At 43.0% G+C, this 72089-nt stretch overlaps 1 protein-coding gene across 3 annotated transcripts; it reads left to right on the top strand.

The window, feature by feature from the left end:
• The first annotated feature begins 17055 nt into the window (after window positions 1-17055).
• TFAP2B (transcription factor AP-2 beta) lies at window positions 17056-44481 on the top strand. Of its 3 annotated transcripts, XM_040983006.1 has the most exons (8): window positions 17056-17380; window positions 21788-22246; window positions 26999-27059; window positions 34105-34324; window positions 36326-36444; window positions 38635-38776; window positions 41622-41881; window positions 44168-44481. In XM_040983006.1, exons 1-8 carry the CDS (start codon window positions 17300-17302, stop codon window positions 44188-44190), a joined length of 1365 nt encoding a protein of 454 aa, XP_040838940.1. In that variant the 5' UTR covers window positions 17056-17299; the 3' UTR covers window positions 44191-44481. The 3 variants fall into 3 exon arrangements, with proteins under 3 accessions (XP_040838940.1, XP_040838939.1, XP_040838941.1); XM_040983005.1 differs by lacking the exon at window positions 44168-44481 and having other exon boundaries at window positions 41622-42272; XM_040983007.1 differs by lacking the exons at window positions 17056-17380; window positions 44168-44481 and adding an exon at window positions 20177-20559 and having other exon boundaries at window positions 41622-41922.
• The last annotated feature ends 27608 nt before the right edge of the window (window positions 44482-72089 follow it).

The raw sequence follows: 72089 nt of genomic DNA on the forward strand, positions 1-72089 counted from the left end.
AGCGATCATTTTAATTTCTGATTTCCAATTTGAATTTATTTGATTTCTTTTGCTTGCCTAAAAACTGTAGCAAGAACTTCCAACACTATATTGAATAGCAGTGGTGAAAGTGGACATCTTTGTCTAATTTCAGATATTAGCAGAAAACCTTCCAGTATTTCCCTTTTGAAGGTAATTCTGGCATTGGGTTTTTCATATATTGTGTTGATTCTGCCATAGAATGCCCCATTTATGCCTATTTTGATTAGAGTTTTTTGCATGCAGTGGTATTGGGTTTTATCAAATGTCTTCTCTGCATCTATTGGGATGATCATATGGTGTTTGTTCTACAATTTGTTGATGTAGTGTATCACCTTTATTGATTTGCATTTGTTAAACCATTTCTGCATGCCAGGATTAAATCCTACCTGGTCCAGGTGGATGATCTGACTGATGTATTGTTCCACTCAGTTGACTAGTATTTTGTTGACAATTTTTGGGTCTATGTTCATCAGGGATATTGGTCTGTATTTCTCTTCTCTGTTACATCTATCTGCATTTGTTCTTTAAATATTTCAGCAGTGAAGCCATCTGGTCCAGGGCTTTTCTTGGTTGGGGGGCATTTAAGTACTGATTCTATCTCAGTCCTTGTAATAGATCTATTTAGATTGTTAATTACCTCATGATTCAGTTTTGGTACATTGCATGTGTCCAAAACTCTATCCATTTTTCCTGAGTCTTATGATTTGTTGGAACACATGAGCTTTTAATGGTTTTTTGATAATTCTATATGTGTCCAAGGTAGTCCTTGTTATGTTTCTTGGATTTTTGTCTCTGATTCAAGTAAGTAATGTATTATCCCTCTTTTTTTTATTAGTTTGGCTAGTGTGGAATCTATTTTTGTTCATTTTCTCAAGGAATCAGAATTTTGATGCATTGATCTTGTGCATTGCTCTTTTGGGTCTCTAATTGGTTTATTTCCTCTCATTTCTATTATTTATTTTCTTCTGCTGATCTTGGGATTGCTTTTGCTGATGTTCTTCTAGCTCCTTCACATGTATGATTAGCCCATTTTCTTGGTGACTTTCTAATTTCTTGATGCCTTTCTAATTTCTTGACATAAGCATTAACGGAAACAAACTTTCCTCTTTACAATACCTTGATTGCGTCCCAAAAGTATTGAGCTGTGGTGCTAATCTCTTCATTTGTTTCAAGCAGGGTTTGTTTTTTTTTATTCTCTTTAATTTCTCCTATAACCTATTGTTCATTTAGCAGCATATTGCTCAGTCTCCAAATATTTTCATACTGTATGGGACATTTTTGATTTGTTGGTCCCCAGGTTCACTCCAGCATGGACTGAGAAGATACATGGTATGATTTTGATTTTTAAACATTTTATGAGGTTTGTTTTATGGACCATAATATTATCATTCCTGGAGAAGCCTCTATGTACTTCCATGAACTTCCATCTGCCTCTAAGATGGAAGGTTCTATTGATACCCATTGAGTCCCTTTGTTCTACTGTGCATGTGAACTCTGTTGTTTCCTAGCTGAGTTTGTGTCTCATTCATGTGTTTAAAAAGGTTAGTGGAGTGTTAAGTTATTACTATTACTGTATCAGTGCCTATTTCTCCTTTAAATATATTAATATTTGTTTCACATAGCTACGTGCCTTAGCATTTTGTGCATATACATTTATTATGATTCCTCTTTGCTGAATGGATCATTATTTGGTGTCTTTCTTTATCTCTTTTAATGTTTTTCATGTCAAACTCTATGTAATCTGATATAAGAGTGGTTACATCAGTTCATTTTTCCTCTCCATTAACCTGGACTATCATTTTCCATCCTTTCAATTTCAGTTTCCACATATTTTTGTTAATGAGATATGTCTCTTGTAGGCAACAGGTAGATGGGTTTTGCTTTGATCCAGTCTACTAAACTATGATGTTTGTTGCTTGATTGATGAATTTAAGCCATTTACAGAGGGTTAATGTTGACAGATCATAATTTGATCCTGTCATTTTAACAATGAATTGCTCATTGTTAGAGAACATATATACATATATATGATAGTTCACTCCCCAAGCTGCCGCAATGGCTGGATTTGAGCTGATCTGAAGCCAGGAGCAAGGAGCGGGATGGGAAGCGGAACCATCAGGACACAAATTGGTGCCTACATGGGATCCCAGCACGTTCAAGGTGAGGACTTTATCCGCTATGGTATTGCACTGGGCCCATTGTTAGAAATCTTTCATCTGGGCCTGACACAGTAACCTAATGACCAAATTTCCATATTAGCACCAATTCTATTCCCAGTGGTGGCCCCACTTCCCATCCAGCTCTCTGCTTATAGCATGGGAAAGCAGTTGAGCATGGCCCAAAGCTTTGGGGCCCTGCATTCATGTGGGAGACCCAGAAGAAACTCCTGGCTCCTGGATTCCGATCAGCTCAGCTCTGGCCATTATAGCCACTTAGGGAATGAATCAATGGATTAAGCTCCTGGTTTCTGGCTCCTGGCTTCAGATTGGCTCAGCTCCAGCCATTGCTGCCACTTGGGGAGTGAATCAGCTGATGGAAGATCTTCCTCTCTGTCTCTCCTCTCTGTAAATCTGACTTTCCAATAAAAATAAATAATGCTTTAAAAAGAAGTATTTCTGTTTTTGTTTGTTTTGTTTTCTTTCGTTCTCAAATACAAGGGAAAGCTTTGCTCGATGTGTTGTTCTGGGTTGACATTGGGATCTGGACTATGACACTCCATTCTCTCTGGCTGCAGAGTTTCCACTAAGAAGTCAGCTGTGAACTTGATTGGGGTTCTTCTATAAGTCTGGGGGCAACCTGAACCTATTTTGCATGGAACCCGTGGAATGCCAACTCAGTTGCTTTCTCAGTAAGATCAGTAGAATGTGTTGAGCTGAAAGTAAGCTCTCCCCTGGCTTACCACATGTGCAACTCACTGTTCTCCCCAGAGCCTTTGTCACAGAACTGAAATGGTGCCCGATGCAGCACTGCTAGGGGTCTGGACTATGAAATCCACCCTGTTCCCACACCTGACTAGTTGGGCTTTGCCATTCTGTTTCTGCTCATGGTCAGATTTTTTATTATTATTATTATTATTATTATTATTATTATTACTATTAGGACACACAGTTCTATGGCTGGGTACACTTTCCGACTTTCCAGTGAAATTCCCTTCGGACCTATCACCAATTAGGTTCTCCTACCCACTGGTTATCTGTTCTTGCAGCACCACCCCACAATCTCTGCTGTTTCTTTGTGTCCTCGGGTCCCCAGGTTTCCTTTTACTGTGGGCCTGTTCTCTCCTCTTTCCCAAGATTATGTCTTCTCTGTCTTTCGTAGGCTAATCCTTTTTCATCTGTTCAAACCTGTGTTCAAAAAATTCTGCCATCTTGCCTCTCTCCCCACCCCATTAAATCATTTCTTGTGGGGAAGAATGTTTGATGTAGGGGAAAAATTAAGAAGTTGAAAGTAGAATTTAGGTTTGTGCTGATCCCAGCTATTTATGACTTTACAAAAATCACTTCACCTTTCTCCTTTCACTTAACTCTCTCTTCTACAAATTAATAAACTGTTATAACAGTTCAAAATGATCTTCCAAGCTAGAAAAAATTGCAAAAATGCTCCAAAATGTTTTCTAATAATTGTGAACTTATCAAACTATTGGTTGTATGTTGGGAATTTTTTAATGTAGATCATGTCCTATCTTTTTACCAGCATTCTTGGTCTCCATCTGAGTTAGATGACACTTTGCCACCACCAATTTTGACCAGTAAAATACATCTCCATTTGAAATGTTTCTGCAAGGTGAAGATCATGTCCATGTGGAAAACCAGTGGCCCATACCTGGTTGTTGTGGCTATTTGAAGAGTAAACCACAGCATGGAAGGATCTTTCTCTCTGTCTGGATGTGTGTGTGTATGTGTGTGTGTGTTTCCTGCTCTCCCTATCTATGTCAGTATGCCTTTCACATAAATAAATATTTTTTAAAGAAAGCAGGAGTTTAATTCACAATTAATAGTTAGCTAAGTTTTTAAAGATCTATTTACTATTATTTGAATGGCAGTTATATGAAGGGAAATACTGAGAGTAAGATCTCCCATCCATTGATTCACCCCTCAAATGGCTGCAACAGTGAATCAATGGATGGGAGATCTTATGCTCGGCCTTTCTCCCTCTCTATAACTGCCATTCAAATAAATAATAAAGACATCTTTAAAAATTTATCTAGATAACTGCACTGATGTGTACAAAGCTAGGACTTTCTTCAGTGTCTCTTACATCAGCGCAGGGGCCCAAGCACGTGACCCATTCTCCACTGTTTTCCAAGCTCTTTGGCAGGAAGTGAAGTGGCCAGGATTCAAACTGGCACTCAAATGGGTTGCTGGTACAGGAGATAACAACTTTACAATCTACACCACAGTACCAGACCCTGGATAAATATTTTTAAGACACTGTGATTTCAAAAGCCTAGATTTGCTGTGCTGCTTCTCTGAGAGCTTATGTTTTATTTTTATTTTTTCCCAGTAACTCAGTGAAAAATCACCTTGGAGTCAACATCATCACATTCTTTAGTGTGGCATTGCTCACTTTCTAGTACTATTTACCTAGCTTAAATTGAAATTAAGAGTATTTTTTAAACTACCATGAAGGTCATTGACAAGAAAGATTCATTGCCTCCAAGAGAGCAGGTTAAGGAAAAGTCACAGCCACTCCTTCAATATAGATTTGTGAAAATTATGAAAGTTTCTGCCAAGTAGGCCCATAGGCTCTGGGATAGATCATTTCTAGCGTTTCCAAGTAATTGGCTAGCTATTGCCTCTCCATATTTTTATAGAAGGTAGACTTTCAAAAGTTGTTGCTCAATAGTATAAGTGTCCAGTCTCAGAATGCAACTTCTGGATCTCAGGAAGCATACCCAAGGAAGCACAAGGACCAAATAAGGTGGTGCACCATAGTCCAGGCCATGGCACCCTGGTCTGTTCACAATCAACAGAACTGAAAAAATGTAAATTCAGGTTTCAGCAGTTCCACTTCTAACCCAGATCCCGGCTAACAAGCCTAGGAAAGCAGAAGACAATGTTAATGCTTTCACCCCAACTCCTTGTGTGAGAGTCCTGCAGGGAGTTCTATCCTTCTATCTTTGGCCTGATCCAGCCCTTCCTGGCCATTTCAGTTATGGGAAGTTAAACCAGTGGATGGAATCTCTCTCTCTCTCTCTCTCTCTCTCTCTCTCTCTCTGTCTCTCTCTCTCTGCCAAGTCTACCTTTCAAATAAATAAATAAATAAATAAATAAATAAATAAAACTGATAAATCTCAACAATAGATAGCATATCTTTTCATTACATTCTATTTTATTTTTGACATTGTATGCATAGTTGAGAGAGATGCATGCACACATGGAGCTTCGCTTAGGGTAGGGAGACTGGAGGCACAGAGACAAATATTCCAATTTTTTCTCTGTATACCCAGGATGGGGAAGGAAGAGGGTTACTCCTTGTTATCAAACTACATCAGCACCAGATTTGGAGGGACAGTCATTTGATGATGCTTTAGATATCCCAATGTGACAAAGAGTGTTGTGAGGATGTTACTTGAGTGGTTTTGATAGTTCTGAGACATCATTGGCCCCATTGCACCAGGGTTGAGAAAATCTTTCAAATGTCTGTTGACTGACCAAGTACACCTTAGTGCATCCATAGGCCCAGGAACATGTTGCAAAGCTACACTAGCAGAGTGGTTTAATCTGTGTTTTCCATCCTGTGATGAGACACTCTACTTCCTCTGCTGGCCTAGATGGACTAGTTGCTGTGTCCCTTGTCTGCATCTGAGCACACTGTCCACTGCACAGGCATCAGCAACTGAGAAGGCTCAGTCCCAACACATGCATTCCAAGGTCAAATTACATGCACTGTGATTTTCTCTGTGGCCAAGGTCAGGGTCAGGTTCAGTCTGTCACCTACACCAGACAATGCACATATCAGTGGATACAGTCGCCTGGTCAGTTCCACCCCAAGCCCACCTCTCACATGAACTGACAGTTGCTGTGGCCTACCCCAGCCCAGTCCACCAAAGGCCCACTCTTCACACACACACATCAATGGGTGCTATGGCCTAGTCTGGGTGACCCCCATAATTTGACAAGGCCTGTCCACTGCCACAGTTTTCACGTGTGCCATCATGTGCTGTAACTTAGCTTAGTCCATCCAGCATCCCATCTGGCTCTTGTGTATACTCATGGGTGCTACAGCTTAGCTCAACCCAACCCAGCCCACATGTATACCAACAGGTACTGTTGCCTTGACCAGCCCGGTCCTCTCCAAGCCCTCACATGAACTAGTAGGTGCTGTAGTCCAACCTGTCCTGGCCTGTGCCCTCTCCTTGCTCTTTGCTCATACCAATGTATGCTTTGTATTGGCCCAGCCTAGTCCACCCAACTCACACATATATTGATAGGTGCTGCAGCCCTGACTGGCCTCATCTGTGCCAAGTCCTAGCTCTTGCTCTCACCAACAGGAGCTGCAACCTAGCAGAGAAGTTCCCCAAGTTCCTCGACTAGATTTACTGCCAGTCCTGGATCTCAGATGTCATGTGTACCAGAGGTGCTGTGTTCCAGCCTGTTATGGCCAGCCCCCAGTTTTGGCATTCACCAACAGGTGCTATGGCCTACCCCCACTGGTCTGCATGCATTCTGGCACTTGCCAAGCGTGGTCTCCAGACCTGGTCCCACATGAACCTGAGGATGCCTAGCCTGACCTGTCCCATTCCCAATCTGGCTCTGAGAAGCACTAGCACATGCTGAAGCCTTGCCCGGGTCTGGTTTTCACGCTCACCAGCAGGAGCTGCAGCATGGCAGGTGAGTCCCTTAGGTTCCCCTACCAGGTCCATTCCCAGCCACAGATCTTGCATGGACTGGCAGGTTCTTTAAACTAGCAAGAATGGCCCATTCCCCGTTTCAGTTCTTGCAGTATGTATTATGGATAACATATTCCTTATGAAAATTTTTCTCTGATTCATCTTATACAATATACAATTATACACAGAATGCATTGCAAAAAATAGGTAGTCGTTAAATCATAATTGCAAGAATCAGTCTCATAAAGGCAACGGAAACTACAAATATGAGCTCCTCAAGTTCCAATTTTAATTCCTTGGAAACTTTCCATTTCCAAAATGAAAGCCTAATATTTCCCAGGTTGACAAACGTTCTCAAAGAAACCAGAAGAAAGAAAACAAGGAACTGACTGCTCTTGCTTTTTCAGGACATTTATTTTCTGTTATTTTTTAGGTCATGGTGGTTGGATTAGTGGGAATATTTTACAATTCAGCAGGAAACAGACATTCTTCATAATTTCATTGTAAGCTCTAGTGAGAGCTTTATAAAGAAACTTCACATTCTCCTATCAGTTGAAGACTTGGAGAAAATTACTTCTTTATTAGCTGTATCCTAATTTAAATCACTTACAGAATTTTGAAACTCCCTCAAAGGAAGTCTGACTTTGAGTGTTATCATTGGATAAATCTTCCACAAAGGATTTTATTTCTTTTATGGATCAAACAAATACCCCTCAAAAATGATTGCAAATGAAAGACTGTAAGGCCCTTCATCTATCCCTTAAACAAACACATTCCTTTTTGTTCCTCATAAAGCCAGCAGCAGAAATTCTATTAAATAAGAGCAGTAGAGGAATAATGACAGATGCAAAAAAAAATCAGAAACTGCAAGGCAAATGAAGCTATTTAGTATAATTAATGTGAAGCCCTTTCTACTAATGAAAATCAGGTAATACATGCATGACATGGAAATATGGGCTCAGTAAATGCGCACAATTTTCCAGTCAGGTATTACTTTTACAGATGAAGAAATAATGGAATCTTTCACATACATCTCTCAGGTTCAACCGTGTACAAAGATGCTGAACTCACAATGCGGTATCCAGCTGCACCTGTGGTTGAATCTCAGTCTTCCTTAGTGAGACCTCCTGCCCAGCATTATTCATCCCTGACAGAGGCTATCCAGGCTCCGCTTGCTTCCTGCAGAGGTTGCCAGTGCATCACACCTGAAGATGCATTTTTTGAGTACTCCAATTTCTTTAGAGTATTTTTTTTCTCACGCTGAATTAAGTCTGCCTCCCAATAACATATCTCTAGTGATCTTAGCCTGTGTCTTTAGAGAAAACAAGATTTATTTCATCTTAAAATATATGCTAGTACATTTGAGACAGCCACTTTGTTGCCTGCTGCCTTGCAGAGTGAACAGCATCAGACACGGTTTCCTCAGTCTGCCCCATCCCCAGACTACCTTCAAGCAGGGGAAGACAGTATTCATAGACCCACTTCTTTTTTCTGTTCTAAGATGGCCATGCCACTTGTCCAGTTTTTCTCCCTTGGCGTCAGTTTTAGAAGTAACTTTATTCAAATGCCTTTCTCCTAGAGATCAAGGATTTATTAATGATAAAGCTAAGCCAAACCTCCTCAAGTAGACACAAAATCCTACGTGCAGTTTAACCAGCATAGACAGTATGGGATCCCAGGTCCTCTGCAGTAACCAAATTTGATATTCCACTCACTTCTGAGCCCTTTGGTCTCAGGAAGTTGCTGGTAATGATGTGCTTATCATCTTCCAGGAATTACAGAGTCCTGATCCCGATCACCAGAAAACTGGATATGTTCTGTGTCTTTTTCTGTCAAGCCATGAACCCCTATGAACCTCCTATAAATTACAACCATTGGGGTTGATTCCAAAAGACTAGCCTGTCAGCTAATATTTGAAACCTTACCTTGCAATGAGTATGCTGATTATTCTCAATGTTTAGGATCATAAAAATAACAAAATTAGCTTCTAATTTTTTAAGGTAAAACAGTTTCTTTTCTCATATCATAAAAAAAAAGTTAGACTAAGAACAAAGTCCCCAGGCCAACTAATTGCTGAAACTATTGACTCAAATTGTGTTTTGCAGTAATTCACCAACGTTTTCAAGGTAGAACTATTTAAAGAGAAACGAATTTGAGTTGTTCATATAGATTGAAATACATGATGGAAACAGGAGACATTACATACAGAATAGGTTCCTTATACTGGAGGCCATAATAAGCATTTTATATACATTGTCATCTGATCATCATGATCACTCCCATGCAATGATTTAATGTCATATATATGTATACTTCATAAAAAGAAATAGGTTTCAGGCTGGCATAGTAGCCTAGTAGCTAAAGTCCTCACCTTGCATGCACCAGGATCCCATATGGGCACTGGCTGCTCCACTTCCCATCTGGCTCCCTGCCTGTGGCCTGGGAAAGCAGTCTAGGATGGCCCAAAGCCTTGGGTCTCTGCTCAAGTGTGGAAGACCTGGAAGAGGCTCCAGGCTTCTGGCTTGGAATCAGCTCAGCTCTGGTCATTGCGGCCACTTGGGGAGTGAATCAGCGGATGGAAGATCTTCCTCTCTGTCTCTGCTCCTCTTTGTATATCTGAGTATCCAATGAAAAATAAATAAGCCTTTTAAAAAAATAGGCTACAAATAAATAAATTTGGACCCAGGGGGGATGTTAAGCAATTTCCTCATGACCAAGAGAGTAAATAGAAGTTTGGGAACTCTCATGTATCTGTGCTGCTTCAAAGCTCATGTCCTTCATTACAGTCTGAGGCTGCAGACACATCCCATGGCATCATTCAGCCCAGACAGCAGAACCAACAAGGAGCCCTTGAAAGGTCTCCATGAGCTCAAGGCCTGTTATGTCTAGCATTAGCAGCCTAGTAAATCTGGACCTGAAGGAAATGGGGACACACAGAGTTAGACATTCCTCCTGACTCCATGATGCTTCCCAGAGATCTCTATGTCCCCTTCCAGGATTCATGACTACTGCACACTGCCAACCTTAACTAACACAGGGGAAGGATTCACCCCTTTATAGTTTCAAATACCCCTCTTTTCCCTCTTTCTAAAATGAAGCATCTTCCAGCCTTGACCATTTGGCATGGCTTCGATTCTGTATATTTTATCAGCAGTTACTGACTGTAACTTCAAGATCGCAACTGTAAACACGTTTAGTACATTCAGGTAATTCTTCCAGGCTTAGATGCTTGAATTCCTTCCAAGTGCCTGTTAAGTGCTATTAAAATGGTACCTCCTCCCTCGGGCAATATGCTCTGGTCCAAATGTGTGCCTCTGAAATTCCTATGTTGAATGTGACTCCTCAGCAGGTTCATACAAAGAAGACAGATGACTGGAGTCCTGGTGACACTTCAGTGCCCTCAGGAAAGGGGCTAGAGGGAACCTGCTGGCCTCTTTGACCCTTCCAGTATGTGCACACATGCGGAATTAGTCCCTACCAGCTGTTGAATCTTTCTTGTGATCGTTATTATTATTACAGACAGGCCTTGTGGTACAAGTTAAGCCAATGCTGGGTATCCCCACATCCCGTATCAGAGTGTCTGATTCAGATTCCAGGTGCTCCACTTCTAATCCAACTTCCTGCTTATGTACATCCTGGGAGGCAGAAGAGGATGGCCCAAGCATCTGCATTCCTTATATCTGTGTGGGAGATAAAGCCAGAATTCCAGCTTTCGCCTGGCCTTGCCTTGGTGACTGTGCATGCAGTGAGTGGGACAGAGAGGGTTTCTCTGTCTCTCTCCACTCCAAACCTCCATTGCTCTGCCTTTCAAATAAACAAAAATTATAGGGCTGGGGTAGTGGCATAGCAGGCTAACTCTCCACCTGCAGAGCCAGCATCCCATGTGACCACTGGTTCGTGTCCCAGCTACTCCATTCCCCATCCAGCTCTCTTCTTGTGGCCTGAGAAGGCAGCACAGGATGACCTAAGTCTTTGGGTTCTGTATTCATATGGGACATCCACAAGAAGCTCCTGGCTCCTGGCTTTGGATCAACTTAGCTCTGGCAATTACAGCCATTTGCGGAGAGATAAAGAGATGAAAAATCTCTCTTTGTGTCCTTGCTTCTCTCTAAATCTGTCTTTCAAGCACAAGTTTTAAAAATATTCTTAACAACAAAGTAAAACTACTTTATTGATTACTATTTGAAACTTGATTACTATTAGGAACTTCACGTCCTTTCTAAAAACATTCATGAAACTCCATTTCTAAGGAAGGGGCTTGGATAGAACACAGCAAATTCTTCTGAGTTTATGGCTATAAAACCTGAGATACAAAAAGCTCAAAGAAATTGCCTAAGTGAATGTTGCTGGAAAGAAAAAGAATTATGTTACACAAATAAAAAATCAGAAAATAAATATTTTCCCTATTTTTATCAAAAGGTTCTGCTGCCTTAGACAGTGGTTCTGATGTTATGCTAATTTCTTTCAAATGTTCCTTGTTCTTAGTAGACACTTAAACTTTAATGTTATACATTGTGTGTGTGTATGTGTGTGTGTGTGTGTGTGTTTACTCGTGCTTTAAAGGTTATATTTCTGCTCGACATCTTCCAAGTCTTTCTTTGCAAGTTTTTTTTTCTCTCAAAGATATATATTGGTCAGGGGGGGCGAGGGGCGCGGCACAGTGGCCTAGCAGCTAAAGTCCTCGCCTTGAATGTGCCTGGATCCCATATGGGCGCTGGTTCTAATCCCAGCTGCTCCACTTCCCATCCAGCTCCCTGCTTGTGGCCTGGGAAAGCAGTCGAGGACGGCCCAAAGCCTTGGAACCCTGCACCCGTGTGGGAGACCCAGAAGAAGTTCCTGGCTCCTGGCTTTGGATTGGCATAGTATCGGCTGTTGTGCTCACTTGGGGAGTGAATCATTGGACGGAAGATCTTCCTCTCTGTCTCTCCTCCTCTCTGTATGTCTGACTTTCCAATTAAAAAAAAAAGATACGTATTGGTCTGTTGACCGCATTTTGAAACCAAATTGTTCAGTGTTCTCACCCTGTGCGATTGCGCAATAACACAGAAAACACCCACCTTGGTGGGAATAGCTGTGCTGCCGGGTCAGTCCTGGCAGAGTAGGCATGCACACCTCTTGTTTTTGTAAGAAGCATTCCTGGACACAGAAAACTATTGTTGTTTGGTTGTCGTGTCATCTACTGCAGTGCCTCCCATTTTCTGCTCCTTAAACCTCCTTATTTCTCGGAGATAGGAGTTTGAAAATGTGTCCCATTGGCCACTCCACATCCTCACAGTGAAACAAACAAACAACAACAACAAACAAAAAATCCACAAGATGTCGCAGGCCACAAGAAGGGAGCTAGATGGGAAGTCGAGCAACCAAGATACAAGCCGGCATCCATAAGGGATCCCAGACGATGCAAGGTGAGGATTTAGCCACTAGGCGATCATGCCAGGCCCCCGGAGAGCTACTCCTCAAGTGATTCCAGCTCAACGTCGCTTTCCAGGTTCATAATGGTAACCCTGATTGCATGTTACAGTAAAAGCAAGCAAAGTTTCATTTTCAGTGTATGCTTCTTTCTTCTACAATTTCATTTCTTTTTATTGGAAAGTGAGAATTACAGAGAGAAGGTGAGATAGAGAAAAAGATCTTCCATCCGCTGGTTCACGCCCCAAGTAGCCGCAACAGCCAGAGCTGAGCCGATCTGAAGCCAGGAGCCAGGAGCTTCTTCTGGGTCTCCCACACAGGTGCAGGGTCCCAACACTTTGAAGGGCCGTCCTCCAATGCTTTCCCAGGCCACAGGCAGGGAGCCAGATGGGAAGTGGAGCAGCTGGGATAGGAACCGGTGCCATTGCACAGAAGACGAGGACCTAAGCCCCTAGGCTACAGCACCAGGCCCTAGTGTGTGCTTCATTAAGAGGCAATCTAGGGCCCGGCGCGGTGGTGCAAGTGGTTAAGGTCCTCACCTTGCACGCCCGGGATCCCATATGGGCGCCGGTTCTAATCCCAGCAGCCCCGCTTCCCTTCCAGCTTCCTGCCTGTGGCCCGGGAAAGCAGTCGAGGACGGCCCAAACCCCTGGGACCCTCCACCCGCGTGGGAGACCCGGAAGAGGCTCCTGGCTTCGGATCGGCATAGCATTGGCCGTTGCGCTCACTTGGGGAGTGAATCATTGGACGGAAGATCTTTCTCTCTGTCTCTCCTCTCTGTATATCCACCTTTCCAATACAAGAATAATAAAAATAAATCTTTAAAAAAAAAAAAAGAGGCAATCTAGGGACAGGCATTTGACAGAGCATGTAAGAGACAGTTTGAAAATCCTGCATCTCACGCTGGAGGATGTGGGTTGAGGCGTGACTCTTCTTCCCTTCTGATCCAGCTGTGAATGAGCATCCTGAGATGCAGCTCCTCGGCTCCTGCCACTCAGGTAGAAGTAGAGCCTGACCAGCCTCAGGCTACTGCAGGCATTTGGGGGGAAGAACCAGCTGAGGGAAACTCTGTGTGTGTGTGTCCCTCAAAAGTTGATAAGCCACACAAAGCAAACGTACATCCCTGCTGTTTTGGTCTGCCGTCATGGGATCACTGCTTACAAAACTGACGTCCTGTGGATCTGAGGGCAGGGCTCGAATCTTGTTTTCACCTATTTGACGGTAATTTTACCCAAAAATTATGCTAAAATATGTACCAAAGCATTCTCCCCAAATTTCCCTCATGAGAAAGCTTCAAGGCAGAGCATGTTAGAGAAATGAGAGCCAGACCAGCCAAAGTGAAGCTGTCACGTCTCAGATTAGCCAACCTGGCGCTCTGATGCTTCTAAGGAGGAACTGCGTGCGACGAAGTCAGTCGGTACTCTCTTGTTCTGATTTCCTCTGCCTTATTATTAACCCTGGGATGTCTTGATTATACCGAAAAATACCTTGAATAAGAAGGATTAGGGTTCAGATTTGACATAATAATCCTCATTTTAAAGTCTGGCTCTTCTTACTGCATCATCTCTCTCGCTTGCTCGCTCTCTTTTTCTTTATTTTTCTTTTTCTTTTCTTTCTTTCTTTATTTTTTATTATTTTTTTTTTGGCTTAAGTGGAAAATGGAAAGACAGGGCTGCTGTGAAATGGGTAGAGGTGGGCGGTGGGCCACCAGGCATCTCTGGAGAGCGAGTTCATACAGTTGATTTAACGTACAGATGCTATAGTGAGACGTGATGAAAACAAGGAAGCAGGTTTAGACAATTCAAAAATGGAATTTTGGAGGAAGTAGGGATTTGAGAACGTTAGTAGTTGACCTTGATTTAACATAATGATATTGTTGTTGTTGGATTTGGAAAAGCAGCTGTAGCCATTAAGCTATCCCGAGAACTGCCAGCAGAGGGCTCCGTGCTGCCTTCGCCTTCGTCACTTCGGCTGCTTGGATTGGATGATACACTGCGTGTGAACCCGAGCCAAGGGAGGCAGTATTAACTCTCGTTGCTGTTATAAACCGAAATTAATCTGAGCGAAAAGTGAAAGATACAGGTGGAATCCTTGGTAACGTGGTAACAGAGTCTTTGAGCTATGCCAGCGTGTGAGTGCTCTAGAAAAGAAACATCGACATGGGGTATGACGAGAGGGGGACGAAAATGCATATTTTGCTGCCTTATTTCCTTTCGAAATACCGGGTTTGTTTTGGGGTTTTTTGCGTTTACACTCAGAGAACTCTGGTGCATACGTTTCACATCATTCGGCTCACGTCGTGCAGATTTTTATCGTGAGAATTTGTGTGCACATTCTTTGGGGTTCTTCTCAAGTTGGTAGGTACAATAAGAACTGTAAACTTGAAAACGCTCTTAGCAGTAACAACAGGTTTTCGGGAACCAAAGAGGAAATTAAACATCCTTCAGGGTTTCCTCCCACAAAATCCCGACAGAGGGCGCTGTCGCCCGCTCAATGACGAGGGAACGCGCCCACTGAAGGATTGCCTTGCAATTTCTAGGATTTTTCGAATAATGCCCATACAGAAAAATTAGCTAGGGTTTTCATGATCGTTATATGTTCCTGAGTAGCTCCATATATGTGTGTGTATGTGTGCATATATTTTATAAGTTTGTTTCATTCCTAACAAAACTATACTTGTTATAGTTCTACTTTCCTAAAGAATTCAAATACATTTTAATGAAACATTTTTGGACATGTTTACTTTTTGAAAACACCTAATACTAGAATAGAATAAAATGTGTATGAAGCATTAAATGATACACTTAAAAGGCTACAAAACAGTTACACTGAAACATCAACAATGCACATTTTTAAATAGTTTCCGATGTACAAACAACCTCTTGAGCTGTTTTCTGTTAAACCTTGGAGTCTGTTCATTCTAGGCTAACTAATTATATACCAAAAAAGATGCAAAAAGTGTTCAAAACACTTAATAGAAAGAAAATGTTTACAAACAGTTTACTTATGTGGGGGGTCATCTTTGAATAAATACATTCTTAATGAGCATAATGGAGTTGTATTGACCTGAAATAGATAAAACAATTATTTCTGTGGGCAAATTTGAGTCTGGAGAAACGGAAATGCAAAAATCTGTATTCGGCTTTCCAAATATTGATGTGGGACTGACTTTAGTCTAGAAGGGAGCGACTGTGGAACCCACTGAGTCCCCTTCACAATGAGGTTAGAACTGCCTGCCATCACCTAACTGGGGACACCTAGGAGAATCTACTCAGACTCCTGGTGGAAAACCTGCATGGATCCTGTACTATTTAAGGTGTTAACATTTAAAGATGGGAGGGAGATTGGGAGGGAAGGAGAGAAGAAAAAAAGAGGGTAAGAACAAGAAAGGGAAATGCTAAAGCATTTTAAAATTATAGGTGGAAATGAGTTTATTTCTGAAGTTCCTTCTGTGTAGATTTCATTGACATCCGAGAAAATAACATAAAATTCCATTTCAAATCCGCAGAATCGTGCAGCGTGGAAGCGCTGTCCACCACGCCTGGCCGGAGCCTCTGCCCCAGGATGGTGGGTCCGGGCTGCACACTGCAGCCGTGCACAGCCGGCTGAGATCTAAAGAGAACAACCCTTTGCAGATTCAGTCTTATCAGGTTAAACAACTTCCTTCCCCAAATTGCCCCATCCCTCCCCGCTCCCTCCTGACATTTTATTTTGAGTCTCCTCTTTGGAGCTGCGTTGCTGGCTGCGGGGGGAGTCCCTGCGCAGCCCGAGGTGTGTGAAAGGGGGAACAAGTCAGAACCCTTGTGCCGAAAAGCACACCCAATGTTGAGCCTTCACTAACTTTGTTTTGTTTCTACATTTGCGTGAAAATCTGTCTAAATCATTTTACTAAGGGGGAAAAATACACTTAGGAAGAAAAATTTTAAAAACCTCTCTGCACCTTAAAATCTTTTTCATTCTCTAAGAAGCACTCTGCTAAACTGTCCTCAACAACTCAGGCGACCATTTGTTCAATTTCCTGGATGAAACCCACTTAGAAATTATACCAGATGCAAATATAAAAGGTCCTAAGTGTCTACAGGAAGGGTTCAGCACTGTGTAAATGTGTGCAAATGTGGCTTCCAACATCTTGAAAAAACATTCATAAAATGGAGACTGCAGCCAAGAGGAACGGCACATGGAATCCGTTGAAAACACACACAAGCAACCCTAAAACAACAAACAGCATAAACTGAAGTGTTCACACAGTGTTTAACTTTCCAAAGGTTCTGAGCAAAATGACAGAAAATAGGAGACAGGGTCCATGGTCACTGTGGGGGCATTATGTTGTTGTAGCACAGTGACAGAGATAAAGTTTAAAAATAAATAAATAAAAGTTCTGTTGCCATTCGCAAAGAGAAATCACCCTTAAAATCTCTAAATCCAGCTTTCCAAACACCTTCCGTCTGAACACGGGACTCAAAACTCACGTTTAAAAATCTCAGAAATGATCTCCCCTTTAAAATCTGCGCAGAAAGCAAGGCACCGTTTTCTCCTTAGGAGACTTTCAGTGGGTGTCTACAATGATTCATCATTTTCAATATAGAGGTTTTTAAATGTTATCTGTTTATATTAATCACGCGGATTCGCTGTCCTTCTCTTAAAAGCACGTTTGTTGGTCTGCAGACTCTGTGTGACCCACTGGGTGCTTATGTAACTACATGTTGGGTGTCTGGGTCTAAATGCCCGTTTGTGATTTTTTATAACATATATGTGTGTGTGTGTGTGTGTATCTGTGGGTTGCAGCTAACTCCTGTGTGTGTGTGTGTGTGTGTGTGTGTCCGTGTGTGTGTGTGTGTGTGTGTGTGTGTGTGTGTGTGCAATAATGTTTTTTCTCTCTGCTGAGGCTTACTTCTCCAGCCTATTGTTTGAGACAACAGATATAAGTTGCGATGGGAGAGGAGCGTCGGATTTGGTGTGTATCCCCCATTTCCAATTATAGATGGATCATTACAGACGGCGCAGTCCCGAGAAGCCAGACATCTGCCCCTCACATGAATGCACTCACCTCCTAGAGACCAGGCTGCCATCATGCTCTGGAAGCTCGTGGAGAATGTCAAGTACGAAGATATCTACGAGGTGAGCCGACACCCCCAGACGCAGCCCAAGCTTTGCAGAGATGGAATTTGAGCTTCTTGACACCCCCAACAGATATTTATATTTTTGGGGAGGGGGGGAAAAGAACGCTATTTACTGATAGATTTCCCGTCGGTTTTCTCAGCTTTCTTTAACTTTTACAAAAGATGATGACCCAGGGAGACTTTGATATTCTGAAAAAGGGACTTGCAGTCGAGATCTGGCAACTTTTAATTCCGGGAGATCTCTCTCTCTTTCTCTGTCTTTTCTCTGTTCCTCGTCCCCCCCCCCCCACCACCACCAGGCTGCGATGGGGAATGCTGTGCTGCCGGCTGCAGGCAGGCTGTCAGGGCAAACCGAGCCCCATCCGGGCGCCGGCTCTCCTCCTTTCGGGTGTGGGACGGAACTGGGTTCTCCAGCCTCATTCGCACCGGATCCAGGCTTTTCATTTTTTTTTTTTTTATTTTCAACAAATTTTCTGAAACAGGTAGCAAAACGGACCCACACAGAAGACAGAAAATTAGAAAGAGGTAAACAGACGTGGTAGATTAAAGCCGGAGAGGGTTCGGTCTAGCGAAGCCACAGAGGTTATTTTCTGTTCTCTAGTGTTTTTTGCTTCTTTGCGGGTCATTGCGTCCCAACAGATCGCGGCTGCCTCGTGGTTTTGACCTTTTGAAGGAAATTATCTGCCCCTGCCCCGTGGCCCCAGTTTTTTCTCCTTTGGGGCAAGCGCGGGCTGCACTGGCTCGTGCAGCCCCGAGGGCGCCCGCCGCCTCGGCGCGGCCGGGACCCCGATCTCCGCTGCCCTGGGCGCTCTGGGGAGGACACTGCCCGTGGCCACGCGGCTCCGGAGCTCCCGGGCGTCCACGCCGGGGCGCCGGGCACAGGCTGCGGGGCGCGGGTGGGACGGGGCGGACGCCGCCGACGACCCCCGTGGAACTCCAGCGCGGAGCGCACGGCTCCGGAGAACTCTACTTTGGGGCGAGGGCTTGGAGAAAACGTCGAGGGAGGAGAGCAAGGTTCGAGAGAGGCAAAAAAAAACGGAAGGCGATGGGGGAGCTGGGCACGGAGGAGAAAGTCCAAGAGGGCGAACTGTGGCCCCGAGGGCGTGAAGGGGCAAGTTGGAGGCGCGAGCCGGCGGGCAGGGGCGGGGCGCGGCTGCAGGAAGCCGGTGCCGCGCGTTGCGCGCAGGACGCGCGAAGGGCCGGCAAAGAAAAGCCACCGCGCCGCTCCGGCACAACCTCCGGGAAGGCGGGCGGGACTCGCCCAGCGGAGGTTGAGAGTAAACAACTCCCAGGAGCGGTGGGCAAATCCCGACGGAGCCGGCGGGACCAGCCCTACCGAGCATCTGGGGGCTCCAAGGAGCATCCCGCTAGCTGCGCTCCGCTTCCAAGGGTCCTCCCTTAAGCCAGAGCAGCTCTAGCCACCCCACATCCTAATCTGGGGGGGCTTTGAAATGGGGGGAGAGAGAGAGAACGTGGGAGGTTCGCGGAGAGGGAAAAGGAGACGCGGAGAGGGCGAGCGAAGGATTTGGCTTCACGCTGCGAGAAGCCGGGGCTTTTCCTCCCCTTTGTGGCTGTGTGTGGACTATAAAGAGGAGTCGGGCCTCGGCGCCTGGTGCGGTTTGTTTCGGTTCTGCCTCCTTTTCTTTCCTTAACAGGCAGGATAATGATAAAGTGGAAAGCGCTAGAACTCTGGCAAAGAATGGCAGCTCTCAGTGTGCTTGACATTGGCTGGGACGGGGGCCACGCCGTAAATAGCTCTGGGTGTACGTGGAGGGATTAAAGTAATCGGGGGCTAAAAAACTCGCCCTTTGATTATGAAAAGTAAACTGGCTAAATGGGAAAAGGAGGGGTGGGATAGAAGAAAAAAGGGAGGGAGGGGGAGATGGGAGGGGTGGAGCGAAAGAGGAAGAGAGGAGAGAAAGGGAGGGAAAGAGAGTAGGAGGAGAGAGGGGGAGAGAGGATGTCACAGGTAGTCCTTTCTGCCTACATTTTCTGCTAAAAAAAAAAAAACAAAAAAAAAACAAAAACAAAAAACAAAAACCAGGAGACCCCGCAGCACGGTGGAAGCAGCCTGTTTAAGCCTGGACTAAGGTTGAACTTTAACAGAAATGGCTGTCAGGCCAGTTAAACGGGTTCCTGAAACACCCAAAAAGGTTTTCTGTTGCCCCTGGCTTTGCTGCAAAGGCTAAGTTTCCTGCACTTAAAGACTGCTTATATTTTTTAATTGAGGTAAAAATCGCAGAGGGTGCGCGCCCCAAAGAGAAGACTATAGCGGGGACGAATGGCCTCCATCTAGCCCATCCTCTAACAAACATTCCACATAGAGTGAAAGTCAGTGGACATCACTGTATACCATCGGGCCCACTAATTTACTTTTCTCTCCCCTCTAATGATGAGGCAAAACCTGCCGCTTTTTTTTTTTTTCTTTCTCTGCAATCAAAGCACCCAGGGCCATCCATTCTTCTCACTAGCAAAGTCTTTCTCTGCAGGTTCACGGACAGCTACATTGTACACAAGCCCTCGGCTAGACTCCGCTTCCTGCCTTGTCCAAGGGGGCAGCGGCGGCTTTACCCTTGTCCCAGCTCAGTTAATTGAAGTTCTGCCTCTTTCCTGCTAAACTTTTTCCCCAGTCTGCCTTTGCCAGCCCCCTCGTCTGATTACATCTAGTAACTCTCCACTGAATGAACGTCATTTACAATAGTAGGGGAGCTCTGCGCTCGCCGCTGCTTCACGCTCCATTTGTCCTCCATTCTCCCTTTAAAGTACTCGTGTAATATTAATAGTCATGAATATCAATTATTATGAGGCGGTGTAGGCAAGCAGAGGGAGGAAGGGGCGCTGGAGCAGTCTGAGCCCAGCTTCGGGTGGAAGAGGACTGCACCGGGGAGCCCCGAAGAACGGCAGAAGGAAAGAGGCCAGAAAGAAAGGAAGAGACAGATGAGCAGCTCTGGCTGTGTGTGGCAGGCATCTCCAATCTAGCTGGAGTGGGGGGGGGGGGGGCCTTTTTTTTTTTTTTTTTTTTTGATGGCTTGTCCTAGAAACACCTCAAGCTCGGCTCCTGTGTCCGGCTCGCTTCCTTGCTGGACTCCTTGGTTTTTTTTTTTTTAATCATTGTTTGATTTTGAGCAGTAACCAGGCTTTTTTTTCCAGATGTTAGTCCACACCTATTCATCCATGGTGAGTTCGGATTCACTTTGTACCAGAATTGCATGCTCTCTCCTTTCACTGTCTCTATGTCTCCACATCTCTGTGTGCGTGCGTCTCACCCTCCGTCTTCCTTTGAGCGCCTTTGGCTTGGTAATTTAGCACCATAATTGGACGAGGCTGCAGCTGCTTCTCTCTGCATTGTGTGTTCTCCGTCTGAGCTCCATGAGTCAGCTGGGAGGGGGGAGGCCGAACTGAAAAAAAAAAAAAAAAAAAAAACTTTTCTTATTTGCCATTGCAGTTTGGAAATTTGGGGAACTCTTCTTGCAAAAAGAGTTCTGGAGACTACCATGCCGTTTCTGCCCGAGATAAGCTTAAAGCCCCTCACACGCAATCTCCTCTTTCTCCTTTCACTTAGTACACTCCAGCCAGGACAGAGATAAGTTGTCTGAACTGTTTTATGTTTCCCTCCCAACTTCGGGTCTTTGGGCTTTAACACCCTGCAAAGTGTTAGAGTACTAGATAGAGACTAAAACCTTAGAAAGAACTCTTAACAAACCGCAACTCAGCAGGAGCTTAGGACGTGATCTTGAAGGAGATCCATTTCAATCAAACACCATTTAAGTTCTTTAATTCCTCTTGGGAAGGGAGGGATGGCTAGGGACCTGGTTCTGGCGGCTGTCGGGGCTCTCCAGGAGCTCCTAGGACCCAGGTGGTGTGGGGAGCCCCCTGGCCAGCCAGCTGCATTGTACCTGAAGGCAGAAGTTGCCTTCTAAAGAGGGGCAGCGACACAGCCAATGTTGTGAAGTTTTACTGGCTGTGGTTTGCACCTCTAGAAGAGTTAGGGAAGAATAGATGAAGACACCCAGAAGGGCAAAGCAGGAAGCAAGCCTACTGTGCTTTGGAGATTGTCACAATCTCTCTTTACACGCAGTTTCTTGTGTTTGGCCCAGGGTCGTGTTTTGCAGCCCCCTCAACCCCGAAGAAGATTCAGATATTGGTTAAGCTGGTGATTGTCCCACACACCCGCACCCCCCCACTCCCTGTTTAATCTCACCCAAAGAATCGAGTTTGGAATTGATGAAACCATGTGGTGCCCTGCGTGGAAGTAGTTAGGGGCCCAATTTCAAGCTTTTTTCTTTCCTTGTCCTGGGAAGAACATAAGGAAGCTAAGCCTCTCCATTTGTCGTTTGTATTTTTTCCCCTGCTCTCTCTCTCTCTCTGTGTCTCTTCCTGTCCCTCTTTCTCTCTCCGCTCCCAGGACCGGCACGATGGCGTCCCGAGCCACAGCTCCCGGCTCTCCCAGCTGGGCTCGGTGTCCCAAGGACCCTACTCGAGCGCCCCGCCGCTGTCCCACACCCCGTCGTCGGATTTCCAGCCGCCCTACTTCCCGCCCCCCTACCAGCCGCTCCCTTATCACCAGAGCCAGGACCCTTACTCCCACGTCAACGACCCCTACTCCCTGAACCCACTGCACCAGCCCCAGCAACATCCCTGGGGGCAACGGCAGCGACAAGAAGTGGGTTCGGAAGCCGGCTCTCTGCTGCCCCAGCCTCGGGCCGCCTTGCCCCAACTCTCGGGCCTCGACCCCCGGAGGGACTACCACTCGGTCCGCCGGCCGGACGTGCTGCTTCACTCGGCGCACCACGGCCTGGATGCGGGCATGGGTGACAGCCTTTCGTTGCACGGCCTCGGCCACCCCGGCATGGAAGACGTCCAGGTAACGACAGACAAACAAGACGAAGGGAGGAGGGCAACTCTTATCTTCTTTTGGGGAGAGGTTGTTCGTATCATTAGAACAGAAATGAAAGTGCGGGACACACATGTCTGGGTGTATATGTTAATACATGGCTCTGAAGCAGCGTTTTCTGGAGGCCCGATTAGGAAATCAAGCACTGCTATAAATTAAATTGTGAGGGGAAAAGTGTGTGTGTGTGTGTGTGTGTGTGTGTGTGTGTGTGTGTGTGTGTGTGTTGATTGTTGATAGTTTGGGACCATTAGAAATCAAGGTTTCTGTCCTGCCTGGATTCTCTGATTCCTGCAAATTCTCTAGTGCTTTGTGTGAGCATGCTTGGTACCCCACTGGCACCAGCAGAGCGCAGACCCCAGGAGGAGCCTGGCTCTGACAACGTTAGGGATCCCAGCAGAGCCCAGGGTTTTCCTGCTGGATTTGCAGGGATAGTGCTAAATCACAGCTGTGCGCATCTCAGAAGGTCCTGCTTCCCGTCGGTCTTGCTGTGAATGTCCCATAAGCAGCAGAACCCTTTCCTGAGATAGAGTTCTGAATCGTCATCTGAAACATGCAATATTTGCAGCAGAAAGATCCAGAAAGCCACAACTTGGCTTGGTCGTCCAGGAAGACAGATATCATTTGGGATTTTTTTTTTTTTACTTTTGTTGTTGTTGTTGTTCATTAAATGACCCTAGAATGATAGTCTCCACCTCCCTTTCCAGGTCTCCTCCATTAATAATCTCCCCAGTGCCACCATCCCAGTAGAAGAGGCATCACATGTTTGTTTCTTAAAACAAAAGACTCAAAGCACTCTCCCCTAACCCCTCACTATCCTGTTTGCAGCCCACACAATGGAGCCTGATTTGGCTGAGAATACTAGGTTAAACTAAACAAAGAAACATCAAACAAATTATTTCTAAAATGGTCTGGATGATTCTGGGCAAATTGTTCCACTCCCCCCCCCCCAACTCCCATCATTTAAATGGTCTCCAGGAAAGGTAAATACGGTTGAAAGTTATTTAATTGAGACTTCAGTCTCATTAGCATAGTTGTGTATATTACTGCATCATTTAAGACCTACTTGCGAAGTACATGAAAATGCAATTTGAAAGAGAAAAGGGTTTCCCTACTTCGCTGAAGAGAATATTCTTACACTGTGAAAATGTGGTGGCAGCATCAGATGTTATCTGTGTATGATCTATGGTGTTTCGCTGTTTTAAAAGAAGTTACTTATTATTTTCAGAAAAGGAGATTAAATTACTTGATTTGAGCCTGGACTTACCTGCAACAATAAGAATGATATGTTTCTTCATTTAGCCAAGCTTGATTGTCCTTGTCTGGAGATATTGCTCACTTTGGAATACCACACAAGAAAGAAAATGTTTAATAGTCTTCTTTAATGTATTGGGGTAATATGTGTCTTGAGGGGAAAGTTTTTGAATTAACCTTTCTGAGTATGGTTCATGGAAGGTGCTAAATCATGAAAGTGGATCAACTCATCACGGTTACTGTTAGTGATCCTAACACTGGCAGTGCCACCCCACTTGGCAAGCCAAATGGTAGAGCAAAGGAACCCATGAATTCCCAAAAAGAGGCAACAGATTTCTTGTTTTTAGGTGTGGTGTGGTTTTTTTAATTATTATTATTGTTGCTGCTGCTGTTATAATTTGAAGATAGAAATGTGAGAGATTTTGAGTGTTGGGTGAAAGACCAAAGGCAAAGGAAACCCAAGGCCGTGGATCAGTGTGTATTTGAATACACTGTTCCAAACATCAGAAAGGATTTTAGAGTGTTTGTCTATACAGAACACCCTGGACTGAATAGTCACGGTGGGGATTCTAAACGAGAGAAGTAGACAGAACCAGAGTGGAGAAAGTGTAGGCCTGACCCTCTGACACTCCTGTCCCACCCCTTCCTTGTTCCTCCCACAGCTTCATCCCAGCAGGTTGATTGGTGGGATAGGAGGCCCCGGTGCACCTTCTGGAGATGGCTCCCCAGGGCAAAGCAGGGGAAATAACCAGGGTAGGGATGGTATCTGTCTTGCATGCCTGAGGACGGGATGGAGTTGATGTGATAAGGCTAGGCCTGAGTGTGGGGGCAGTGAGGGAATGCCCCCTGGATCAAACTCCCACAATGAGATTCTACTGCTCAGCAACGATCCAGCTCCAAGAAGGGATCAGGCGCTCAGGGGCTAAAGTTCCATGAGTCGGGGTTTCCACATTTCCCGCAAGCAGCTGCCCATCCAGGTCGGCTGCACTAACTCTTTGGGTCAGGAATGTACCTCATTCACTTGTTCTTTGTTGAGGGACCTGATGTGTGCCCCACATCCCGTCCAGCCACCTACCTGACAGACCCCGAGGGCTCTGCCTTGCCTGTGGGTCAAAGGTTGGGGAGAGTGGTGTGACCCGGAGGCTTCACACACAGAGCCACCGCCCTGACCAGGAGGCAAGAGAAGTAGGGAGCTAATTAACCAAATGCCTCTAATATTTTTTTAAATGAAACTATAAAACCCTGTCAATTTCTATTTCAATTTACTCACAGGGGCTATTAAACTAGCAAATCACTGTTTGGGTTCTGGGTATGCTACATTTCACCCATTCTGTGTGGGGCGGGGTGAGGGAGGGAAAAGGAAAATGTTAAAAACTCAGAAATATGGCTAGAGAAAGAGGAAGTGAGATGACACCTCGTTTGGAGTTTGTTTCTGTGGCTTTTACACCTCTTTGCTCCCCATCTTTGCTCCCTAACCTCGCATCACCCTCTAGCACACACAATACAAACATACAAGAATGTTAACTCAGTACCCTCCCAAAACACACGCGCGTGCGTGCACACACACACGCATCGAAACACACACTAGTGTCTTAAAGCAACCCCTGGTATCACTTTTAACTAAAGAAGTCTAGTAATTACGAGTCTGAGTTGTTTTCCTGCGCTTCCGCATGCAGTCCTAATTAAATCTTTACGATCCTCCCTGTGACGATTAAGCGCCAGCATGCTGCGTGAATATCCTGTACAAAAACCCAGCAGGCGGCTGTAATTAGATAGAAAATCAGACAAGAGCCTTCTCATTAACTACCACAACTACCCCACGTTGCTGATGAGGCGTATATACATATTTACGTACCAACGTGAGGGTAAGGTGTGGGGGCTCAAGAGTCCAGGCGCATGTGAGGGGTCGGCTTGTCCACAGACACCAGCGAATGGTTCTGTCTTGTGTGAACACATTGCCACTATTCACATAGGGGCATAGGAGGAGGTGGAGTGTGTGTGTGTGTGTGTGTGTGTGTGTGTGTGTGTGGTAGGTCCTCCGCGGAGTTGTGAACAAGTTAAATGAACTATTTTTACAACAGCTTTCTGCTCTTTCTTTGGATACACATGACATGTTACAGCATGGAAAACAGTTCTTGAGGGGAATACCAAGTTTCTTTACCTTTCTGAGAACTGACCAGCCAATGTTATAAATGAAAAGGAACAAATTAATACGCCAAAAAGCCGTCACCGTGACTGGATCATTTTGTTTATAAACTGCTGCTTGTTTGAGGGGAGACAGATTCTTTTTCTTCTGAACGCACACCCGTCTGGGGATGCAGCAGGACTGGGTAGGGAGTGCTCTAAAAACCCCATCTCACCTGAACCAGTTTGCTTTCTGCTTCTCTGGAGGGCTTGGCAAATTGAGCAAAGGGGTTGATAAAGACTGAGAGCAATTGTACATTCCGTAAAGATCTAACCCGTATGTTGATGTCTAATGGGAGTGCAACGGTTTTCTTCAGCTTTCTGAGAACTGGTGAGTCACAAAGGTGGAAAGAAATGTTCATGCCGTCTACCTGACTCACTCACCTTCTTTCTAATCTGCTGCTTGTTTGGGGAAGACGGACTCCATGCTGGTTGTGTGTCCCGACAGTAAGATTCTCGCTTCAATATCTGCTTCTCTTTAGAAGTCCTGCCAATGCTTAGAGTTGAAATTTTCCTTTACTGGGATGCAGCTGTGGCACATAAAGTGAATGCTCCCTGTGTAGTCACCTGAGTGCTGACTGGGAAGGTCCCTGGCCTTTGAGTGTGTCTGTCTGTCCTTACTGCCTGTTTAACAGGTGTGCTCCTAGTTGGGAAGCAGCAGCAGCAGAATGGGGAGGGGAGCAAAACTGTCCTGGCTTCTCTGAGGGTATGTCATTTTGCAGCAAGAAGCTAGTAACTAACAGGAATATGAATGCTCTGCAGTAGGTGTGCAGTCCTTCAGGCTAGCAAACATGTTCTTATGTGTTACTGTTTGCATTCCATTCCAAATTGCTCAGACTTTAATTAAAATCCCATAATGTAAACTTTTATCTGTTTATAAAATGGCTCTGGGGTTAAGATGTGCTGGGATAGAATGGAAAGCAGAAATTGTTCTTCCTAATATTGGTGAAACCTTTTAGCTGCTGATAAATTTTTACAAGTCATAAGAGGAAATAATATAATGGTTTATATGTCTGTGCAACATCTCTGTTTTATACAATAACTGAACGGACATCCAAGATGTCACTCACAAACTTCCTTTCTCCTTTTCTTCTATTGGAAGAATTTATAATTTGTGTGAATTTCATTTCTATGTCCACTTTGAGCTAATAATGAAAAGAATAAAACCTCCCTTTGTGAATTAATATAAATGGAAATAACAGAAACTCCAGTTTGGAATAACATGATTTATGTGTGTGATTCTTTAATATCCAGTCAATTTGAATAGCGATGTTTTTATATTCACAGTCAGTTGAAGATGCCAGTAACAGCGGCATGAATCTATTGGACCAATCTGTCATTAAAAAAGGTATGGATTATTTCTTTCAAGCATAAGCAGTTTGCCTTTAATGTTTTTGTGATGAACTTTGAGCAAAATTCATATTTTATTGCAGACAAATGTTTGTTTACAATCACAGGGCGGGACTGTCAACCTCAGGAAAAAGGCTTGTCTAGAAGAAGGAAATGGGGTGAGGTTGAGAAAAAAACTGCAGAAACCTGGATAAGAGAGACATAGAAACTGAGACAATTGCCATTTTTTTCCATGGTGCATTTGCTAGCTGTCCTAGATGCATTTGAGATAATTGCAACATCATCAAATATGAAATGGGCCTGGAAACATGGGTTTCAAAAATGTGTCATCATGATTTCATTGATAACTGGGGGTTGTGGAACTAAACCCAGGGTTACTTAGGCAGCTCCTTTTAACCTTGTGTTTGACTTCATGGTGGTGGTTTTGTGCCCAGTTCTCTGTGCTTTATGAATGATTTCCTTTTATTATTATTTTTTTTAGCTGTGCCCAGTGTTTTGCTATATGTGTACATCCTGAGATGTTTAAGAGAGCCTAGGCACATTTCTAAATCTTCCTACATATGCATTCATGATTTAGTGTGACTGTGGAATCACCCCATACTGTTAAAGGGCATGTGATATTAACAAATGTTTGCAGTCTCTGGTACAGCTGTAAGCAAAATAATTAACTAATTAAACTAATTAAATGTAATTACAATAACTCATTTCGAGAGTATTGCAGCTGCTTAATTTTTTTTTCTCCTCTTCTCTGACAGTCACTGAGAGAATGCCTGTCGATTAGTGTGTGCCTGCTGAAAGGTCTGAGTGTCATTCACACGCCACAAATTTAGGAGCTTGAATGTGTAAACAGTGCAATCTTTAATTATCACAGGAACTAGTATTTGAAGATACAACTCTGCTACTGTAACCCGTTCCTATCAGTGCTAAAGACAATCTGTCCTTAACTTTGATGTCAGCAATCTCCAGCTTTAGCATTCCTCATCAGCTGAGCCACTCGCCATTCACGAAAATAAGAAAAGATGAGTTGGAAAGATGTGTTGGCTGAATCAAAGTGGGAGAGTAGAAGGTCGTGGAATAAGGGCCCCAAACATTTTGAAGAATTCTAAATTGTCTTCTTTTACAAAGGCAGAAAAAAAAAACAAATTTCAAAGACGGGCAGGGGAATCAGTGTTGGGAAAGATTTTATTTGGTTTTGAAATGACTATCCTGTAGAATATCAGGCTTAGGGTAAACCTAATATTGTAAATATTGTTACAAATCTCCCTTTCCTCTCTTTTGTATGTGTTATTTTCATTTTTAATACCAGCTTTTAGTTTGCAAGAATACCCAGGCTTGGGATTTGGACTTACAACTAATTCTAACAGCTCACCATCACCATGTCAACATTACATCTTTTGGTTAATTACTAGTTGGTTTGGGAGAGTGGGGGAGGGGCTTCTCCATGTGATTTCTTTTTAAATTTTGTTTTGTTTTAACTCCCCTGCCCCTTTCATGCAAAGCTAGAACTACTTAGCTCGGTATTTCTAGCAACATCATTTGATCTGGCAGGGGGACATGCCCAACAGAGGACCAATCAACGATGTTATTAATAGGCAGGCCAATAAAAATATTTGAAACTTAGCTTGCCTGGAGATGTAAATAATCCTTAAATGTGGGATGTTTTGGTTTCAGAGATACTATGCTTCTCAGAGAAATGTGAATCTTTACATGTAAGGTTATCTCCAGGAATAAGGAAAGAGCATTTATCAGGGTTGCAGTTTGTTTTTGGAAACACTGGGACATATTCTGTGTTTCTAAAAACTTTTAAGTGTACAGCTTAAAATATATTAGCACTCTAGCTATTTTAGTTGATTTAGAAAGTACAGTGTGAATATTAGGTCAATTCCATTACTTGGGTTTTATATTTGCTTTATTACATGAAAAAAAAAAAAAGATCCTGAGTGTCATATTTTGCCTTTAGAGAAACATAGGCAAAATAGGAGTAAGTACTTGATTTATTTTTGCAACTCACAATGAAAGCCTTAGAATAAAATTATGGGTTTATTAACCCCTTCTCTTCCCTCTGGTCTCCTGCCTTCGCCTACACTTCCCATGAGGGTTATCTTGAGATTAATTTCATAGAAGAGGTGAAAACTTTTTGAAAGTTTCAACAACTGGCAGGGGATGCAGTTATGTAATTAATTTCTAATAGGCTTTTAGAAAGTTTTTTTTTATTATTATTATTCTAGCTCATTAATGGAAGGCTGACAACTGCTTAGGGTTTGAGTGTCTCTGGCTTTATGTTCATGAACCCAAAACATCAAAGGTGTATTTATGAACCATGAGCATTAAAGGTATATTTCTCTCAATCTTTACATTATTCTAATTATGGCAAGGCCTTCTCCTAAATTTTAACCAGCCTAATTTTTCACCTGGGTTGATATCAGCGCACAACTTATAGGCTCTCTCTCTCTCTTGTTATGTTTGCTATCTGGGCTTAGCTGACATTTCTGAAGTAATTTAGTTAAGAGGAAATGAGTTGTTCCCAGTAGAGAGAGCAAACGAGTGGAGTGAAGGTAGCCAGCGTGATAAATGGCTCTTTCATTTGAAGATCTCCAGAGCTCGTTTACGGCTAATTTTCTGTATTGGCCCCCTTTGAGCTATTAATGCAATCGGCAGGGACCGTGGCCCCTCTCTTCTTAGCTGCCCCATTAGAGCTCCCATTAAGCTGCCTAGTCTCAACTCCAAGGCAGGAGTGGGAGGGAGTAATGAAAGGTGCTTTTTAAAACTCTCCTAATCTAAACCGGCGGAGGGTGGTTAATACGATTTGAAGGGGGCTGGTCAATGAGCAATCAATAAAGTAATAATGAGAAGGATTCGGTACATTAACAGTCTAAAAATCCAACGAGACATTAAAAAATCATTCTGAACTCTCAGTTCCATTAAGATTAGAAATCTGGGGGTGGGGAGGACTAATATATAATGATCATTGCCGTCATCATATAGTCTAACTTAAAAAAAAAAAGACTTACCAAGCCTTTGAGAATAAGTTTTTGGTGTAGTCAGAGGCCAATATGCAATCTGTTCGACACCACAGACAGAAGAAAATATTCTGGGATTTCTTGGAAAGGCTATCGTGGCTAGAGTCCAAGATTCGAATGTTGTGACTGTGGGGCATTTTCATTGGTGTTAGGGATATCCTGTTTGGTTAGTTTCAGTTCAGCCTCCGTTCTCTCCCACCTTTAGTTCTGGCCCCTTCCCCAAATAAACACTTTGTTATGCGTTTTCTTTGGGTGGAAAGAATAGAGAATTTGCCAAATTTTAATTACAATGAAGGCTGTTGGCCTCACCCTTCCCGGCCTGGCAAGTAAAATGCCCCCCACGGGTCTGCCGAGAGTCTCTTAAAGCAAGAGGTTCACATTCCCCAGAGCTGATAGGGGATCCCAGTTGTTGCTTAGGAAGCAAAGACCCCGAGATGCATTCCACTACCCAGTGACCAGAGTTCAGAGATTTTTCAAAACTGAGAATGTTCAACACTCAGCCAATCTCTTAATATACTCCCCCCGCCCCCCACCCCAACACGAATCTTGGCCTCAAGTGCCGAGATAGAAGATAAACGACCCTCTCGGAGTCCCAGATGCCATGTAAGTGATGAGACCCAATTCACCTAAGAGCCTTTTAGACTGTTGCCCTAAAGGATGCCAACACTGGGTGTTTGTAGATTTTGATATTCCAGCTTTCTTTGTGAAAGCTGTCTTATTTTTCTATGATTGTGCTCATATTTATACGTGTGCTATCTGTGGGATAAGATGTAGCCCTCAGTTAGATAGGAAGGCTACCAATGTGAGGAAGGAGTGCTCTCGGTGAGATGTAATTAAATGACATTTAGGGCCCATTGTCAATCTATGTTAAACCTCTTGGGTGCTTCATGTAGTTTACATATTTAAAACAAAACAACCTTTCAGAGGGACTCATCCCGGGAAGCTGTAAGATATATTCAGATCTTTCCTTCTCTCCATCAGCAAAGGTCTCAGGGTATGATTTCACATTTTGGTTTAAACAGGCGAGATTAAGGGCCAGCCTATTAACCCTTTAACTTTCCAGCCCACTAATGAAGAATTCTTTAATACCTCTCCTTCATCTCTTTTAAATAAAAGCTGAGTAACTATAACAAAATATTGATCTGTTTTTTAATATCTTCTCTCCCCCAAAAAAACATGCAAGGGGAGAGTAGGACAAGTGAGACTTAAATGTGTTTTATTCAAGAAGTTGGACATGCCATACAACCCAATGAAGAGAGAAAGAGAGAAGCTTAACTTTTAATGTATGCACAGAAAATTGTAAACATGGAAAGAACTGAAAGCTTCATGCTGAGTTTTGCTATGCTCCATTTCCTTACCATTTCCTGCTGTCGCTTTAAACCTATCTCAGTCATCGCGGGGTTCTGTGAGCAGGAACAGTGCACTCATAATTACTAACAAATCAACCGGGCCCTGTTGCTCTGTGCGTTTATTGATAAGCTGGAAGTAAGCAGAAGGGAAAAGACAAAGAGAATAAAATATGGAGTTAATCAGCTGAGCTAAGCAGGTGTGAAAGTAGAGGTGGGTGGGGGGAGGTATATGGCAGTGAAGTTAAAGACCTAACAGAAAGTTGGAACAAGAAATGTGTAAGGTCTGTTATACAGAACTAAAAGTGTGCCAGGGTGAGGAAGAGTTTTAGAACCTGAGGGTAAGAATATGTAGAAGGGGAAACCAGAACATAACCATAATATGAAGTATGTCTACTAAGATAAAGTTTCTGGAGGAAAAAATAGGTATATATATCTCCTGGGAGCTGTAGTGTGTTGAGTAAAGCTGACTTAGTTGAGGGTATTTAGGTGCTTATGCTATACAGAGAGGGGCAGACCCTGGAGGGGAGTGGTACACAGTCCCCAAAGGAATGGCTCTTGTCAGGTGAATCAGGCAACTAACAATAGTGAAATTAGAAGGCACGGTGGAAAGTGTCTCCAAAGGCCTGGATTTTCAGGGGAGTTGGCATCTGTGACCATTGTGACCATGAGAGCCAGTCAGAATTATAATCTCCCAGAGATACTTAGTATAGGATACAGGAACTGAACTTCGTATTCTCAGCCTTCCAGGTGTATTGTTTCTATTTTTTTTAGATTCTAAATAACACAAAAGTGTAAATTTTGCACAGTATCGTATATTTTCACGCAATTTATTTCCATGCTTCACATCCTGTTAAAACTACTAAGGGGAAAAATTATATTTGGGGAAAATTTTCCAAGTTTATGGGATGTCCATTTCTGTGATGATACATTATTTGCCTCTAGGTAAATAATGGTATGTAAATTTGAACATGAAATGTGCAAATCAGGACCAATGTAAAGGATAATAGATTCAAATAGATGTTATTATTGTGTGTGAGAACCAAATGACAGGGGGTTCCCAATATAGTTATCTGATTTTCACTAGATTTTACTCAAATTTGATTAATATGCACACTTCAACTTTTCATTGGTACATTCTCAAATAAGAAGCAGCTTTCATAATGAAAATAAAAGTTGCATGAGAATCCCACTTCACAACATTGCAGAATAACCATGATGTTACTTATCATCATTTATTTATCTGGGACAAAGTCTTGGCCTCTGTGGACAAGGATCCTCCAAGAAATGGCAAAATTATATACTTTAGTGTCCATCTCTTTCGTGTCTATAGAAAGCTTCTCTTCCACAAGGTGTTTTGTAAAGAACCAAGTACAAGTTCATAGTAAGTAGACCATCTGGGATCTCCCTGGCTTTGAAGAGTTTCTAAGCAGTCTGCTGAGAAGAATGAATTGCTACAAAAATACTCAAAGTTGATTATCCTATCCCGTACATGGGAGGAAATCTGATTTGGCTTATAGGGTCCTCAGCTTTAGATACTAGAAAGAACACTTTCTTCTACCAGGATGATAGGATTGAGACCGAGTTTTTACCAAAGAGGTAGAGGTGGAAAGCAGCAAGATCAGCTGCCCAGTGACTTCTAGGACCTAGGGAAAGAAAATGGAGCCATGCATCAGTCTAAGTGGCAAGACCACCACTGGGCCAGGATGTGGACTTCACGGTTCCTCTTTCCTGGCCTTCAGAGGCCAGCCTTTTCCTAACGTGCAGATGATACTGAAACACAATTAAACAGAAATACAGGCTGGAGAGGCTGAATGCGCCATGGAAGCAGTGGCAACCAGCTGTCAGTTCTTATTAACTTCTGCATAAAACATACCTTGAGTGCAGTTTGTTATCAATTACTTGCTGAAATGAAACAACTGGGGCAAGGCAAGACCACTGCTCATATGAATTAGTGTGATTGGTTGATTGATCAGGGCACCTGTTGTAAATCATAATTGCTCCAAAGAACCACCAGCCAGGGCATTAATTTATAAACAAAATTCATCTCACTGCACAATTGCTTTCATTGGAGATGAGCATGTGGGCTTATTTCTAAAAGAATCTGTCGTTATGATGGAGGGAAATATGGAGCTCATTTTAAAGAGATGGACAGCTCTTTGGGGTCCAGTCCCTCAGAATTGTGTTGGGGGCTCAACCTCCTGAGGCTCTCTGGACAGACTTGGGTCTAATGAGGAAAGAGGAAGGGGTTCCACAGAGACCACTGGTAATGTTACTGTTTTGTATCACTGGATGGGGATCGGCACCTTCCTCCTTCTCCCCATTGCTGTCTTCAGAGGCTATCAAGGAGACAGAATCAGACTCAGTGAGTGCCTAAGCGAGCACGTGACAAAATAGGATTTGCCTGGTTACACCGCAGTCCAAGCTCTGGGTGCGGGTTTTCTTGGGTTTTCTTGGTGTAGTGAGTGGTGCTGTGACTGATGACGTGTGTGTACACACATGGGGGTAAATTTCCAGTGCTTGGGCAGCCTGTGTTCCCAGAGCTCTGAACGCACTGCAGCCTCACTGGAACACATCTTTCCTGTGGTCTCACAGTGACATTTAGTATCAGCCAGTCACCACGATGGAAGCCCGGCCACCTTGATGGAATTTTCCCCCTCTCTCTCTTTCTCTCTAGTTCCGGTTCCTCCCAAATCTGTGACTTCTCTAATGATGAATAAAGATGGCTTCTTGGGAGGCATGTCGGTCAACACCGGAGAGGTGTTTTGCTCGGTCCCGGGCCGCCTGTCTCTGCTCAGTTCAACTTCAAAGTACAAAGTAACTGTGGGAGAAGTTCAAAGACGACTCTCGCCCCCCGAATGCCTCAATGCGTCTCTCCTCGGTGGCGTCCTCAGAAGGTAAAACCCCATCAAACTAGTTGGTACTGGGTGGCGAGAAGAAAGCCAAAGCTGAAACCTTAGAGAAGACCCACACGGTTGCCTAGCAACTGGGCGGCAGGCGCCAGAAGAGGGAAGTTAGGAAGGGATGTGGGGTGTTCCCAGTCCGGAGCCGCAGCCGCCACGTCCGGGGCCGCGCGCACACACTCCTGCAGGGCTCAGACCGACGCCCCGCAGGCGCGCAGCGCACGAGCAGCCGCGCTCTCCCAGCCACTGCCACCTGCAAGCCGGCTGCCACTCCCCGGCTGCACCGTGCTGTTCCAGTCCACCGCGAGCACCTTCTCAAGCCTAAGGGTATGACCCCGAACCTACACACGTGTACCTCCACTGCTAAATATCTAATACAACCTACATCTTTCTGTTTGGTTTTGTGTTGTAAAATGAAGTTGGCAATCTGCTAAATTTATTTCATCACTCTCAAAAACGTTGTGTCCCACGGTTGGAAAAACTCCTGGCTTCAATAATAACACCACAGTTAAGAATAATAATACTGGGGCCCGGCGCGGTAGCCCGATGGCTGAGGTCCTCGCTTTGCAAGGGCAGGTGAGTGTCCTGGCTGCTCCACCTCCCATCCAGCTCCCTGCTTGTGGCCTGGCAAAGCAATGGAGAACGGCCCAAGGCCTTGGGACCCTGCGTTTTGTGGGAGACCCAGGAGAAGATCCGGACTCATGGCTTCAGATTGGCTGAGCCCCAGCCATTGGGGCTGCTTGGGGGGTGAACCAGCTAGCAGAGGATCTCTGTCCCTCCTTCTCTGTAAAAATCTGCATTTCCAATAAAAATGAACAAATCTTTTAAAGAAATCCTAAAAAAAAATAATAAAAATAAAGAATACTAGGTTAGAAGGAGTAATAGTTCTCCCATGGCCCCTTCCAGGTGCTTCCCTCTGTGTTTCACCCACAGACCGACTCCTCCTGTGAATCACCTTTGCTCTGAAGGTTAAATTCTTCTCCAAACTTGCTGCCAACCTTTGAACCCACTGGCAGCGTCGCTCATCTGAAGGTGACTTTTCATGAGATGGAACTTTCCAAGTTCCCATTTGGGAGGTGACAGTCCTCCCCTCCTTCTTTCCTGAATGTGACTGCGTGAATAATACTGCAAAAAAAAAAAAATCAGTGATTATTTTTATTTTTTTTTCTCATATTTTGCCCGACCTTAGCATATACAAAGAGAACCTTGGGAGAAATGAAGGGTGTGACCCAGGACTTTCATTTTGTATTCGCTTGCTCTACCCTACTTCGGTTCAGTTTTCAAGTCAGTCCTGGGAATGTTGAGTGAGCGTGGACGTTTTCAGCCACCCCCTGGAGCATTGAGTATGTGTGGTTAAAGCTTGTTATGAGATTGAGATAGTCAATATAAAGTGCTTATCACGTAACTAAACTCCCTAGTGTGTTAATTTTTACTGTTATTATACTTATCATGCTTAGTTTCATATTTCAGTCTCCCCTCCCTTTCTAACATAGCTTCATTTTATAGCGCCTCTTGACCCCTTCTTTGCCAAGCTCACCTGTTTCCTTGAGTGCCTTTTCCTCTTGCAGCCTCTAGGCTCTCTCCCTCCTTTCAATGAGGTTGAGTTTGCCCAGTTTCCGCTCACCTCTTTGCCTCCAGCATGAGGAGGAAATATGTGTGAAGTGTGTGTGTGTGTGTGTGTGTGTGTGTGTGTGTGTGTGCAGTTCCTACCTTCTCTAGATCCACAATCTACAGCCTAATTATTCCCATCTGCTATAATTTTTTCTCACAAGATTCTTTTTAAAAGGGACTTTTTTTTTTTTTTTGCATTCTGTATTGCAGAAATTAAGCAAACCTCAGCAAACTATCAGCAAATAACCAAAAGGAAGGGGAAAAAAATGTGCTAACCTCAAGTTAAAACCTCTTCAAGCTCCACTGGGCTTTAGATTGCTAAGTCTAAACTTTGTTTCAGGAACACTCTGAGGTTAATCAGAATGTTAATTCTTGCAATTTCAGAGCCAAATCGAAAAATGGGGGGAGATCTTTGCGAGAAAGGCTAGAAAAAATCGGTTTGAATTTACCCGCGGGCAGGCGCAAAGCAGCAAATGTCACGTTACTCACCTCCCTGGTGGAAGGTAAGCAAGACGTGTGGCCATTTCACAAAGTGGCTGAGTTTAACTGTCGGCTGGAGGCTGACATTTTACATGTTTCATGATTAACTGGAAATCATTGCGATTGTTGTGCCCTTCTGAGCTGGATGTCAAGCGGCTGCTTGAGCGAGAAGTTCAAGGGTCCTTTCACTTAGAGCCACCAGTTACAGAGAGGTCGGGGGCGTTCCTACATGTTGGGGATCCCCACACTTTGGGTAATTAGGTCTGGCCCTGGGTCAGGCCGGGGTTACCCCTGCTGCTATACAACATTGGAAACACCCTTGGTGTGAACTCCTGGAAGAGAGAGCATCAGACTATTCTATACCCTCTTCTCCTTCCCAGAATAGGAAAACACATTGCATTTCATGACTTATAATGACCATTTAAAAACATACGTCATTTTCCAGGGCTCTATCTTCTCCTAATTGTCTGGGACAAAGTGCAATATTGGTGGTTTTATAAGACCATTGATGCCTGTGAGAAAAGTGATGGTTGTGATAGTGGTGGGTGGCTGGGGAAACGTGGAGGACAGGGAGGTCTGAGCACCAAGGGTGGAGTCTTCAAATGTGAATTATATCATTGTGAATGTAATTAGACCTAATTGGCTCAGTAGTTTGATTTTGTGGATCATATTTATGGTGTGTAATGAAAATGCTTGACTACAAATCTAGAAAACCACTACGTATAAAATAGTACAGTGGAGTTTGTGAGATGGACAAAGAGAATATATGAGGAGTCTTCAAAAGCTTGTAAAAAAGAAGTGGAAATGTCACTATTTTGGTTCATAGTTTTCTCTTAATACATATTTTCCATGCACTTTTTGAAGACTCTTTGTATAGATAGGGGAGCCAAAAGCAGGTATATATAGGATCTTCTTTAAAATCTGGTTTGCAATTCATGTTTTTCTCCCACTTCCATTTTTAAAAGCGTTTGATATGACCCTGTGGTAGGAAACTGCTTTTGGATGTTAGAATATTCAAGCACTAACCATAAATTCATCGCAATAACAGATTTTGCACTTTGCCATCTTTAAGGGAAGGTTGCTTGGCCCAAGCTCACCATCCAGAGGCAGGAGTCCCTGGATTTCCAAACCACACTTATTAGTGGTTGACTCTCAGCCTGGGGGCTCCACATTTTGCCCTTCAGGGAATTGCTAATATCACAACCCTCATTTTACAAGTGAAGGGAATCTTAGTCCAAGACAGGGAATGTGGTGTAGACAGGAGACTGGAGTCCCAATATCTGGTTCCAATATTTGCTTGGCAGCTTTTGGTTTTATGAATTCTTCTAGCACCATGCCTGAAGTCTGTCATTGTTATTAGGATAATGATGATTAAATATAAGTCACACCCTTTAAAAGTAATGTTGCAATGGGATAATTCAGCATATCTCTTTTTCATGTTTTGGACCTTCCCTGGAAGCCCCAAGGCTGTGCTTTAAAGAGTAACAGCGCTTTATTCAAAAAGGAGCTTCTGCAGAAGACGAGGGCTACCTAAAAAGTGCTCTGGGTTTTCTGGAGCTCTGCGACAGCCTTGTGCAGTAGGAAGCCTTCAAGTCTGAGGATAATGGCATGAAACTCTGAATGGAGAGAAATCTGAAGCTTGACTAGCAGGGCAAGTGACAAAGAGAATAAATGTTTCATTACTGGGTAGCAATGCTCTTTCCATTTACATTTGACTTATATTCTTTAATGTAAATGGACAAATACACACATGGATTTATTTATCTGTATTAGTTATTAATAAGAGATTTTTTCCTAATACAATTATAGGAAGATGATGGTGACTTTTAAATTTTATTTAAAGCAGGTGGAGCAGATGTTTTAAAGAGAATGGAGGAATCTGGCTTGAATATCCAAATGTCTAGATTCAATTTTGAGATGCCTCTTGAATTCATCAGTCCATCTTTACCTTAAGAACAACCAGGTGGAATGAGGGAGACCCTGAAGCTTTCAGGAGATGTCTATCTAGGTCTTGGTTCTAGGTCTGGAAAAAAGCCCAGAAACTATAATTATAGCTTTAGGATCATTTCTTACTCCCAGTGTCTGATCTCTACTGTTGTCCCTAACAGCCGACCTCCTCTGGAAATACTACCAGAGCTGACCAGTGAGCCTCAGCTGCCGGGGCACATTTAACGAAATGGTACTGATTGTTGCCTCTGCTGCTGTCTTTTCAGGAGAAGCTGTTCACTTAGCTCGGGATTTTGGGTACATCTGTGAAACCGAATTTCCCGCCAAAGCTGTTTCTGAGTATTTGAACCGGCAGCACACAGACCCTAGCGACCTGCATTCCCGAAAGAATATGCTGTTAGCTACCAAGTGAGTGGCCCAGTCTCTCCACCTGCTCTTCTCTAAGGCCTACCCTGCTGAGGCTTCCCAGTGGAGGAGACCAAGTTGGTGGTGGTGTAGGAGCCCCCAGGGGAGGGAGGAGGATAAGCCCCTCGCTGGGTTGTCTGGAAGTGATGTTGGCAGCCTTTGGCAAACGGGCTGGGGATCTCTCCTGGCTGCGCTCCCCTCCCCGTTACCTTATCTCTGTTTTCTCTTTTCAAGTCTGTGGCGAATGGCTCTATTAATTTGAGTTCTCAATTTCCACAGTTGTGTTCTCTAACCTTCTCTTGTTTCCTTCCCTAACTGATCCGTAGGCGCCTATTTCTACCCTGATTTCGCTTCTCTCCCTGTCAAATCCGCACAGCCACGTGTGCCAGCTTAGGCTGTCTATATGTTACCCACGTGCACCCATCTCTACCCATGGCTCTAATTACTGCATTTGCAACGTTGCTGTTTGTCATCTTGCACCGACTTGTAAAATTTACTACAACTCCAGAGGGGGAAATAGTAAATCTCTAGCTAAATTTAGGTCTAGAGCTCATTTGAACTTTTACAGTGGGTTTTCTATTTATTTGATTTACTCCTGTCTTTGGCTTCGGTGTCATATTGTTGGTGTTTTATGGCCAGCTCAGGCCTGCAGTGGGCGGCGCTGCGTGCACCCGCACGGTTCTCTCTCCGGCGCGGTCCAAACAGCGGCGCTCATTTATTTAGCGCTGGAGGACGCGGTTTGTTCCGTTGACAGCGTAATTTAAAGAAATATATGGAAGGCTGAAAAATCATTTGCTCAAATTTGTCCAGATGTTTTTGAGACGTGATTGGAATTTGATTGCCCCTTTCCGCAGGGTCAAAAAATATTAATGTCCCAGAACTTTAATTGCTTACAGACCCTGGTTTGGGCTTTGAAGATTTAAAATGTTTGACTCTCTCCCAGTACAGAATTTCCTTTTTGGCACTTTGGTAATGAGTCCAAACTTAAAGAAAGACTTTAACCATCTCTTCCAATGATCAAAACCTGGCATCTCCCCTCTTACCTCTTACTGAGAGGTTTTCCTCTGCAGTACGAGCAGGCTGGAGACCTTGGTCAGTTGGCTGTGTGCTACCACTAGCTCAGGTGTCCTGAGAGGGGGGACCTGCGGTGCCTCAAGAAAGATAAAATGTGTTTTAGAGGGCTTTAAAAAAATTCCTCTTAAAAGTGTGTAAATCAGATTACAATTGCACCAAAGAGTCCTACCACTTCCCAACGGGAGGCTTAAACCTGGTCTTGTGGCCCTTATGGCTTTTCTTAGACCGGTATTTGTTAATGTGGGTTATCAGAATCACCTGGAAAGCTTTTTCCACCTATTTGCCTAAGAACCTGTTCTTTAGTCCCCTGCAATGGCACCACTGGGGGTCCAGCCTTGAGTGTGTATCTTTGAATCCCACCACTGACTCTGAGGCACCTCAGGTTTGAGAAGTGTCTTCCTTAGGGCAGAGCAACTGCCTGCTTCCTTCACGTCGTGGGTACCCATGCACATTTTGAAGGTAGAAACCACGTGTTAGAAAGAGGTAGGTACCTGCTGGTGTGCTTGATTCCCTACCCTTAGGATCAACAACTTCTCAGCAGCTGCAAGAGACTGGGAGATGTGTTCTCCGGTTGATTTAACCACAATCCTGCAGCAAAGTGGGAGCACCTCAGAGGAGCACACTCTGGGGGTCCGCTAAGTCAGTCAGATCACCAGCCTCTATTGTCTTGTTGGCCAGGCCAGGTGTTGTCAGGTGCAGTGGTGAGTCATTCCATCAGGGATCTGGAACTGCAGTGCCATCCATAGGTCTGCTTTTCTCAAAATCCCATAAACCCACAGGCTAGAGGCAAGCAGGGAGGCAGGCTGAGTCTGCCAATCTGAGAGAGGCTATGGCGTTTGAGAGGCTTTGCCTCCCTGCCTGCTAGCAGAGCCAAGTCATTTGACCTTCAGGGCGCAAAAGCTCCCATCTCTCTCCTATATTAAAAATGTCTCAAATAAGCTCAATCTGTAGTTAAGTACGCAGGATTTCTAAGGCTGGGAGACTCCTCTGAATTGTAAGTGCCTTGAGGAAATAAAAACCTTCAACAAATAAAACCTATCCTCCCTGGTGTCTTAACAGTCCACCTTTAGGTTTTATTTAAACTATGTGGGAATCCTTTTATATTGGCAACAATCCTGTTACACAAAGATGTATAGTAGCCTAGCCTTTACAAAAAAAGAAGGAAAAAAAAAAAAAAACCCTCTCCCTTCCCAAATACTGTAGGTAAACAGGTTTTTGCTTGGAATGGAATCAGCGTTCTCTCCTAGAATAAACAATTTGTTGCCCTGGGCCATGCAAGGCTCAAGCAATCTGCTTCAGTGCGACGGACAGGCTTGTGGCCAGAGGCCTAAATCTTTCAGGGCTTTCTGAACCTGATCAGCAAGAGGTTAGAGAGGTGGGAGGGGTGGAGGTGGGGGCAGTGGCTCCAAAGAAATACCTGGTAGGAGCCCACAATTATGGAATCTTCACAGTTAGACGGCAATGCCCAGTGAATTTTTTACAGAGGACGGTCTATGCAGTCCTGGATCGGAGATGGAAAGACTGGAGAGGGATTAAAAGGCAAGGGCTGAAGGGGTGCGTTACTTCCCCACCCCCCGCCTTGCTTCCAAGGCCCAGCTGCTCGGAAAGGGAGAGCGCTGGGAAAGGAAACAGAGCGGAATCGCCCGCATTAGCCTCGCTCTTCGGTAACCCGGCGCCTCTGGGCTTGTGAGACATCTCCTTTCTAATGCCAATGACAACGACACTGAGGGTGATTTTTTTTTTTTCTTTTTCCTCCCTCCACCCCGCTTTACAGGCAACTTTGTAAAGAATTTACAGATCTTCTGGCGCAGGACAGGACACCGATCGGGAACAGCCGGCCCAGTCCCATCCTGGAGCCGGGGATTCAGAGTTGCCTCACTCACTTCAGCCTCATCACGCACGGCTTCGGCGCCCCGGCCATTTGCGCCGCGCTCACGGCCCTGCAGAACTATCTCACCGAGGCGCTCAAAGGCATGGACAAGATGTTCTTGAACAACACCACCACTAACAGGCACACGTCTGGGGAAGGCCCAGGTAGTAAAACTGGAGACAAGGAGGAGAAACACAGGAAATGAAAAAAATAATAATTTTTTTAAAGAAGGAAAAAATGTTTTAAATACAAAAGGAAAACAAAAAAATTAATTTTAGCTTTAAATATTGGATTGGCTTTGGAAGAATTATATTAGGTAGAATACACATACAATCAAAAATTTAAAAAGGAAGCTAAATAACTTAAAAAAAAAAACTGAGGCATACAACGGAGCAACAATATCTGTTCTCAGTGTCTGTTTCAAGATTCTCTTGGAGACAACCGTCCGGATTTTTCACTTCGGTTCTTTCGAGTTTAGTATTCTGATAATAAAAGAAAACCATGGTCCCCCTCCCCAACCCTCCCTTTTGGAAAATAAACATAAGACTAAATATGAGAAAACGCTAACTTATTGCAAGAAAATCAGAGGAACGTTGGTGTCACTGCTTTGAGAGCTGGTTGACTGAAGGCGCACGAACTTTTCCTTTTTTTTTTTTTTTTACTTTTTTTTTTTAAAGGAAACTCTCGCTGTCCCCGCCCTCCATCTCACCTCACCACTTTCCCAGCCACCCTGGTCTGCGATGCCTTCCCTTCCTCACATGGTTTCGGGAATTTTCCGGGATGTAAATGAGTGTGGTTGGCCCTTTGGCGTTGTTTAAAGCCTCTCTAAGGCCCCTCCTCTCTCCCTCCCCACCCAGCCCTGCATCCCTAATGCCCCACCCTGCAGCCTCCGGGTGCTCAGCTTCCAGGCCCTACGGGTAATTAGGGTCGGCGAGGGAGGGCTGGGCGGGAACTGGCGGAGCTGCCGGACCAGCAGAGAGGCTCCCGCGGCAGAGGAAAATCTGGACCATTAAGTTAAGACTCATCATCAGTTCTTTTCAGAAATGTTACCAGTTCCCAGCCTGGCCAGCATCTGCATACTGAGAATCTTACATTTGTTATAATATCTGTGCCATCTACCAGTTTTGAGAACTGTAGTAAACACACACATATTATGAATACGTTGATTAGTATTGTAATTTCTTCAGAGGGGTATGTACTATTTCATTCTCTTCTGTTTTCCAAAGCTTTGCCAGCATGGTTTATGAGCTTCTTCAAAGAGGACTTGGGCTTCCTACACAATCTATAAGGTACAGAGAAAAAAAAAAATCCGATCCCTTTTTCATCAAAGCCTGTGTGTCAGAATTCTGCAGGTGCACTTCTTTAAAGAAGCTCAAAGGGAATAATTTAGAAAGTGGCCAATATGATGGAAGCAGCTTTGAATCTACTTGCTAACATACCTCAACGCCGCAATTCCAGCAGGGGTGGGAGGTGGTAAAATGAATTTTAAGGGAAAAGAATAAGGGTTTTTGGAACCCCATATAGCCCAACAGTAGCACCCTGCATGTAAAATGGGCTCTTTAGTGACTGCTGATTCAAGGTGGACAGCAGCAGCTCTCCAAGTACAGCTGAGAAGGGTGGCAGAGGCTCTCTTGCCACAATGGCTTCCTCCCAAGATGCTTTGTGATGAGGCATGTTCCCCTTCTAGCTATGCATTTGCATTGAGTAGGGAAGTAATACGTAGGGGAAACACATGTATTTCACCTTTGGATTTTATTCTCTGGGTACAAGAGAACTGCTCCCAAATAGTTTCATACATTTGGTGTCTGTCACTCTTGAAGGCCCAGCTACATTCTTGGGCTCCACCTTGGTGACTACCGTGCAGTAAGACCTGGAATCTTGTGTCCCCGCATTTCCCCAGAGTAGCCACAACTCTCCCCAAGAGAGAAGTGGAAGAGCTAGGTCTCTAAGTTGACTGTACCCTGGCAACTTTTGGAAACAAACTGGATACGACTTTGGCAACATTTTTCTATAAAGATGCAGATTTCTTTTTTCTGCAGGATTTACATTAGGACTTAATTGTCATGACCTCACCCCTCCCCCCGCTTCTGTTTTGGTGGCTTTGCAGTGAGGAGGGTTACTTGAGCTTTTAGAAACCTGCTGAAATATTTTCCCAGACTTTTTTTTTTTAATCAGGTAAGGAGAGGAAGTTAAGGAAGTGATATTAGGTCATTTGAAAGTCCAAGCTGTAGTTGAGGTTACATCTTGACCCTTCTGCTAGTCCCAACTAGCGCATGAGAGGATTACAGAGGAAAAGCAGATCTTAAGAAGCGTGTAGGGGTCCCATCTCTCCCTGGCACATCGCCCTGAGCCTCCGTCTGAGGGCCTGGCCGCTTGTATTAGCAAATTGTAATCTGATTGCCCAGGCCGGGAGAAACCAAACTGAAAACCGTCGTCTCCTTTCCTTGCAGGGCAACGCGCCCCACGCGTGTGACGGTGCGAGAGACGCGATGGACGCGCCTTGCTCTCACTGTGCAGGTCCTGAGACCCTGTGGGCCACTCGCGCCCAGTCGTGTTGAGGACATAAAATCAGCCGCTGGAGGGGCCGCCGGCCGCGCAGGCCCTTCCTGCTCTCGGTCTCACCCTAAGGGCTAAGGCGACCGAGAAAGCCCCATTCTCCAGTAGGTAAATGGGGTGGCATCCACTCGGGCTGCAGACGGGGAGGGATCCAAGCGCTGAGTAGGTCTACAGTTGCCAGCCACCACTCTGGGCGCTCTCTCCCAGAAGGAAAGCGGCCTAGAAATACCCCAACAATCAAAGCCCCCCCTCCTCCCCATCCCAAGACCGCTGGACGGAAACTCTCCCCGCCTTTGCGTTCCTAAAGGGGGAGATGGATGGGAATGACCGTAATTGGCTCTGCAGGTTCTCTTCTGGGCCCTACGACCTCAGCCGTGCGTTCCTCCCTTGCCCCTTCCAGCCAGAGAGAGCCCCCGGGTGCACCTCCTCCGTCCACCCCACCACCATCCGTGTCGAGCAGCCCACTGCCCTCAAGCTTCTCTTACCGCCTCTCTGCAGGACACTAGCCGCCCCCTCCCCCGCTCCCTTGCTTTCATTTTCATTAACCAGACCCGCTATGTCTGATAATTGAGTTATTAAAAGATTTGGTTTCCTTGGGCCTATAAATCAATAAACAGTAGGATTAACCTAAGAGTTTACCTTTTAAGTCAAGGGAAACGTTGAAGGCAATCCCCTTTGAGCTTTGTTTTCAAACCAAACAGGTGAATTGCAACTCTTCCCCACCCCTTGCACTCTTGCGACATTTTATCCTGGCTCACAAGCTGCCTCCTCAACGCTCTGTCCTAAACCGAAACAGCTAAAGATAGAAAGCAGGAGGCAGGATGTGGCCGCTGCTGTCCTCGCGCTCTGTTGCTGCTCAAGTTTCCTTGGAGGTTCTAAACATCTCCAGGCCTTGCTCTGCCCAGCTCTGCCTTCTGGCACCGGTGCTGTGGGCCTCAGGGCAGCAGGAAAGTGCTGTTCTGGGTGAGGATTCTGATCTTTACCTTCTTCCCCAGCGGGGAAGGCAACTTTCCCTTCTTACCCCCAAATATTTTGCATTTTCTCGTTTCTGGCCTCTGCATCCTTAACTCTCTCCGCCCCCACGTGAAGAGCCTACAAGGCATCCAAAGACCTAATTTTTACTTTCTTTGGCCAAAGAAAACTACTTTATCTCCAGCAATTATTATGTGTCCTATGAAAACTTTGGTCGAACGGAAAACTCCAAACCCCCACCTTATCTACACACTGTTCCTCGGGTACAATGCGTTCCTAGTTATGAATGTTTATAGAGAATGCGTCATCACATCTGATATCCTGTACTTGTGATACATTATACGGAAGGGAAAGAATAACCTTAAACCTTCTTTTGCCTCAAGAGCCCAAATAGAGTTCCCCCTCCCTTGCCGATGTGTATTTCATTGTTGGAGTTTTTTTTTTTTTAAGAAATACTAAAATTCGTTTCCTTTACCAAAAATAGAATGAATCGGATTCTTTTTTTTATGCCCAAATAAACTCCTGTTTTGAGTTAGCCTCTAAGTCATAAGCATTGTTTTTGCCACACAATTGAGAAATATCAATCTATTGGCTCTTCATAAGAAGAGCTCTGGAGGGTATCCGTGTTCAGTTTGTATATATTTATTTATGCTTAATTTAACGGGATTGTGTAAATATGGCGAGCAAGTAGTTTGGGATTATTTATCTGTGAATCTATACCTTTGTGAATGGGTGGTTTAAAAAACCCCTTGACTCTAGGTAGAATCCTATCTGAACTTTTCTGTTCTTTATAGACAAGCTGTTATGATAATGGGTAGAAATTGGTTTAATTGTCCAGTGTTGATCTGATTTACATAAATAAAGAGATTGTTGTGTTTTTGTTGTTTTCATCTTCAATTCCTTGAATATGGATTCTGCAGAGAGAAAATTATAACAAGAAACTTCTTTCCCTTTTTGTTTCCCCTCTCTGAGATAATGCAGAATTTTTCCTTAAAACGGCCATGACAGTTTTGCTTCTTAAGAAAAATGAACACTTTTATTATCACTAGGAATTATTTTCTATTTCTTCAAGCTCCCAAATGACACTTTCCTCCTTTTTCTAAACAAATTTGCAATAAAAGCTCATGTTCTCTGCATCTTTTGGTGTATTTGGCCCTTTGCAAACCAGTGATAGAATTTATTACTCAGGTAACTGAAGAACTTTGAGGCCAAGTCACAGATAACACTACCTGGCCACTGCAAATGGGGCCTCATTCTGATGCAGGGTTCCTAGAAAGAAAAGGAGTGAAATGTGCAGGTCTAGGGGTAGACCTCTGTATCCCAGGTCTTGGAAGCAGGAGAAGTAACTGACAATTGCAGAACTGAATCCTACATGAACAAAAGGGGAGAACACTCCCTTGGTCAGGAAAAAGAAAGAGGTGGACATGACTTAGGAATCTGTCTCTTTAACTTCGGAGACATCTCAGAGAAGCCAGCCTTTCTCCCTTGGGTTAATGGGCTGTGGCCGAGCTGTTATGGGCTGCAAGGATCAAACACCGTCTCAATCTGTATTCTGTGCTAAGACTTGGGTGTCTTCCCTGAGGTCAGGAAAGGAAAGTTATCCAAGATGTCATACAATTTGATGAGTCACTATTTCTTTTGGGGCCCTAAGGTCTATCTGGATAATGTGGACCTCCTAAGATCTTTCCCTTCTCAGTCTTGCTGAATTCAATTCGAAAGCACACACACACACACACACACACACACACACACACACTCCAGCAATAGCATCTTGCATATGTATTTTAGGGGAATCAGAAATGTTAAACCTTGTTGACCTTGTAGCAATTTTTTTTTTTGCTTTTTAGGTCAATCTTTTTCGGTTGGACTTTCCTATAGGGATAAGGCAGGAAGGACAATAGAGTCTGTTTTACTTGAGATGAGCCTTCCTGCCTTTGTCTCGCCTGTTTAATAAAATTGGGGTATCACAGCTAGATCTATAAACGATGGAACCAAAGAAAGCAAACAAACAAACAAAAGTAAGGGAAGTAGAAGCAAGAAAACAAGGGAAGAGGGGAGAGTGACTCTGAGGGCATGCAATCCTGTTAGCCAGGAGAAAAAAATACATAAAGCCTACATATGTCTCTGGTTCAGATTCTTATACCAAGCTTCCTTCCCTTGTGTTTTACAGAGAGTGTGGGGTTAGTTATCACTGGCGTTATATCAAGGGATTATTTTCATAACTTATAGCATGTACAGTAAGCTTTTTCTGCAGAAGATTGTAGCATTAACCCTGCAGAAATGAACCTATAATAGATTATCTCACAGGTGAACTGCAGACCACCTCACGCTTACCCATCTCATTTTGGTGAGGAGAAGGTTCTAGATAATTACCATTATCAGGTAAAATTCAGTGTCATTAAGGCCTCCAACTGTAAGGAAAGGAAACTGGAAGGATGACCCGGAAGGAAGAATCTAAAAGGAAGAAGAAAAGAAGTTGAAAGCTGGAGATATCCTTCCTTGACAACACTACCTGGAGCTGCTTCTCACAGCACTCTAGCCCAGTCCTTTTGCCACCATTAGATGGAGTCTATGGAGGGCATAAGAATAGAGTTATAGCTAGAACATCCAACCTTTGACCTGTCCACTAAGAGGTCCCTGGGTATCTGTGGAGGAGCTGTGTCTGTGCCTCTGCTGCTGTTGAAACTAGCAGGGAGTAAAAGTGCATGACTCACTACACCCCAGATTTCCACCACTGGCTGTTATTTGTGGACTGACAGTTCCAGTAAGAATAGTGCTAAGAGGACATCGGGATTTTTGTTTTGTTTTTAATGAGGCCGCCTCCGTTTTCTTTATTGCAATTGGCAGCCCCTTAGGTTCTTTCCGCAGAGACCCCTGGCGCCAGAACCAAGAGATATGAGAGGATGGCTGACCCAGAGGGGAGAGGTTCTTCCTGGGGCCGCTCATGGTTCCCTGGCCCAAGCTGCTTTCCAAGCTGGGGCTAGGGAGAGCAGTTGTCAGTTGTGTTGAAGCCTCAGAAATTGAACTGCGGCTCACAAGTCCATTAATTTTTGCTTCCCGTTAATCTATTTATAAATGAGACAGCGCCGGCTCTGTAAATACAGTCCTATAAAATTGAACTCCTTTCCGTAAATCTTCCAAGTTTTTTATTTACATGTATCCTCCCCCCCCACTCCCCCGTCCTCCAAGGATCCTAGTATGAACTTGGGGAAGACTCAAGCCCACGCGACCTACGCTTGCCCACCTGTCCGCTTGATCCTGGCCTCTTGGGACCAGAGAAACTTTGCACAGGTGAAGCGAGGCAGGGTGGGGGCAGGGACAATGGAAGGTGACAACTCATTTTTTTTTTCTTTCCCCTCTAGACTTTGTTTCCTTGTTTGTATCCCAAACTCTATTCCCCATCACAAGCTCCGCGTTGATTTATACGGTCATAAACAGCATTCTTGCGTCTGTATCTTCTCTCTCATAGCTCGGGGTGAACTCCTTTTTCACTTCCCTGGCAGTCTCTACTTTAACATCCAGCCTCATAAATAACCTCACGAGCTTCCTGAAAGATGAGGTCAAACATCTCTTCACGCCCACCGACCTGGCTCGGATCCCTCCATGCCCCTTCCCTCAGGTCTCAGATTTCCAGGATGCAAAATCACCTACACTCCTTTGCAGACAGGATCCAGGCGAAGCTACACTCACACCGCGGGCGGCAAACCCAAGGCCATGTACCACGTGCGCGCCGTCTGGGTCTGCGCGCAGGGGTCAACGCTTGCCTCACCCGTAGCTAACCCTCAATAGCGCTCACTCCCCAGGATTGCCCAGCTGGGTGATAGAAAACGGGCCGCGGTACAGGGGTGGGAATGGGGGTGGGAAAGCATCCTGCCAAGCTCGGAGGCTCCTCTGGGCGTTCCCGCAGACCCCGCGCCTGTCCAAGGGCCGGCAGCGTCGTTCCGGCACTGCCTGGGAGCGCCCTCGCGATCAGGGTGCAGGGCTTGTAAAAGGCTGCGGCTGCGGCGCAGTAGTATTTCTATGTTATTTTCGTAGATCTCATCAACGGAAATTGAGGGAACTGTTTTGTTCCACCAGTTCAACGCTGGTCACAGGCTGGCCTGGTCAGGCCGCGATTTTTCACCCACTTGTTGGAAACTTACTCGTCCCTCTCCACCCTGCTTTCTGCCTTTCCCCTGCTCTCCAAAGGGGCTTCTGGAGATGACTTAAGCAGGAGGCGTCCAGACCCAAATAGGGAGTCACACTTGCTCTGTAGATAGGTCTCTGCATAAAAATGCTCTTCACCTTTTTAATTTTCTTTTTAAAGTTGCATAATGGCCAATGGACGTAGCAAAGCATGGCTTGCCCAGGCCGCACGCAGGGCAGCCTTCACAGTCAGCTGTACCATGATGTGCTAACTTCTGAGACATACCTCTTTGCACAGATACTAGCCACGCCGTTTCGGGGGAGTGGGTGGTTAGAGCCATTTAACTGGGAAAGGAGTGATAACCACTGCACATCATTGTATAGTGGGAGGTGGGGAATGTCAAATTTGTGCCCCCCACCCCCCTTAACTGCCAAATGTCTCCCTTGGTACAATCATGACAGACCGGGGAAAAGCAGCTGGCACTTGAGTAGTGGGATATAGAAGCGTGGGAAGAGGAGCCGCTCTGGGACTGGACAAGCGGCTCAGGCAAGCCAAATCCTGTAGGGACTTCCTAAGTGTGCCTGGGGTGCTACGTGGACTGGGTGGAGGAGAATAGAGCGCTCACCACATCAGCAGGGCGGGGAACCTGAGTTAGAGACTGCTTGAGTGACTGGTGTGTGGCCCACTGGCCCACTAGCCAAGAGAATACGACTTCGTGATCCGACTTTCTGAGGAAATTGGATTTTAGGTAGTTTCTATTGAGCTCTGGGTTTCACTTTTAAGCTGTTTTTTCTCCCCTAAGATTTATTGCTTTCCCAGGCTACAAGCAGGGAACTGGAAGGGAAGTGGAGCAGCCAGGATACTAACCTGTGCACATCCTATGCATGCAAGGAGAGGACTGAGCTGGGTGGATGAACCACTTTTTGTTTCAGGTTTGTAAAGTGGCAGGCAAAAGTTAGGGAGAGAGCCCAGGAAATTTAATTCAGTGAGGAACAAAATACCAGCACCCCATTCACGAACCTTCATCAAAAACACACAAAACAAACAATGGCAGTACTGTGGTTGACATTGCAACCTCAGGGTTGGACCAGGATGAGTTGTGTGTATAGATTCTTTTCCCTGAAAAAAAAAATAATTCTGCCAAGTGATCACCAGAGAGAACTTTTGGGAAGATTGTAGTCAGGGCTAATGGACATGCACACAGCAACACCCTTAGGGTACTCCGAATATCCCACCACACATACACACAAAGACAAGAGGTGTTGCTGGCCAGCACTACAAATTCCCTTAGCCTTAATAAATCCACGTGTTAAAGAGAAAGAAAGATAATGTTTGATTGTTCAGTTCCCAATCTCTAACCCTTCCTTCCCCACACCTAGATCTTTGCCTTCAAGATAGCAGTCTGTGTGCCAGAGGTTCCTAAAGATAGGAAACTATCAACATTTGAGGCAAGAAGAAGGGCTTACTTTTTTTTAAATAGACTTTTACACACTTTCCCCTTTGTTTTTGGAGAGGTGATAAAGAAGCTATAGGTATGAGCCTTATTAGCAAAATGAGTCCACAGAGCACTTCTTTCATTTCTATATTCAATAGAAATATTCTTTTTTTTCCCTTCATAGATGATGGCCATTCAAGACAATGGGGCTAATAGCACAAAGAAAGATCTAGTTGACAGGGAGCCCTGTGACCTTTCACACTTCCTTTAGTTCTCAATAGTGAACATCTATATTCAATGTCTGAAAGCGATAAAGGCAATTAGAACATTTTAGTTTTGTTTGGAAGTGGGTGGGTGTCCGTCTATGACACTGCTTTGTAGGCAGAAACTGGAGGACTAATATCCCCTAAGCCTTAGTGCCTCGCAGGACCTGAGGGATGGCCGGAGGGTCATCATCATGGACCCTGATTCTCTGGGTGGTTTTCTTTGTTCCTTCACCATTTTCATTCCTTTGCAGGCATTTTTATTGTTAAAGAATTTTATCTGGGTATGTAGTTTTAAAAAGATTTACTTATTTTTCATTTCAGAGGTAGATTTACAGAGAGAAGGAGAGACAAAGAGAAGGATTTTCCATGCTCTGGTTTACTCCCCAAGAGGCTACAATGGCCAGAGCTGAGTCGATCCGAAGCCAGGAGCCAGGAAATTGTTCTGGGTGTCCCACGCAGATGCAGGGTCCCAAGCTTTGGGTCATCCTCTACTGCTTTCCCAGGCCACAATCAAGGAGCTGGATGGGAAGTATAGCAGCCAGGACATGAATGGTTGCCTGTATGGAAGCCTATCAGATACAAGGTGAGTGAGCATTTAGCCACTAGGCCACTGCGCTGGGCCAAATATTTATTTATTTTTATTGGAAAGGCATATTTAAGAGAAAAACACCTTTCATCCTCTTGATCTCTCCTCAATTGGCTGCAATGGTCAGAGCTGAGCTCCATTCGTACCCAGGAACCAGCAGCTTTTTCCAGGTCACCCACACAGATGAAGGGTCCCAAGATGTTGGGTCATCTTCCACTGCTTTCCCAGACCACAAGGAGGGTGCTAGATAGGAATTGGAGCAGCTGGGACGCGAAGCAGCACCCATATGCGATCCTGGTGCTTGGAGGTGGAGAATTAACTAGTTGAACCAATGCACTGCCCCCATGCATTTTTGATGTTATGACACTTTTGCAACAGTTTTGTAAAAGCACTTTTTCTTTTACTTGGAAGCAAACCCTAAATTAAGTCAGCCCAAATAATTTAGCAGAACCCAAACACCCACTGCTTGTTGATCAATTTATTAAAAAGGTTCAGTCTTCAGTGTGCAACACTGTGAAGTCCAACAAACACGAGTTCCTTTGAAGGGATCAAAGATTTGAAATACTAAGATATTCCAGAGATAATTAATTAGAGAAATTTATCTCTAAAGCAAAGATCAAGAATGAAGTTACATGTTTTCTCAGTACATGTTGTCCTCCTGGCACTGTGTTGTCTCTTTTTGATGATCCAAAGTTTTTTTTTTCTTATGACAGACATCTGACCTTAAGTGAGCAAACCTACAAGGTTTTCAAAAGCCTTATGAAAGGCAGAATTTAAAAATAAGTTTATTTTGGAAAGATTTGAAATCCATGCATAGCTTTTTCAATGACATGTATTTTACATGAACGTTTTGAGAATTCCTGATACATTCATGAAATTATGTAACAATTTACTTTTTAATCCTTTTAAAAGATTTGTTCTTTTAATTGAAAAGCAAAGTTACAGAGAGAGAAGGAGGAGAGAGAGAATAAAAATCTTCCATTCACTTATTCATTTTCAAAGCAACTGCAAATCCTGGGGCTGGGTCAGTCCAAGTCTGGAATCAGGAACTTCCTCTGGGTCTGCCAACTGACCCAAGGATTTGGGCCATCCTACATTGCTTTCCTGGATACACTAACAGGGAGCTGGATCAAAAATGGAGAAGCTGGGACAGGAGTTGGTGCCAATAGGGATGGTGAGCTACACTATTTAAAACTAGAATGAAGTTAAGGTTTAAAAGTGATAAAGCATCTTTGTCTTGTTATCACTGGATCTATAACTCTATATATCCCTTGGATCATAATTTGCAAGGAAATTTATTTATTTATTTATTTACTTATTTATTTATTTATTTATTTATTTATTTATTTATTTATTACCTAATGGAGGTCTTTTGGAAAAGCCATTCTATTTGTAATGTTCTAAAATTTATAGAAGGGGATGTATCTAGGAACCAGACCATGAACCCTTAGAATGAGAATGGAATTTTCCTGCCAACTGGATACTAGATGTCTTCCCTGCATGTCATCACTTAAATCTGTACAAAGCAACATGAGTTTGCATTTAGATCGCTCTACATTTAATCACACACGTGCACAGGCACACACAGAAGACTGTTTTCACTCATCATTTCTTCTTGATGTCAAACATGTGTTGGGAATTTTGGAATCTGACTTCTTCAGCTTCTCCAGTTCATATTTGTGACTTTGTTTTCACACATGCATTTTAGAAGTCTACAAGGTGATAACTAGGTTATTCTTCCCCTCTTTCTCTCTTTTTGGTTGCTGTTAATAACCCTGTCCTTCCTTCCCTCTTCCCCACTGACTCCCTCCTCCCTACCATTCTGTCAAGCAATAGGCTGTAAAATAGTTATCCAGACCAGCAGCCAGGCAAGTGCCGTTTGAGAGTAATTTCTGCCCCAAGCATTTAGCCCAGGGCAAAGCAAGCGTGCTCTCTAACTGATCAACCTGGATATTTCATTATTCATTAATTTACTGTTTAACCAAATCCCACTCATTATCAGAGGCAACGCTTGGCAGAGCCCAGCGAACAGTAGCAGTTGGTGTCAGGCGTGGAGAATTGGCCCATTTGATCCTGGGCTGTTTTATTATTCAACACCACTGACTGAGAAAAAGGTCCATGAATAATAAAAAGCCAAACCGTGTTTGAACTGAGAAGCATGACACAGCCTTACAAAACAGCAGTTAGAAAATTAAAGGCAAGGTGGCCCAGACTTTGCATTTTTTATCTTGGCTGTGGGCACAGACATTTATATCCTTACATTGTTTCCAATGATTTTTTTTTTCAAGTCCTAAAGACAGAGGCATTTGTTTCAGACGTACCCTTTCAAAAACAGTCTATTGAAGAACTCAGAAGCAAACTTAACACAGCAAGAAACAAACATGCCTCCAGATGGGAACTTGAAAACATAATTTCTAACCTTATAATCAGCTAAGTCCTTTGTGGCCCTTCTGAGCTATGGGGAAGACCTGGGTGATTTTAATTCTCCTTTGGACCTGCCATCATCCATACCCAGGGTTGGTTTAATAATATAATTCACCATGCCAATCAAATGCATGATATGTTCCTTTTCTACTCAGCCGATTCATGAACAAGTCTGAGGCTCCTGAAGCACCTGGTTACGCAGGGCATGGAGCAAGGAGTTTATAGATCCTGTAGGTAATATTTAAAACCTCATTAATGGAGGAAAAGGATCTATGAGATGTACATGGATAGAGACAGTAGTTTATGCCACTTACAGAATGATCTTTCCTGAGTTTATAGACAATGGTGACCATGAATTCTCTCAGACTTTGGTTAGAACTGTGAATATACATTTGAATGTAATACACTTGTTGGGTTCATTGGTAGTGTGCCTCAAATCATGTTCTCTTTGGGAACAACATTTCCTGTCATTCCACTCAAGCCTCTTTTGTCCATTGATTCATAGTTTGTGAATAAGTATGATGGGACCCAAAACAGTACCTTTTGTTTGTTTCCTTCATTTGCCTAGCAACCTGTTCATTTTATCTCCACTCAGTCCTCTTTATGCAGAGAAAGAAGGCATATGTGCTGTTTTCCTTTCATTTACATGAACAATGGATATGTAGGAGATTCTCTGGGACCGGTGAAGTGCTTACGCTTCCCTACACTTATGAAAAATTCCATACATATATTGTATTTATATATATATATTTGTGCATATATAATGAGCGTATATACAAAAGCCTTAATTTAAAAACTCACCAAGTTCCAGAATTCTTTATAAATTGATCAAGTAGTTATGATGTCAAGTGACATATAACTGTAACTATCCAAATGTGGTGTGGTGAGATAACTTCAGACACATTTTATTTAATTTTGGAATCTGTAAGATTGGAAGCGCTAGGGTAATGAGCAGTTTTTTTTTTTTCTACTTCAGATGTTCTCTTGCTTGTTTTGGGTATGTTTTGAGGGTGTGGCTAATATGTTGACCTTGAAATAGCACGAGTGTTAGAAGGAGGTTTTTTTATATATCAGCCTGATCACTTCACTTTACAGAAGCTTAGTGAATACTATGTCCTATCGCATGCATGTAACTCCTGGCAGAACCTACTCCAAGATGCTCTTTCCTCTACAATGGATATTAAGGTTTGGACTTTTAGTCTACATATTAGTGACCACATTGTTTCTACCTGTACTTCACTAGTATTTTTTTTTTCAGCAAAATCTTTCTATTGCTGTTGCCTATGGCAAAACAATACTTCATACAAATAAATCAGTTAACTTTGAACTCAAGGCTTTACAGACAAAAGGAAGATCTTGGGCAAAAGAAGGGATATTTCTGATTATTCAGTATGTTGTGTAAAAATAGATTTATAGGAAAGCAGCCTTTCAAAACATTAATAACTACACAGTCCATTTTAAGAAAGAGATCTTAAGAAAATTCTCGTCTCACATACTTAAGTACGTTGTTTTCAATAGGTATGACTTTGGTATCACACTATTTAGTGCTACGTGTAAGAAGAAGGTGAAAATAAATCCTTCAACTTGATTTGGGTTGGAAATTGAGAAACATTAGATAAAGAATACTACTGTTTTTCAATCCAGTAGGGTGGGACAGATTGTATAGTTATAGTTCTAATTAAAAATAGCAGAATGTAAGTTAACAAAAGTGTCAACATGATTGAAACTTAGAACAGATCAAAATAATATCTTGGCTTCTCAGATTATGCCAACCTTTGTTACATTATGAAACTCCAGACCCTTTGGTACAACCATAAGTGAAAACTCCAAATTAAAAAGAGATATCAGATCATTTGCTTACTAGGGAGTCACAAGGTCCAGGTTTTCCGTTTTCTTTCTGTTTTACTCCAAGTGAGGTGTGATCTAACAGTCAAGACTCTGCTGACTCCCTAAGTCCTGAAGATTCAGAACTTGACAGAATTGGAAAGAACAATGCATGGAGGGGAGTATTTCACACTTCTTGGAAAAGAGACATTTTTGTTGGAAATACAGATGGGGGAAAGTATGGGACAGATTTCTAGGATTGGTGAATCATAATGACAGACTGGTCCAGAATATTACTTTATCTGAGAAATATTTACTTTATTTCTGTGTTAACTCATTTATACTTATTATGATTTTTCTTTTTTTCTTTTTTTCTGCTCACAGCTCTCAGCCACAGCTGCATGTTAGAATCACCTAGGGCAGATTTTAAAACACACGGTATCTTGGTCCTACTTGCTCAGATTTATTTGATCTGTAACACTTACAGTACTTCAAAAGATCCTCAGGTGTTTCTAATGTGAAAGTAAGATAGCAAAACAAAACTTTAAGTTCTTGGAGCACCGTGATTTGTACCATGGTACTTACTCCACGTTATCCTATGTTTTTATGAAAGTCTGTCTCTCTAGCCACATGGTTTTCAAATCACTGAAGTGTAAAGTCTATGTTTTGATCAACTTATATAAAACACAAGATATATTATAGTTGCTTGTTCAGTCAACACATTCCACCCAACCATTATTATCAATGAGCAGCCACTGAATTCTAAATTCTAGGAATCTGTTACTCTGCAGAACAAAAGTAGTTGTTATCTTATGAAATTTTTTCATTGAAAGCAATTATATAGTTATTACATTTGAAAATCTAGCTATGGTTAGCTGGTAGTTCAGTTAGAAGTATCACACTGCAACACATGATTTTGTACTATTTCCAACTGATTTAGAGTAAATAAGCCAGATAGCAGGGGTCTTGAGTTGGCCATACATTTTTTCAAAAAAATGTATTTATTTTTATTGGAAAGTCACATATACAGAGAGAAGGAGAGACAGAGAGGAAGATCTTCCATCCGATGATTTGCTCCTCAAGTGACCACAGCAGCCAGAGCTGAACTGATCCAAAACCAGGAGCCAAGAGCTTCTTCTGGATCTCCTATGTACAGGGTTCCAAGGCTTTGGTCTGTCCAAAACTGCCTTTCCCAGGCCACAAGTAGGGAGCTGAATGGGAAGTGGAATTGCTGGGACACGAACTGGTGCCCATGTGGGATTCTGGTGCATGTAAGGTGAGGACTTCCCCCCCACCCCAGGCTAACAGGTCAGCCCTGAACATACCTTTTTTCTGCCTTTCAGAGGGTGCCTAGCCTGTGTTTACCAAATTCATTCCTTTTGTAACCATTTAAACCTTACCTATTAACACAAAACATCAGAAAAACTTCTATTTGTTTATTTTGTTATATATATATATGAGCTATATATATATACACATATAGTTTCCTATACATAGAGATTAATATATATATGTGTATATATAAAAGATTTATTCATTTTCATTACAAAGTCAGATATACAGAGAGGAGCAGAGAGAGGAAGATTTTCTGTCTGATGATTCACTCCCCAAGTGACCGCAACGGCTGGTGCTGCACTGATCCGAAGCCAGGAGCCAGGAACTTCCTCCAGGTCTCTCACACCAGTGCAGGGTCCCAGGCCTTGGGCCATCCTTGTCTGCTTTCCCAGGCCACAAGCAGGGAGCTGGATGGGAAGTGGACCTGCCGGGATTAGAACCAGCACCTATATGGGATCCTGGCGCATTCAAGGCTATCACGCCAGGCCCTCAAAATATATATATATTTTTAATTTATAAACAAAAACTTCCAAAATAAGAAAATTCCACAAATTAGTAAAAGTTAGTGTGTTTTTTTCATTTATACTCTCAGTGTAAAAGGAATAACTATAGATTATTTCAAATTATTTGACATAATTTCCTAGAGAACACCTATGTTTTTTCCTAATCACACACTCTTTTAATAATGAACTTGAGGATGGGTGTCTGCAATGTAGTGGTTAAGTTACTGCTTGGTATGGCCATATCCCTTGTTGTAGTCCCTGCTTCCAGTCCTAACTCTACCGTTTCTAATGTAGCTTCCTGCCGATGCATGCAATGGGCAACAGCAGGTGATATCTTAAATATGCGGATCCCTGTTCACTAACGTGAGGCCTGAATGGAGCTTTGTGCTGTTGGCATTGGCTGCGGCCCAATCTTGGATGCTGTGGCCATTTGGGGAGGGAATCATTGGTTGAAATATTTCTCTATATCTCTCTCCAATTTTCAAATAAGGTTAAAATAAATGAAAGCATTTTAAAATGAACACCAAGAAAGACAGTGGGAAAAAGCTCTACCATATGAGGCTATAATCCTAGCTGTGGTCATTGTGTTGAAAGCTTTCATAATTTTAGTAATCATATATAAATAGCAGGCTGGCTAATCCTGAGACTACCCCTCCTCCCTGTTCACTTCATAGAAAGATCCCATAGTTCATGTTTCATCACTATTTTTTACTAAATAAAAAATGCTCATTAGATAGAGAAAATAATCATAACCTATTTACACTTCACTTTATGAAGCACTTTCATCAGTTTAAATAACATCATCTGATTTAATTGTTGCAAAATGGGGCTGGTATAGTGGTGCAGCAAGCTAATCCTCTACCTGTAGCGTCAATATCCTTTACGGGTGCCAGTTGGTGTTCTAGCTTCCCCACTTGTGATCCAGCTCATGACCTGGAAAACCAGTAGAGGATGGCTCCAGTCCTTGGGACACTGTGCTTTCATGGGAGACCCAAAGACCCAAAGAAGCTCCTGGTTCCTGGCTTTGGATTATCTCAGATCTGGCTGTTGGCTGCCATTTGGGGAATGAATCACAGAATTGAAGACTCTCTCTCTCTTTCTCTTTTAAGTAAAATAAATAAATTAAAAAAACACATATAGGTACAAAAGCAATTCTCTAGATTTAACTGATGAGAAAGTTGATGCTCAAATTGAAATGTAAGTTCATCTTACAGAATAGTTTGTGATAAGATGAAATGAAAAGATACATTCAATTTGCTGCAAAAGATTTTGAAGCCTATTTGCAACTTTTTTGGTAATACACATTTTTCCATGAACTTTATAAAAACTCCTAACATGCATGTGTTTCAAAACTGTTTGTTACAAACTAAACTTTTCATTTACTTCAATTTTCACAAACTTTCAATTCTGCATTTATGTATTCCTAGACATCACACAAATATGAAAACACAACAATTTTGTTAAGGTGCTTGAAAAGAAAAAGTATAGTAACGCATTATAGCATGATATATCTTTTCAGAGTTTATTAATTTACATTAGATAAACAAAAAGGGACATTTGTGAGAAAATTGAGCTATGGAATATATATTAAAAAAAGATGCAACATTTTCTGTCTCAAGTCTCTGAAAGTAGTGGAAGAAACAGTGTATTTCTAGGACCTTAAAGTATCTACTTTGATTAATGCATAAAAATACCTTGTGATTGTATTTCCAATTGTTACTGTGTAAAGGACTGCTGCTCAAGAACTTGAAGGTATTAAAAACAGCATCCCTAAAAGAACGTCTGTCTTTTCCTTGTGATCTTTTTTATGCTGGTGATTTGTTCAGTGGGTCTTTTGGTTATTTTTAGGGTGAAAGTGAATTTCTGCTTAGTCAAACTTTTCAGAAATTTCAATGAGTCTGTACTAAGGGAAATTCAGTTTATTTGCAATGTCCTATCTTTTTTCATTGTCTGCCTATACATATGAAACTGCATTACTAATATATACTTTCATAAATCTGAGAGTATTTATCAGAGCTACTGGCTCGATTTATCAATGAATCTAAGATGTTTCATATTCTTTTATAGCTTCTTAGCATAGATTTGCCTTAGTCCATCTGTAACAGCAGAGGAAGAATTCTGTTTCCTTAAGTCCTTTTATGAGGGTGCCAAAAGGTATAAAAATATGATGCCATTTAATAGCCAGGCTCTTTGAAACTGCCGTGCACACACGGTGTGCATGCTAAGTTCAATCGCACTGATGGATTTCCATGCAATGTCTCCATCGCAGACTCCCTCATTAGAGCAGTCAATCTTGAAGTTCTCCCTGGTGAGAAGGGTGAAGGTGACTTCAACACCCGTGAGAGGGTCGGCTGGATTTTGCCAACACCCAGAAAGACAGGGGGAAAAAGCTTTACCATATGAGGCTATAATCCTAGCTGTGGTCAATGTGTTGAAAGCTTTATATTTCCTGACCACAGGATCTTTCTATAAAGTGAACAGGGAGGAGGGATATTCGCAGGATTAGCCAGCTGGCTATTTATATGTGGTTATTAAAATTTCTTGAAGAAAATGGTGGAGTTTTTAAGCTCTTTTAAAATAAGATGACTATATCTGTTTGAGAAACCATAAGCTTCCCCTTTTTATGAAATACTTTGAGCAGGAGAGAAGGATATAATATTCAAATGGTAAATTCTGACAGTTGCAGCAGCAAAATGGGAATACACGAAATGATGGCAAAAGCAGCAGTAGCGGCTAAAACAAGGAGAGAATCCAGATGTCACCTTCACAGGAAATCTTTTTCTCCTCCAAGGACCCGCAGGTCAAGCTTTTTAATTTTGGACAAAACACAGTTTCATTCCATCCCACGTGGAGTGTGGGGACAGCTTCGTCTTTTGGAGGCTGCACTTGGAACCTGCTGCCTCTTTGTGTTCAGGATGCACAAACCCCTAGCTTGCTTAGTGAATCCCTGCACAATAGTGGCATTAAAGAAAGCAAAGTGCAAGCAATGCGTTAAGGCTCTTTGTTTAGAGAAGAAAAACAAGCAACTTAACATTTATCAAAAAATGCTGGGTCATCAGCAATACTGTAGAAGTGGAAGTAAGAGCTGGGTTCTTTATGTAAGTCACAACAACCAGACCTTGAAATACTGTTTTCCAGTTTCCTCCTGTTCCCCCTCCCCCTTCTTTGTCTCCTTTTTGAGAGACATTTCAGCAGAGAAGGCAACACCACTCATGTATATATAAGAATATATTCCTATATATCTGATCTCTTCTTCCCCTATTCTCCTTCAAGTGAGTTGCTGAACCAGCCAGATCTTCATTATCAGGTGTAGCACTCCTTGGATGCACCTGGAAGAAATCAAATGTACCATCAGCATCTTAAAACTTGGTTGAGGCACTGTTCTTTCCTCCAAATGGTATTTGCAGAACTGGTACATGACCATGCATATTTGGGTCCTTAATTGAGCATGAAGAAAAATCTAGAAAAGTATAATAAAAGCAGTAATTCTTTTTTTAAGGTTTTAATTGTTTTATTATCATTTAATTTGCATATTTTGTTTCATTTGGTTTTCCAAAAAAAAATTATTTGAAATATTTTAGATTGTATAAAGTTGAACAAAGAAAGGCTGAGGAAATACAGTGGGACCTGGCGCAATAGCCTATGGCTAAAGTCCTCACCTTGTGTGAACCAGGATCCCATATGGGTGCCGCTTCTCATCCCAGTGGCCCTGCTTCCCATCCATCTCCCTGGTTGTATCCAGGGAAAGCAGTACAGGATGGCCCAAAGCCTGTGACCCGCACCACATAGGAGACCCAAAGGAGGCTCCAGGCTCCTGGCTTCGGATTGGCTAAGCTCCAGCCATTGTGGTCACTTGGGGAGTGAAACATCATCAGATGGAAGATCTTCCTCAGTCTCTCCTCTCGATATATCTGATTTTCCAATAGAAATAAAAAAAATATTAAGAGAAAGAATTACAACGACAGGCAATTAAAAAGAGATTTTAAGGTGACTCTGAAAGTCTTCTAAGCCAATATGCATCTACCACACCAAAGAGTTCTTTCAATTGTAATTTAAATTGTACACTTACCAGTGTACAATAATTTAGGTGGCAATGAAAAAATGAATTAGATTCAATTTAAATGACTGTTCTCTGGTAGCTAACATAAAAGTTTATCCAATCAAAGGTACTGGCATGGGAGGAAACAGTACTAAGTTTTTAGAATAATCCCCGATGCCTGGCATCTAGTCATCAGGATTTTAGGAGCATGGGGAATAATTGTCAAAAGAAAAAGCACAAAACGGTGATAAAAGAATGGAAAGGCAAAAAGGATAAGACAGAATGAAAAAATAAAGAGAGAGAGAGAGAGAAAAAGAAATTACAACTAAGTAAAGTAACTGATAATACCACTATTCTTTCTGCCCAGATAACTGGCACATGGGACTCAGAGATATTTAAATTGAAACAAGTTAGTAAGAATTTGAGAACTGACTTCCAATCCTTGAATATCTCTTCACTCTGATTCTTTTTTTTTCACTCTTTCTTTTTTTATTATTTATTTTTTGAATAACATTGTATTATGTGACACAGTTTTATAAGTACTGGGATTCCCACCATCCCTCCTAGAACCCTCCCCCCATGGTGGATTCCTCCACCTTGTTGCGTGACCACAGTTCAAGTTCAGTTGAGATTCCTTCATTGCAAGCATATACCAAGCATAGAGACCGGCATCTTACTGTCCTTCACTCTGATTCTTAATGCCAGATATTTCTTTATTTGGCAAAGCTTTTTCAATTTTCTGTTATGCATTAAATATTTCAAAGCATGTATCTATAGTAAAACAATACATTGGCACAAATGATTTGACTTTTTTAAAGCTTTATTTATTATTAGAAAGGCAGATTTACAGAGAGGAAGACAGAAAATTTTTCTATCTGTTGGTTCACGCCCCAAGTGGCTGCAATGGCCAGGGCTGAGCTGATCTGAAGCCAGGAACCAGGAGATTCTTTCCATATCTCACATGTGGGTGCAGGGGCCCAAGGCTTTGAGCCAGCCTCTACTGCTTCTCCAGACCACAAGAAGGGAGCTGGATGGGAAGTGGAGCAGATGGCATACAAACTGGCACCCACATGGGTTCCTGGTGCTTGAAAGGCTAGGATTTAATCACTAGGCGATCGTGCTGGGTCCTACTATATCTTGAAATTAAGCACAATTGTAGATAAGACACTGTAAGTAATATTTGAAAATAATGATATTATTATAGTTTAGGCTATTTCTCAATTTCTTTGTACCACACACAATTATTTATTTTTATTGGAAAGGCAAAATTACAGAGTGAGGAAGAATACAGAGAGAAATATTTGTCTGTTATTCACTCCTCAATAGGCTGCGGTGGTCAGAACTGTGCTGATCTGAGACCAGGAGCCAGGAGCTTCTTCCAAGTCTCCCATGTGGGAGCAGGGTTCCAAGGCTTTGGGCCATCATCAACTGCTTTCCCAGGCCACAAGCAGGGAGCTGGATGGGAAATGGAGTAGGTGGGACACACACTAGTGCCTGTATAGGACCCTGGCAGTTGCTAGGTGAAGGTTTAGCTACTAGGCTATTGCTCCATGCCCCTTGCCACTTACTTTTGGTATCACAGGACACTTTAAAACCTTCATTGAAAAATGGTGTCAAGGATAAGTTTAGTTTGGCATCCCCAAACTTTGAAATCTTTTAACTTGTTCAATGTATTTTTCATGAATCTTCTGAAGACTTCTAGCATGTATAGATTTCAAAATCGGAGCACCAAGATCTTAATTCAGTTGCCTTTTACTTCATTTTCAGAAACGGTTTGAAGTGTGCCTGTACTTACAGGTTTACCTTGCAGAATTCTTTGTCTTTTTACCTGTTATAACCTGGTTTAGCATTTGGAATGTAAAAATCCTTCCCCACCATTCTTCCTGACATTAGCTTCTTATTTCTTACTATATGGAATATATTATAATGCTGGAAATCGGCTTTGTCTCTTTTGTGGAATTTCTCTGGTTATTCTGCAGCCAGGTAGAAATGAATTTTTTTTTTTTTGTGGTTGTAGCAATTGGATGATATTTGAAGGTTTCCCTCATTTTTAGGAGAGGAACACAGAATGAATTTCTGGCTGAGCACTAGTTAAAAGAATGTCTCCCCCCACCATTCAAAAGTCATTTATTTTATTGTGACTTCCTGGGTTTTGCTATCAAGAACCCCACACGACATTAGCAGCCTTTGGTTAAAAGCAGTTCACTGGATGCCTTGACAGACTTTTGCTCTTTAACTGTTTCATGCCCACTTAAATATGTCATATATACACACCTCCCAGTGATTTCATTGGGCTTTCCCACGACAAAGACCCTAAATCCAAACTGCATTAGTTAAAGACACACCCTGCTTAAAACCTGTAGGTTTGGAACTGAATGGTAGATTAAAAATCGCAAATGAAAGGCATCCATGAACTTTCCTGAAATTCTCTCCTGTCTGAAACTATTGTAATGGAGGACACAGTTCAATATTTCACTGGCAGTGGGACATTTTGGATGGAGGAGGAACATTTTTTTTTCTTGCCTCTTTACAAACATTTTGCCCCTACATTGATACCTTATGATTACAAGATCGTACAACTGCTCAAGTCTCCCTCAAAGACTGATATCTGTTGTATCTAGGGAAGCTTGGAACCAGCATCAGTCAGAAAAACAGTCACTAGCAGGAACTGTCACAGATGTGGAAACAGCAACACAATAAGAGACTTTCTCCCATCAGCAGCAGCGATTCTTTGGGCTGTTTATAAACACAGCCTCCCATCAAGTTGGCTTACAGATTGTCATAGTGTTTACAGATTGTTCTTAAAATGAGATGTCATGAGAGGGAGTTCCGGGGGTGCAGCCCTTAAAATGAATTCAATATGAAAAATTAAAGTGATGTGGGATCTTAGTACAAGTCAAAAACCTATGCAGAATTGTAGATGAAAGGAAGTTAGTGCTGTAAATTATGTTATCAAGGATGGGGAGCATTTATATCAATCATTAGGGCTGGAGGAAGAATTTATATAGGGGTTATTGATGAGCCACATTAAAGAAAGCTAATGTAGATAATAGATGAGAAGTGAATAATACCCCTGGTGTTTGGGCCTGCAGCTGTCCTCTGGGTTACCGTAGCTAACAGTCAGGAAATAATTTTTCAACTGTGTATGTTTGAAAAATGCCGGGTACTTTTCCCTCCAGACAGATATCTCGGAACATCCTACGTCATTACAGGTGTTAAAGCTGTGTACGGACTTGAAAGTCCTACTTACAAACTCTAGGAGGGAGTGTCTGTGTGGTCTGTTTTACTGTGAGCACAGTAAAAATTAGCAGGCTCTATTTATTCTGTTACCAATCTGGTATCAGGGATGTATCCATTCTTGGTAGGCTTTCCTTGTTTCTATTATTTATTGGGATTTTTTTTTTCTATTAAGTCTTCATCCCAGGAGCTGTGTTTATTTGGCACTAAGTTAAAAGCAAAGGATGTTGTTAAAAGGGGGGCGGTGGCCCTGTACTGTTCCCATTAATGCTGTGTCTCAGTGTCTACAGTTACTAAAAACTGGTGTATCCCATCCCTGATGCTTGTCATCAAGGGGCAGCTCAGGAATAATTAATAATGTCATATACTGTTTGTTCAATCTAAAAACATGTATTAGAGTAAAATGGGTGAAATAAAAAAAAAAGATTTATTTGTTTTTATTGGAAAGTCAGATATACAGAAAGAAGAGGAGAGATAGAGAGGAAGATCTTTCATTTGCTGATTCACTCCCCAAGTGGGTGCAATAGCCAGACCTGAACCAATCCAAAGCCAGGATCCTGGAGCTTCTTCTAGTTCTCCAACACTGGTGTGGGTTTGCAAGGCTTTGGGATGTCTTCGACTGCCTTCCCAAGCCACAAACAGGCAGCTGAGAACTGGATGGGAATTGGGGTTGTTGGGATTAGAACAGGCGCCCATATGGGACAAGGCAAGGACTTTAGCCAATAGGTTACCTTGCTAGGTCCTGAAATTTTGTATACACATCCTTTCTCTAGGTTTTGATAATGTGTTATGTGTCACATCACATTTTAATTTTATTGTTTTCTTAATGTTTGTAAATGCTTTAGAGTTTCTATCCTAGAGGTACAAGTGTATTTTTAAATCAATGGAAACATTTTTATTGCAATATATATATACATATATATATAAGAATATATATATATTCTTTGGGGATATATATGCAATATATATATATATTCAGATGGTAGCTGGGGTCTTTGCTCAGTCAACTTAAATTTTTTAAAGAGTCATTCGTTTTTATTGGAAAGTCATATTTGCCCTGCGTGAAGGAAATGCAGACAGAAAGATCTTTCACCTGCTGATTAATTCCTCAAGGAGCCAAAATGGTCAGGCTGGAATTTATCTGAAGCCAGGAGCTAGGAACTTCTTCCGGGTGTCCCATGTGAGTGCAGGGTCCCAAACTTTGGGCCATCCTCACTTTCCCAGGCCACAGTGAGGGAGCTGGATAGGAAATGAAACAGATGGGATATGAACCAGTGCCCATATGGGATCCTGGGTGTGCAAGGCGAGCACTTTAGCCATTAGGCTGCCACTCCGGGCCCTGCTCAGTCAATTTATTTATTTATTTATCTTATGATTTTTTTTTAATTGGAAAGGTAGATATACAGAGAGGGGAAGGAGAAAGAGGAAGATCTTCCATCTGATGATTCACTCCCCAAGTGACTGCAACGCCGATCTGAAACCAGAAGTCAGGAACCTCTTCCAGGTTTCCCATGTGGGTGCAGGGTCCCAAGGCATTGGGCCGTCCTCGACTGCTTTCCCAGGCCACAAGCAGGGAGCTGGATGGGAAACGGAGCTGCCTGGATTAGAACCGGCACCCATATGGGATCCCAGCACGTTCAAGACAAGGACTTTAGTTGCTATACCACTGCGCCGGGCCCTCAGTCAGCTTATTAATGATAGTGTTACTGAGTTCATCAGAATATCTGTAGTTATGCTAATTGGCAGTTATTTCATTATTCAGGAGGGCCAATTCCAATCGAAATATTTGAAATTGGGTTTGAAATACTTCTCCCTTATTTTTGCCTTACTTTTACATAAGTGAATTATATAAAACAATAGAAAAATTTCCCTGAAGTCAAAGATTTTTCTGATCTGATCCACCTGTTTTAGGACTCCATGAGTAGAAGGGAAGGTTATGGCAGCTTCTCATTTTCCATGAAAAGGTCAGAGCTTGGAACAATAATGGAGTTTGGATTTACCCTTCATGAAAGTGTATGAGGGCCTGGGGCGATGGCTCGATAGCTAAATCATCACTTTGCAAGTGCTGGGATCTTATATGGACACCAGTTTGTGTTCAGGCTGCTCCACCTACCCTGCTTGTGGTCTGGGAAAGCAGTAGAGGATGGCCCAAAGCCTTGGGACCCTGCACTCTCACGGGAGACCCAGAAGAATCTTCTGGCTCCTAGCTTTGGATTGGCTCAGCTCCAGCCATTGAGACCTCTTGGCGAGTGAACCAGCAGATGGAAGATCGTTGTTTCTGTATCTGTTTCTGTAAATCTTCCTTTCCAACAAAAATGAATAAATATTTTTTTCTAAAAAGCACGTAAAAAATATAAGCTGAATAGGAAGGAAATATAATAGGTGAGATCACAGGTACAAGACAGATAATACAAAAATAATTTTTTTTCCTGTTTCATGATAGTTTTCTTTCTTTGAATGATACTCAGGCCTAATCCATCATGATAGCCCCATGGGCTATTAATCTTTTTTTTTTTTTTTTTAAAGATTTATTTTTATTATTTTTTATTGGAAAGGCGGATATACAGAGAGGAGATACAGAGAGGAAGATCTTCCATCCGATGATTCACTCCCCAAGTGAGCCGCAACGGGTCGATACTATGCCGATCCGAAGCCAGGAGCCTCTTCCGGGTCTCCCACGCGGGTGCAGGGTCCCAAAGCTTTGGGCCGTCCTCAACTGCTTTCCCAGGCCACAGGCAGGGAGCTGGAAGGGAAGCGGGGCTGCCGGGATTAGAACCGGCGCCCATATGGGATCCCGGGCGTGCAAGGCGAGGACTTAACCACTTGCGCCACCGCGCCGGGCCCATTAATCTTATCATTACATATTTTCGATAAAAAGTTTCATAATATCATTGTGATAGATTCTCCCCTATCTGGGACTTTTCCAACTTAGATAATGCCCCAAGCAAAGCTCTCTCTTTTTTTTTTTTTCCCAATTAGCCCAATGGTTGTGCGCATTCTTCAGAACTCAAGACTATGGATGAGGCACTTTATGAAACATGACATTCAAAAGGCTAATGAAAATCATGAACTTTAAATGTCTTGACTAAGTTTGCAAGAGCAATGGGGATAAGTCAACACAAGTATCCCAAGACAACCCAACCACAGTGCCCCCAAGGAACTGGCATTCATATAACCCTAAGAATGTAAATTGAATAATAATTTTGTAGACTTTAAAGCCACAGCAGATGCCTGAGGTCAATATTAAATGCAGAAAAAAGATACTGTGTTTAAAATTCTGTTACAGAAACTTGAAGACTTGTCAGATTTCCAAGCCTTTCTCTATGCAGAAAACCATATTCTATTGAGCACATGCATGATACATTATACATGCAGACATTTTGGGGGTTTATGGCTGGTGGTGGAAAGAGTAATTATGGACTGCTGTTCAGAGAAAAGGCAAGAGGAAAGATAGAATGGCATTTTAATGTCAAAAATATTTCAAAGACAAGCCAAGCTATTTTAAGAGAGAAAAGAAGCTGAGAAGGAAACAAGGAGCAGTGTTGTCTCCAAAGACATGTGGTGAGAGCAGTGAGCCTTAGACGTCACCCTCTGGAGAGGGGCCTTCGAGTTAGAAAGAAGAACTGAAGACCTGGAGCTTCAATTTAATTTCTTACTCAATCTCTGAGTGGAAAGGCCACTTCTCCCTCCTTTTTTATCCTTTTACTTTGTTGTTGTTGTTTTTGAGGAAAGATATCCACCTTGGCTATCTATTCCCCTCTAGAGTTTCTTCAATTTATAGAGATTTGCTTATTTATTGAAAAGAATTTTTGTTTGTTTTGCTTTTTTAAAAATAAGACTTATTTAATTTTTATCAGAAACACAGATTTACAGAGAGAAGAAGAGACAGAGAGAAAGATTTTCTGCCCACTGGTTTACTCCCAAGAAGCCACAACAGTGGGAGGTGAGCCAATTCGAATCCAGGAGCCAGGAGCTTCTTCTGAGTCTCCCATAGAGGCAGGGCGGGGGGAGGTGGCAGGGTCCCAAGGCTTTGGGCCATCCTGTACTGCTTTCCCAGGCCACAAGCAGGGAGCTGGATGGGAAGTGGAGCAGCTGGTGCATGAGCTGGCACTCATATGAGATCCTGGCATAGGCAAGGTAAGGATTTAATCATGAGGCTATGACACTGGAGCCAGCTTTTTTAACATAACAGTCACTGGCACAGGTGTTTGATGCAGTGACTTACATTCCTTCTTGAGGCACCCATATTCCATACTAGAATGTCTAATTTGAATTCTACTGCATTTCCAATCTAGTTTTCTGCAAATGCACATCTTGGCAGGTGATGATGGCCGAAATGCTGGAGTTCCTGCCATCTGTGTTACAGAGCAGGATGGAGTTCCTGCTTCTTGGTTCCTGACTTTGGGCTCACTCAGTTCTGACTGCTCTTTGGTGAGTGATTCAGAGGAAGGAAAATTATTTCTCTCTCTCCTTTCCTACTCCTCCTCCATTCCCACTTTCTGTTTCTCTGCTTTTCAAATAGAGTTGAAATAATTATTAAAGTGCTTACTAAATAGTAATCAAATAGTTAATCTAGATCTTATGTTGGTTAATTCTACTCAGAAACAAGATTTGCATTTCTTTTATTGAAAGATTTTATTCATTTATTTGAAAAGTCAAGTTATAGTGAGAAAAGGAAACAAAAAGAGTGATAAAACTTCACTTTCATTCGCTGACTCATTCCCCTAAGCGGCTGCATTGGCCAAGGCTAGGTCAGGCTGAAGCCCTAAATCAGGACCCATCTGAGTCCCCCATATGAGTGGCAGAAGCCCAGGTAATTAATTCATCTTCCAGTGCTTTCCCAGATGTCAGCAAGGAGTTGGATTGGAAGTGGAGCAACCAGGATTCAGACAGGTGCTCATGTGAGATATCAACATGGCAAGCATTGGCTTACTGCATTGCACTACAAAGCTGGCCCCAAGATTACTTTTCTAAATGCAGGTGTTAATACACAAACATAAAATGGGCTCATAATGTTTAATTTATGTATCAAATGTTAAAAATGGTAGGGAGCACAAATCCTTTAACAGAAAGCCTAGACACTATAGAATTTAAGTCAATATTGGTTCAGTAGATTCTCCTTGCTCTAGTTTCCACTTTCCACCTACAACAAAAAAGTGCATCTACATTAAAGGAAATGTATACAATGGGCTATGTCATAAGGGAATTGTTGACTTGAATAGTGTGTTGGTTATGTATCTGTATTGGGTACTGAATGGTGGTGTTCTCATCTCCTTTCCTTTTGCTTATCAGGACTTATCTTTTCTAGTTCTCTTGCCTTTAGACCTCAGCTTTCTTACTAAGTCTTGGCATTCCAATTCCATTCCATTTGTCCACAATTATTTATAAGCCACAGACAAATGGAGTCTTCAATGAGTGATTTATAGAGTTGGAGTTCTTTAGTTACAAAATGATACAGTTTACCATCCTTTTTGAATTCTTTCTATGCTTAATCTTTTGTTTCACTATTGTGTTGTATATTTTAATGACTCATTTTATTTTTACTTGAGAGGTGGTGTTATAGAGAGAAGGACATACACACACACACATGCAGATCAGCCATTGACTGGTTCACTTCCCAAATGGCCACGATAGTTGGAGTTGTGCACATTTGAAGCTAAGAGCTTCTTGTAGATATCCCACATGGGTGTAAGATTTTAAGGACTTGGGCTACTCTCTGCAGCTTTCTCAGACCATAAGCAAGGGGTGGGATGAGAAGTGGAGCATCTGGAACTTGAACTGATGTCCATGCAGAAGCTTAACTTACTATATCATGGCAACAGTACTGTTAATTAGTTTTGATGCAGTTTCATAGTTAATAATAATTATCATTTAAACTTTAATATTCACAGCATTACATTGTTATTCTATTATTACAAATATTCTATTGTTTTCATAGTTATTGTGTTTCCTCCATTTAAACATAAGCACCTTTCTTGGTGGTGTGCTTCCATCACTTTAGCACTCTGACTCTCAGCTTTCCCAGGGCAGAAAGCTTGTGGCTAACCTTGAGCAGCATTCTAGGATTACCATAACCACATCCTTATGATCCTACATCTTTAAATACATTCACTAACTGTGATAGACACAGGAAAGCAGCAGACACAAGAGTGTGGTGTTGCAGTGACTGATACCCCGGTGGCATTCAGTGAACCATGGTCTAAACTCCACTGCCAGCCAGAACTCCACCAGAAACAAGGTGGGAAGGGACATTTACCGGGAGCTCAGGAGCTAAACTCAGACAAAGAACTGCTCATCCTGCTGGTCTGTTTGATTTGACCAGGAGCAGAGACAGAGCAGCAGGTCCCAGATGGGCAGCGCGAGAACAGGGTGAATTTCACATCCCAGCCTGCCCCCTAGAGCTGAATCGGGGGCCATTTTGTATGGCATGGAAAAACTAAGATTGCAGGGACAACAGTGAACTGTGCATGTGCTGAGCTTGGAGCGAATTCATTGAGTTCAGTGCATTGCAGTGGTCCCACAGGAAAATAATGCTGACTTTGGCATTGAACAGGTCTGTGTGGCCCTCAGACCTAATGGCCAACAGGTTCTGGCAAGATCAGTACTAACAGCAACTTAGCTGTATAGGACACTTGGTGTCTCCCTAATCCTGGGATCTGCTCCAACCGGAAGTAGGAGAAGGGTTGTACACACAACGGTGCAGCCTCAGCACAGTAACACAGGAGGTAGAGAGTGGTGAGTCAGAAGTTGGCGCTATGGAGATTATGGAGGAAGTCTAACTTAAGAACCCAGACTTGGAACTCGCAGGAGGAAGTGGCACCGGTGACTGCAAACAAAGAGCTGTGCACCAATTGCAATAAGTAAAATCAACTGTAGACCTGTGGGTGACAGAGCTTTGAAACCTGCCCCAAGAAGAATCTGATAACCAGAAGTACAATGATAAGGAACAAAAGAGACAGAGGCACAATGAATACTACTAAAGACTCCCCTGCATAGGAGCAAAACCTTTTGCCAACTTCAGAGTTAACTAAGGAAGACATCAAGAAAATGGGGGATACAGAATTTAAAA

The sequence above is a fragment of the Ochotona curzoniae genome, unplaced genomic scaffold (assembly GCF_017591425.1).
Source record: "Ochotona curzoniae isolate NIBS_2020 unplaced genomic scaffold, NIBS_Ocur_1.0 contig_3819, whole genome shotgun sequence".
NCBI classification, from domain to species: domain Eukaryota; kingdom Metazoa; phylum Chordata; class Mammalia; order Lagomorpha; family Ochotonidae; genus Ochotona; species Ochotona curzoniae.

Bases quoted from the DNA above. Each gene is read 5' to 3' on its own strand.
- TFAP2B (XM_040983005.1), top strand. From the start codon at position 17,300: ATGCACTCACCTCCTAGAGACCAGGCTGCCATCATGCTCTGGAAGCTC. The intron at 17,381-21,787 runs GTGAGCCGACAC...CTCCGCTCCCAG, and splicing joins AGTACGAAGATATCTACGAG to GACCGGCACGATGGCGTCCC. The intron at 22,247-26,998 runs GTAACGACAGAC...TTATATTCACAG, and splicing joins CCGGCATGGAAGACGTCCAG to TCAGTTGAAGATGCCAGTAA.